Source organism: Sarcophilus harrisii, chromosome 1 (assembly GCF_902635505.1).
Source record: "Sarcophilus harrisii chromosome 1, mSarHar1.11, whole genome shotgun sequence".
Lineage (NCBI taxonomy): Eukaryota > Metazoa > Chordata > Mammalia > Dasyuromorphia > Dasyuridae > Sarcophilus > Sarcophilus harrisii.
In genome coordinates, this window is record NC_045426.1 from 642,308,782 (window position 1) to 642,362,908 (window position 54,127).

General features: G+C 39.7%; 1 protein-coding gene across 1 annotated transcript; it reads left to right on the plus strand.

Moving 5' to 3' along the window:
* Positions 1 to 1,783: 1,783 nt before the first annotated feature.
* Positions 1,784 to 52,764, plus strand: LOC100925930 (cysteine and histidine-rich protein 1). Its single transcript, XM_023496662.2, has 4 exons — positions 1,784 to 2,446; positions 38,980 to 39,218; positions 42,587 to 42,798; positions 45,837 to 52,764. Exons 1-4 carry the CDS (start codon positions 2,069 to 2,071, stop codon positions 46,226 to 46,228), a joined length of 1,221 nt encoding a protein of 406 aa, XP_023352430.2. The 5' UTR covers positions 1,784 to 2,068; the 3' UTR covers positions 46,229 to 52,764.
* The last annotated feature ends 1,363 nt before the right edge of the window (positions 52,765 to 54,127 follow it).

Consider the following 54,127-nt stretch of genomic DNA (forward strand, 5'->3'; position numbering starts at 1 on the left):
TACTTCTGTACATTGAAATACTGTATATTACATTTATATTTTTGGGGCAATGTGGCATGGAGGATAGACAGAGCCTTGGGAGGTCTTAAGTCAACATCCTCCTTCTGACACATGGTTGCCAAGTGACTCCATCTCTTAGTACAAAGAAAGTACTGATTGGTTGCGAGTCATTTGGGAGTTCTCAATAATAATGAAATCAAAAATCCTTTCCTTATTCCTAGATATATCTTTTACCTAAGATTGAGCTTCATAAAGGGACTTTGTATTTTTTATCTTTCTCTTCCATCACAGTGCTCAACATATAAGCAATTAGTATCTATTTCATTTATTGACTTTTGAAGAAAAGAAGCTACCCTGGCTTAGTTTCCATTTATCATATTTGAGATCCTTATGCCCTGGGACCTTCCTCATTACTGGCCAGCCAAGCTGGGCGAGGGAAAAGGTTTTCGTAGTCCAGTTGTTTTCCAACGTGTCCCTATAATCGGTTTTGGTCACAGACACGACTTTTCTTCTTGAGTTGACATTCCCCTCTGAAGTTACCTTGCTCATCTCCAATTCCAAGCATGGTGGTACCCAATACTTTAAAAGGAACTTAATTTTTATCTCAGCTCCCTCCAGAGGGTCTTTAATGCAGGCCCACGGTTTCATGCTAACCGCTCCTTGGAGCTCTGCCACCTCGAGAGATCAGGAAGGTGCATCTCGTAAGAGACCCCTAGTTCTACGTTTATCAAGGGCGGGCTCTGGAATAAAATGAGTTTCCCTAAGCAGGCTTTAAGATAGGGAAACTTTGGGATGCGGGAACATTATTTCCGTAGGGAAGCGCTCAGGCCCCGCCCCTGTCCTGTCATTGGGTGAATAAAGGACATCCCCGCCCTAACCGTTAAGAACCCGCCAATGGGAATCAAGAGGAGAGGCGTGGGCCCTAAAGTAGGCGTGGTTCAGGCCAGATAGTGGTTCAGGGCAGATAGTTTTGCTGGGGTTCAAATTTGCACTAGGACTCTGGGCTTCTGTCTTCTCCTCCGAACCCGGGAAGTCCTTATTGTGGCCTTCTTTCGACAGATGGTCTGGGAAGGGTTTCCCTGGGGTTTTAAGTTTGGGGAGAGAGGAAGGGAGGAAGAGGCAAACACTAATTTTCTGGTAAGGTCCAAAGAGGACCAGCCTTCTCTTTTCCCCCCTCCCCCCAAAAGGCTCCGAGGAAACCCAAATGTGCTGACACCCTGACTTCCCTCGAGTAAGGAGGAACATGCTACGCTACCGGCCTGGGACATCGCCGAGGAAAGGGCCCGGCCTGGCTGGAAGCCTCACCTCCAGCGTCTGGAAAATAGACACAATCCCTTTCTTCTTAATCCGGCCAGAAGGGCGGGAAGTGGAAAAATATGGGAAGCCGACGTTTCCTTTTCCCTGGGGGCTCGGAATAGGAAAGGGAGAATTTTGCAGTCCTCAGCCTTCCAGCCCTTCCAGTCTCTTCTAGTCTCTCCCTCTGCTCTTGCTCTCTCTAACCCTACCCCCTAGATCATAGCCTCTTCCCGTCCTCAGAGGTAGGGTGGGGCAGGGGCCCGGGAAAAAGTCGGGGGGAGGAGGGGGCGGAGTCTGTGAGGCTCCCTCCTCCTCGCCCCCGATTGGCCCATTACTGGAGCTCCAACTCTAGACCTCGATTTCCGCCCCCACCTCAACCTCCCTCCACTCTTTCCCCTCCCCCTCCCAAGCGGAATGCTGATTGGTCGAGGTTATGGGTCACGTGATGGGCGTCGCCACCACCGCCTCCGCGGGGGGTGGGGGGGCGGGAGAGGGAGCGAGCAGTGAAAACAAAGATGGCGGCGCCGCCGGGTTTGGTGTCTGCATCTGAGTCTAAGGCAGCGACAGAGGCGGCGGTGACAGCGGCTGTAGTTTCGAGGAGACGCGCGGGCGACCGAGCCCTGTGAGGCGGCGGCAGCGGCGGCGGCGGGAGCGGCGGCGCAGCGGCGGTAGCAGCGGCAGGAGCGCGCGGTGCCCCTAACCCCCTCCCCCTCGGGCGGCGGCGGCGGCAGCGGCGGGAGCGCGCCCGGCTCTGCCCGGCAGCCGCGGCGGGATGTCCGGGGCTGAGGAGGCCGGGGGCCCGGCGGCGGCGGCGGGAGGACCCGCGGGTTCCGGGGCCGGGCCCCCGGGCGCTTCCGCCATGGCCGTGTCAGTGTCCGTGCTGGGGGAGGCGGCCGGGCCCGGGCTCCCAGACGAGGCGGGCCTGCCCGCGGGCCGCCCGCTGCCCCTACCCGAGGCCGGCGGCGACCCAGATGCGCCGCCCAAGAAGCGGCTGCGGGCGGCCGAGGCGGAGGCGGCGGCGGCAGCAGCGGCCTCAGCAGCGACGGCTTCGGCTTCGGCGGCCGCGGGGAGCGGGAAGCTAGAAGAGCGCCTCTACTCTGTGCTCTGCTGTACCGTCTGCCTGGACCTGCCCAAGGCCTCAGTCTACCAGGTACGGCCGGGGTCCCTGGCAAGGACCTCAGCCCCCTCCTCCCAGCTGCCCCTCCTGCTTTCCTTTGGAATCCGGGCACAAGCACACCCCAGAACCCTGACACCGTCTTCTTCGCCCCTTTATTGTTAACTCGCCAGTCTCCTAATGGGTCTTCCATCCCCCACTACTTTGGGGGATTCCCACATCCTTCTTGCTTCCTGGAAATACTAATACCACCCCTCTATTTGCTATCGGCACCTTCAGGCATTCTTCAGGAACCCCTGGCCCTTTTCACCTCCATTTCTCCCCAATCTGGCTTTTCTTTATCTCTTTACTTAGTCTCCCCAGGTTGGGCCCCGCCTTCCCCATCATCTCTGACTACGCCATCCTCCCCATATTCTTTTCCCTAGCTGCCCCCCCCTCCCCATTTCACCTTAGGCAACTTCATCTTTTTTCCCTTCCATTGCACTACACTCTTTCTCTCCTCCCTTTCTCCCTGAAGGGAGCTCCCTCAGCCCTAGATCTCTCAAGATTTTTTCCTTTTTTTCTCTATTTTTTTATTTTGAATTCTTTCCTCTATTCTGCCTCTTCCCTTTTTCATCCTCCCCTTCTCTTAGCAGTCTGGTTTTTCTTTTGTTGCCCCCTTACATGCTTCTATCATCTGTTTTCCTACCATTTTTGACAACCTTATCTGCTCTTCTCATCATCTTTAGGAGTCTTAAAATATCCTTATTTTTTCCATATCCTGCCCTATCCTCCACCGTTTTGGATCTGATTCCCTTCTGTTCAATGATCTGATTTCCTGCAGTCTCTCAATCTATCCCTTCCTTCCCTGATCTTTCACTACTACCTCATCTATCGTCAATATTATGCCATTCATTCACCTCAACAAGCATTCATTAAAGCACCTACTATAAGATCTTGGTGATATAAAAGAAAACTGGATAAGGGGAGAATATAAATAAAGATTAGTAAATATAAAATAATTTCAGCTATGTTCCCTTTATCAACTTTTGTCACATTAAGCCACCTCAGTATCAGTATTCCCAGAGCCTAGCCTCATAATCCAATTCCTACTCCAATCTCCCTGATTTTAAACACCTCCTCTCTACTCCATTTCCTACTCTTTCTTTGTAGCTGCTTCCTCAGTATAGTAGCATCCCTGCCTCCTCCAAATCTTGCTGATTCCTAATCATTTTAAGGCTCTTTTTCCTAACTCTCCCACTTGACTCTCTTTCCTTATCCCTGTACTATGTAATCCAGCTCTCTTTTCCTTATTCTCCCAATTTGCTCTCTAATATTACTATCCCTCAATTTCTTTTTAGATGGAGAAAATGCTTCTTCTCTCTCTCTTTCTGTCTCTCTCTCTCTTTCTCTGTCTCCCCCTCTTTCCCTCCCTCTATTTTTTGGGAGGAGGGAGCTCTATGAATGTTGCATTATTTACTGGAGAGAGTGGGGCAGAAATGCATCTACTAAGGGTCCCTCCTTCCCTTAGGGGCGCCTTATACTTCTCCTCCAATGTCTTCTGTAGGATTACTCTTCTTGATCTCCCTCTTATTGTGCCAAACATCTCTTGTGTGACCCTTCAGGGAGAAATAATGTAGCTCATTCATCCTGACCTCCACCATTGGGGATATGTTTTTTCCTGCCTGATTCTTCTCTCTTTCCCCAATGTGGCTGCAGAATCCTTTCATCCAAAATTTCTTAGACATTCTTTTGACCCCATTTTACCTTCCAGACTTGTTAGCCCAAATGACAAAGTCAAAGTCCAACACCTGATTGCTTCTTGAACTTATAAGTCCCTTTTCTCTTCTAACCAAACCCAGGGTATCCTACCCAAGGTTATCCTTTCCCCAAATATGTACCTTAATTCCTTTTTTTCCCCTCTTCTCTTCAAATCCCAACTATGTTTCTAGATTTCTACTTCCTTTACTCTGGAATGAGGAATGAAGACTTTTCTTCTCTCCTTTCTCCCTGTTCATTCTTCTAATTGGTTTCATTATCTTCCTCGAATAAAACAAAATCAGCCAGATTTAAGTATGGATCTGATAAATACATCTTCCTCTACCTACTTTTTTTGCTTCTCATAGACCAAGCTCAGTGCCCTCTCACCAGCCTTAGGGTCAATTTACCCATCCCCATTTTGTGGAGATAGTGCTATAAAGCGTTAGGCCTCATATAGATAAAATGACTTTTGGAAGTAGTGGAATTTAATACATCTTTTCTGGATGGAGAGATACCTATGTGTTTCTGAGTACTCTAGCTTCTTATGAAATAGACTGCTGATTTGGCTCTCCTGAGATCTTATTTAGGATATACAGTCTTCACTCCATCCCCTTTTCTAATTTCCACCTTACTCCCAACCTCCATATATAAGCTCTGAGAAGATCTATAGGAATCAATATAATCTGGGAACAGTGAACAGTGTTTTGGCTTTGGAGTTTTAGGCTTCTTTTGAAGTCTTGGTTTGTACCTGGTAGAAGTGAGGTTGGCAGTTGAAGGAAGAGAGGGAGATACTCCTTTTCTCTTCTCCCTTTTTTCCCTTTGCTCTTCTACCTGGCAAGAGACTGAGACAGGTGGGGATGTCTTGGCAGGTCTCCAGAATTTGGTGCGGGCTGATACTGTAAATAGTGTGTGGGCTTGGTCAAAGTCACCACATACCTAGTCAAGTCTTGTTTTTTTTTTTTTTTTTCACACTGACAGTGGGGTGGGGAGCCTATTTTTTGAGAGATTGAGGCTTCATCTCATTAGAAACAGGAGGTTAAAGCAAGCATTTCTCTAGCCTTAATGCTAGGATCATGCTGAATTTATGGAGTCTGAGATAGTCTTTGAGCCTTTCTGAGATTATTAACATATTACCTCTCCCATCCAGATTTTGATATAAATAAACCTGTGTGTGATTCTTCCTGAATGTTATATGCCTTCACTGTGCCAGTAGTGTTTCCCTCCAACCTCAGAGGTTGCCCTTAGAATTTGAAGCAGAGCCTAGTTTTAAAAATATATATATAGTCATGCAAGTTGTGTAGGTGATTTGGGAGCATTATTTTGATATGGTAGGACAGAAATAGAGAGCATTCCAGAGAAATGCTTTGGGGATCGCCTCTGTAGGGCAGAACCAACCATCAAAATGCAAAGGTCATTGCTGCAGTGACGTTACACTTTTCTGAGCTGGCCCTAAAAATATCCACCTGGTGTTTTAAGAGGATCCTTCTGTAATTGTCCTGTTTGGGTTGAAAGCAAGTCTGGGCAGCTTCTTCTCTCCCCAGGAGGGAAGGCCATGCTAGCTTTTCACAACAGCTTTCAGGGGAAAAGCATAATTTGTGTTGACAAGTTGTCCAGACATAGGCATGTTGTGACTGCTTTTAAAGTGGCTACTATTTCTGAAAATAAGGTCTTCCCAGCTTTGTCTTATTGATACTTCCTTCTTTGTGAAGCCTATTCTCTTTTTTTTTTTATTTTTTAAAGCTTTTTATTTTCAAAACATATGTATGGATAATTTGACAACACTGACGCTTGCATAGCCTTGTGTTTCAGATTTTATTCTGCTTGTCTCCATCCCCTTCCCTAGATGGCAAGTAATCCAATATATGTAAACATGTTAAAATATATGTTAAGTCCAATATGTATAGACATATCTTTATAATTCTCTTGCTGCACAGAAAAATCAGATCAAAAAAAGAAGTAAATGAGTGAAAAAACAAAATGCACGTGAACAACAAAAAAAGTGAGAATGTTACGTTGTGATCCACATTCAGTTCCTACAATCTCTCTCTGGGTGTAGATGACTCTCTTCATCATAAGATCATTGAACTGGTATCAGTCATCTCATTGTTGGAAAAAGCCATGTCCATCAGAATTGATCCATCATATCATATTGTTTTTGCTGTGTACAATGATCTCCTGGTTGTGCTCATTTCATTTAGCATCAGTTCATGTAACTCTCTAGGCCTCTCTAAAATCATTATCCTGATCATTTCTTATAGAACAATAATATTCCATAGCATTCATATACTGTAACTTATTCAGCCATTCCCCAACTGATGGACATCCACTCAGGTTCCAGTTTCTTGCCACTACAGAAAGGGCTGCCACTAACATTTTTGCACATGTGGATCCCTTTCCCTTCTTTAAGATCTCTTTGGGGTATAAGCCCAATAGTAACACTGCTGGATCAAAGATTATGCAGAGTTTGATAACTTTTTGAGCATAGTTCCAAATTGCTTTCCAGAATGGCTGGATCTGTTCACAATTCCACCAACAGTGTCCCAGTTTTCCCACATCCCCTCCAACATTCATCATTATCTTTTGTGAAACCTATTCTCAACCCCTATGCTCTTCTGCAAAAGATACTATGTAGAATTTCCAGGGAGACCGTCAAATTTGTACAAGAGCTAAACATGGATTGTCAACTCTCCAAGCTATAAGCCTGTACCCTGACCAATTCTCCGAAGTTTCTAGACTAAGAGTTCTCCAGTTTAGACTTGATAGCATTGGCCTTAAGTAAAATGAGAAAAAGAGTCCTGTAGCTATCATGTGCCCCATGATTGCTTTTGAGGCAAAGGTGGGCAGCCTTGGGGCTCCTGAACAATGATGTCTCCTTATAAATTTCAGACTGGGTCCTTGACAAATAGGCAGTTTGAGCAGGTGGCTGGGCCCTCTTGGTCAGAGTTAAAACCAGTCTGGCTTGTTTTCTGTAGTTGTGGTATTCCTACTTATTAATAAATACTTAACTGGTGAGCCTAGTTAGGAAAATTATAAAGTGCAGATTATACCATCCTAAATGCCAATAAGGTTTTTCTGTAGAGGCAGAGTTGAGGCACTGTAGCTTGTCTTTTTTTGGTGCCTCCATAAACATGTCATTTTATCCATGATATATGGTGGTTCCCTGCCATGTAAATTTCTGCAGTTCTTTATCTTAAAACTGATATATGAGTATGATTTTGCACATCTCCTCTGATTCTTAGTTGTTAGAATCACTTCAACAGCATGAAATATAGGAAGCTGACTATTTCAAGATCTTAAAAGAACTTCAAAACTATCCTTTCTGTATTTGTACCGCTTAGAAGTTTGGGATCACTGGAAGCCAGCCTTTTATTGATAGTGCTAAATTTTGGAAGTCTCATTTACTCACAGCAAAGGCTGCCCTTCAGGGGTAACTGAAGAAGATTTGGGAATGAGCAAGAAATGAGACTTCTGATTAATTTTAAGGGATTGTATTGTGCTGCACCTTAGTCTGCATATGTTCTATTTGTACACAGACATGTTATATAATCCCAAAATCAGGTGATAAGGCAGGCTTGTGAAAAGTAAGGCCTCATGAATTGGGCCTCCTTTGGAAGGTGACAAATCCTGCCAAAGCTCAGGATAGTGAGAAGCATGAGTTGTAAACTGGTGAATGATGGCACTGAGTTAGCGTTAGTGTCCTCTGGGTAGCTAGTGGAGGATTTTTTTCAGGGGGTTACTAGATCCACATTTTCAGCTGACACGCGAGCCAGTGATTTGGGATATTAGACATACCAAACTAAATTGACATGACTTAAGTTTGCTTGTTATCTGAGGTGAGCAGTCTGATTCAGGTTTACCTCAAGTATCAAATGCTTATTGAGTGAATGAAAGAGGCTAGTATATTTAGCAAACTCAGATGGGTTGTTAGGAGTGGAGGAAAGTAGATATTAATTTAGGGGCATATAGTGGCTTGGTTAGAGTTAGAGGCAGAGATCAACAAGATTGACTATTGCTGTTGGCATGTATTTTGGACACTGAGATACCAGTTTTTAGAAACCATTTAATGAGTCTCTTGATAGATTGATTGGGGCTCTGGGACTTTACCTAGAATGGCAGGCTAAATGAAACATTTTCTAAGGTTCATGTGTGCTTTGTTCTCAGTAACACTGCTATCCCCAAGTAAATAGTGAGAGAGTGGTAAAAATAGTGGATTTGGAGTAGAGAACCTAGGTTCCTGCCCTTCTCTTTGACCTGGGTCAATTAATATAATTTTTCTAAATACACAATTTCCTCACGTTTAAAATGAGAAAATTGTACTAAATGACTTCCAAGGACCCTTCTGTCTCTAAGTCTTATGATAAAATTTTCTTTCTTCAGTTCTCAGCTCTTTTCGAAATCTTAAATTTCAAATTTTCAAATAGTCAATCCAGGTGGTAAGAATGTGACCTCTAATCTAACAAATACTTTTTAAGATCCCACTTTGTATAAATCAAGGGCAGCTATATGGCTCAGTAGATAGTGTGCTGGAACGCCTCTGAGTTCAAATCTGGCCTCAGACACTAACTCATTGGATGACCCTGGGCAGTTCTCTCTCTTTTTTTTTTTTTTTTTTTTATTTAATAGTCTTTTATTTACAGGTTATATGCATGGGTAACTTTACAGCATTAACAATTGTCAAACCTCTTGTTCCAATTTTTCACCTCTTACCTCCCACCCCCTCCCCCAGATGGCAGGATGACCAGTAGATGTTAAATATATTAAAATATAAATTAGATACACAATAAGTATACATGACCAAACCGTTATTTTGCTGTACAAAAAGAATCAGACTCTGAAATATTGTACAATTAGCTTGTGAAGGAAATCAAAAATGCAGGTGGACATAAATATAGGGATTGGGAGTTCAATGTAATTTTTTTTTCTTTTTTTTTTTTTTTTATTTAATAGCCTTTTATTTACAGGTTATATGCATGGGTAACTTTACAGCATTAACAATTGTCAAACCTCTTGTTCCAATTTTTCACCTCTTACCTCCCACCCCCTCCCCCAGATGGCAGGATGACCAGTAGATGAAATATATTAAAATATAAATTAGATACACAATAAGTATACATGACCAAACCGTTATTTTGCTGTACAAAAAGAATCAGACTCTGAAATATTGTACAATTAGCTTGTGAAGGAAATCAAAAATGCAGGTGGACATAAATATAGGGATTGGGAGTTCAATGTAATTTTTTAGTCATCTCCCAGAGTTCTTTTTCTGGGCATAGCTAGTTCAGTTCATTACTGCTCCATTAGAAATGATTTGGTTGATCTCGTTGCTGAGGATGGCCTGGTCCATCAGAACTGGTCATCATATAGTATTGTTGTTGAAGTATATAATGATCTCCTGGTCCTGCTCATTTCACTCAGCATCAGTTCGTGTAAGTCTCTCCAGGCCTTTCTGAAATCATCCTGTTGGTCATTTCTTACAGAACAATAATATTCCATAATATTCATATACCACAATTTATTCAGCCATTCTCCAACTGATGGGCATCCATTCAGTTTCCAGTTTCTAGCCACTACAAAGAGGGCTGCCACAAATATTCGTGCACATACAGGTCCCTTTCCCTTCTTTATGATCTCTTTGGGATATAAGCCCAATAGTAACACTGCTGGATCAAAGGGTATGCACAGTTTGATAACTTTTTGAGCATAGTTCCAAACTACTTTCCAGAATGGTTGGATTCGTTCACAACTCCACCAACAATGCATCAATGTCCCTGGGCAGTTCTCTTAACCCTGTTTCCCTCAGTTTCCTCATCTGTAAAATGAGTTGGAGAAGAAAATGGCAAACTCCAGTATCTTTGCCTAGAAAATCCCAAATTGGGTTATATTGAGTTGGACACAACTGAAAAATGAACAGATTGTGCTAAATATTTGTCCAGGAAGATAATCACCTTATGTAGTCAGATGCTGCAATTTTCAGGAAGGACAAGGCCCAACCTGGTAGCAACTGGATGGTAGGGGGACTTATATCCCTACACTAGAACAGCTACTATCTTTCTTTGTTAGGAGACACCTACACATTTTAAATAATTACTTTTGTTTGTATTTTAACTCTTCAAAGGGCTGACCTACGCCTTATTTCCTTTTCACAAATGATCTGTAAAAGTGGTTTGTGGCAGGTGGCATCATCCTTATTTTACAGAAGAGAGAAGTGCATAATGCCTAATAAAATTAATTCATTAGACCTGAAAGAGGCTGATTTATCCAAGTTGGGAGGCTTTTGTATGTGTCTTTCTGTGATCTCAGTTCAACAGGCAGTTGAAAAAAAAATTTAAACTGAACACCTAATAAAATGAGCATTTCCATATATAAAGTAGAGAAAAGAATTGTTCATATTGCAGTGAATATTGTATAAAATTTACTTTTTGATCATGTAATAAATTCAAAATGGAGCTTTCAAAACTGTCCTATTTGTGTTTGCTTTGGCTTTTCTTTTTTATCCTCTGCATTCTTAAAAAGTGCTTCAGTGATCTCTTTTCTGTTGTCTTTTTTGCAACCCTATTGCTATCCATCTCCCCTTACCACTTTCCTCCATTGAGGAAAATAATAATTGTAGCTAGCATATAATAATAGCCAATATGGTAATAAGTATAATGCTTTAAAATTTGTAGAGCACTTCACACATTTTCATCACAATAATCCTGTGAAATAAGTGGCATCATCTGTCTTCATTTTACAAATTGGAAAACTGAGGGAAACAGGTTAGGTGCCTTGTATAATGTTACATAGCGAGTAAGTATCTTTTTAGTCTTAATGATTCCAGATGTGGAGCTCTGTCCACTGTACCTCCTAGCTACTGTTGGGAGCAGCAAAACTGATTCAACAAACACTTATTAAGGCCCTACCTTATACAAAGATAGTGCTGGATGCTGAAGTAGATAACAAAAACCAGGTTAAACTTGGTTACTGATCCTCTTGGAATTTGCCATTTTGTATATGATACATAATAGATATAATTATAAAATCCAATTAAATTCCAGTTGTATAGGAACAGTGTGAGCAAAGGTTTGTAGGGAAAAAAGTATCGAAAATACATAGGGACCCCCTTTGCAACAGAGTACAGTAGTAGAGAGGCTAGAAAAAAAATTACCATATAATGAAGGGGGCCTTAAATGCCAACCTGAGACTTAAATTTTTACTATCTAGGCAGTAGAGAGCCATTTAAAGATTTTGAGCAGAGGAACAACATGGAACAAATATGCATAAGAAAAATGAGGTTGGCAGCATGTGAAAGGTAGACTGGGAGAGAGGAGTGGAAGCAAAATTTCTCTAGAGTCATAGCTTTGCATACCTTTCTACTAAAAGATAGTCTAGCACACCTGAAATGGTGAGATCCTGGTCATTGCAAGGTTGGGCATTTGTGTATGCTCAATCCTTTACATTTAGTCATTGTTGGCCATAGACCTCACCTTATCTATGGAATTAAGAATTGAATTGTTAGATTTATTACAAACTTTCATAAGCTTTTTAGAATGGTTAGGATAGATTTTTGCATCTTTGAGACTTTTCCTGGTATTAATCTGGAATGCTTTAGTCATCTAGAATCCTCCTCCACGCTGTTCAAGATATTGAACCATGGAGTTGAACCAAGAATTGTTGGCAGATTAATTTTTTTAAAAAGTGCAAAATTAGGTAGATGCAAAGCCATCATTCTGCTATTTGAGGGTGGAAATCATCTGATCACTGTTTTTCTCCAAGGAAAAAGGTTCCTTTACAATTCCTGAAGAATTATTAGCTTACTCTCTTTCTGTCTCCTTGGTCTACTTTCCAAATGCATATGTCCACATGATTTCATGTAAAATTAATATAAAATTTATTCAGTAAAATTCACATAAAAATTAAGACTTCAAACTGGGATCTGGCACAACGCATCCTATTTAATCACATTTGGTTCTATTAAATCATTGTCAGAAATAGAGGAAGACCCAGTGAAAGTATTCTGCTTTGACAATTTCCATGTAGTGTTTTTTACAGTACTCCTGTGCACTTAGTAGTTAATGCATATTTCTAGTTGTACACAATATTGTGACAACTAGAAGATAAAAGTTAAGTATAGTCTCTTTTTTTTAGAGATATCAATAAGCACAGTTCAAATTGACTAGCCCTTTTGATTTATTCATAGCAGACAAAGGTTGAAAATTAGTTTGTTTTTACCACAAATAAGGAAATCTAATTCTTTATAGGATCCCATCCTCAGTTACTTAAGAAAAATTTTACTAACTGGAGAAATTTTGCCATACTTTTCTCAGGAAGTGAAAGTCACTTTTTATGGTATACTGACCTTGCATTGTTTTTGTTGTAGTCCATAGTTACTCTCATTTTCTCCTCTGCTCTCTCTTACCTCTCTTTCTCTTCCTTCCCATAATGAAACAGTAATATAGTCATTTTGCAGGAAAGTAGAATATTTGCTTGATTTAACACGTATCTGGTGAGTAGGGGCATACTTGATAGTCTTTCCTCTTGAGGAGTCATCCATACAATATAGAGATGTAAGGACTTGAAAGATTAGTTTTAATTCTTTCATTTTGTGGGTGAAAATTAAGGCCTCTTTACTTCTCTAAGGTAAAGAGATTGCCTGACTTTTAATCCAGTTTTCACGCTTAATATCTTTGATAAGCTTACTTTATTTAGCACCTATTTTTTTTGTTTATTTTTTATTTTATTATTATAGTTTATTTACAAAACATATGCATGGGTAATTTTTCAACATTGACCTTTGCAAAACCTTCTGTTCTAACTTTTCCCCTCCTTCTGTTCACCCCCTTCCCTAGATGGTAGGTAGTCCAATACATATTAAATATGTTAAAAGTATATGTTAAATCCAATATATGTATACATATTTATATAGTTATCTTATTCAGCACCTATTTACTGTGTATTCATGTAGATATTGGCAAGGTTATACTGCTCAATACTATTAGATGCAGTCCCTGCACTTAGAAAACTCATTTTGTCTAGATCTTGGTTCTGGCTAGAGATTTAACATAGAATACTTAGGGTCTGCCTGCCCTTCTTAGGTAGTTACAGGAATCTAAATGGACTGGGCCTGTTAATTGAGAAAATGAGATAATTCTCTACTTCTCAATCTTCCCATAACATCTAGGTATTAAAGTATGAGCACTATGTGAAAAGAGATCCTACTAGGCTTTGTGAGCCTATGTATTTGTCCTAGTTCTGTTTACTGTACACACAGATGGCTTTAAAAAAAACAAAAAAACTTCAGTTGGTCAGTATTTTAAGTTTCTGAATTTTGACAGATTTTCCAATTGAGCATTGAGGTACTTTCTCCGGTGTCTAGAAACACTAAGGTTACTGTGGCCCCAACACCTGTGTTGTAAGAGTTCTCAGTTGGTCTCTTTTTGGGGAGCTACCCAAAAAAGGCTAGGTATACATTAAGTGTCTTACCTTTTTTCCCTCTAGAGTAGTGGAAACTTAAATCAACAATTGACTTCATTGTATTAATGAAATTCATCAAAGCCTCTCTTTGACTTCCTCTAGCCTTGCTTAGACTCCGTAGAAAAGCTCCTTTTTGTGTGGGGGTGAAGGGTGCAGAAGGACATCACATAGCTGGCCAGCTGTTTTTTCTTCTACTAATGTTGTGCTTAAAGTTTTAATCATAATGTTCAAGTAAATCAGTTCTGGTTCCTATGGCAACTTCACTTTGTTTCCTTGCATAGGTTTAATTTTGCTGCACATAACTCTGCAAAATAATATATTACAGATCCTTTGAAACTCTTGCTTTGCATTCAAGCAGCCAGAGTTTTGGGCAGTAGAGCTGGGGGCTGAGCTGAGCTCATGGAGATAATCAGAGTTGCCATTTTTAGAGAGGATTGAGAACTCTGGGATAAAGGAGCCTTTTGGAGAAGGTACATTTTAAATAAGACCATCATGAAGTATGTGTAGTATAGATTCTTTTAACATAAGAAACAGTGAAAGATCTCATTTTATAAATATTTATCTCATCATTTAAAAAAAAGGTAGAAGTTTTGGAAATTTTTGATGAAAAACAGGAATTTTTTTTTCAGCATTTTTATTTTTAAATCTAAATTTTGTGTATACATATATATATATATATATACACACACACATGTATGTGTATACATCTATCTACATATATATGTGTGTGTGTACACATGCACACATAATACAATGCTTCTGTTGAAAGGCGCAAATAGATTCCAGTCCTAAAGCACTCGGGTCTGGGTTTGGCATAGTGAAACTATGGACTTTCTCAGTTGTTCTTTTTCTTTCTGACTACCAATTTAGCAGTTCTTCTCCTTCCATGATCCTCATCTTCCCCAAAGATCACCTACTACAATATATGTATCAGTTGCACTTATTTTTTCAAGAATACTTATTTTCTCCAGGTAATCCCCGGAGACTACTTAGGAAAAGAAAGCCCATTCACTTCTAAAATTCAGAACTTAAACACCAAAATGAGTATCTTCATATATAAGGCAAAACATAAAAAGGTTTGAACACGAAGCTGGGAATCTACCATGCACAATTTTGCCTTTCCTCCAAGCATATATCAAATTTAACATGTTACTTTATTTTTTTCCTTTTATTTTGGTAATCCCATTGCTTATGTACCTCCCCCAATCACCCAACACTGAAAGAAATATAAAATCCTTGTATCAGAAATGTATAATCAAATAATATGGAAATTCCTCAGTTGATTAGGTCCAAAAAAATATTATTCTGCACTTTGAGTTCATCATCTTAATCAGGAGTTGGGTACTATGTTTTATCACCAGCCTCTGGAATTGTTTTTGATCATTACATTGGTCAGTTTCGAGTCTTGTGTTATTATATAAAATACTCTTTTTGGTGGTTCTGCTTTTCTTGCTCTCTCAGTTTATATGGCATTCTAGATTTGTCTGAACTGTTCCTTTCATCATTTCTTGCTACACAATAGTATTCCATTACATTCACACACTCTGATTTCTTCAGCCATTCCATTTAATGGGCAGACCCTGTTTCTAGTATTTTGCCACTATAAAGAGAACAGATGTTTCCTCTTTTCTTTGATCTCTTTAGGGGACTAGATTGGTGGTGGTGGTGGTGACAGGAGTCAAAGAATAGGCATAGTTTAGTGATTGGGGAAACAATGGGGTATAGTCCCAAATTGCTTTCCATAGTAGCCCCCATATACTTTGACTTTTGATGATGGTTTTGATTGAGAGCTAGAAGAGACCTTAAAGAATATTCGGCCCACTCCACTCATTATAGTTAAGGAAACTGTGGCCTAGAGAGACTGTCAGTTGTTACTCAGGTATAAATTAACTAAGACAAGATTTAAATCCAGGTTCTTTCATGCCAGAAGCAGTGATCTTCCTCTTCATTGTGAGTCATCTGGGAAACACTTTTAGCAGAGAAAGAATCATAGACAAGAATGAAAGCTTTGAAAGTCACATGTTTATTAGGTACTGAAAAGAAAAGCAAACAAACTCTGATATTTGCAGTTTCATGTACAATTTTTCCATGTACTGTATATATGGAAATGCTCATTTCATTTGGTGTTAATTTCAGAATTAAAAAAAAAAAATACTGGGCAGCAAGAACTCTGAGGCAACAGCTGTTGCATTGGACTGAGATGAACATTTACTTGGAATTGAGAAGAGAGTGTAGTGTTGGGGGAAGGGAAAGGCTGTGACATTATATATCTTCTACAGGCCCTGCTTGACCCATAGGCTACTGCTGACTCCACATTAGGGTACAGTTAGTTCCAGCACAACACACAGTATCTTGGCATAGTAGGCAGAACATAGCAGGTTAAAACTGACTCCTTACAGCAGCAGAATTTAACTATCAAGTTGTAAGGGAGTCCCACTGCATTCTCTGTCCTACATAGCCACCTGTTCCTTCTTTTTCTTTCAAAACTTTTCGTATGACTGGTGCTCTAGACCTGACAAGTTGCTCTGCTGGTGTTGGGTTGGTGAATTGGCATGCTCAGTGTTACGGGATGTCCTTTCAGCTTTAAGCCCTGGAATTAAAGCAGACACCATTTGAGGGCCCTGAGTTAGATTCATGGCTGTCTTGCAGAAATGTAGAAAGTTTGTGTGCTGGACCAACTTTGAAGACATCCCTCCATAGTTCTGCTCAGGCAAACCATGGATATCCAGGGTGAAACATCTTTTATCAGTGACAGGAAAGGCAGTAATCAGACTGGACTTTGTGCATTGCTAATTTCCCTGTGGCTGATGTTCTTAAGTGTCTATCTTCCTACCAGTTATCCATCCTGGTCCCAAGTCTTCTGTTCGGGAAGGCCAAACAAGGAACAGAGAGGCCTTTTTTCTACTTTATGTTCCCAGGCAAATAAAAAGTCGTTGTCTTTGGCAGCTCATTGCCAGGAAAAAATGGGCTATTTTTAGGAGGAAATGTTTGTTGCAGTTTCCTGGGTAACAACCCAGCCTGATGCACTCAGTGTGAGAAAGCCTGGCACCCTTGTTGCCACTGACCAGTCAATTATCCACTGATATTCAACTGGTCTTGGTGTTCTACTTGTTCTTGAGTTGGCCATATGGTTTTTATAGCCTTTGTATAGCTGCTGAGACAGGCTGAGCTGCACCTGGATCCTTGATCCAGAGAACTTCTGATTTATCTGGGATATGTGACCCCATTTCGCTGTTATGAAGTCTTGAATACAAATAGGAATATACCATGCTCATTTGTACTCTTTCTAAATCAGAGTGGGGAAGTCTATAAACCTAGCCCCATCTTGTCTACTCCTGAGGCCTAATCAATCTCTAGTGACCTGGGTTTTGCCACGTTTGTAGGCTGTTGCCTTTAGTGAATTCTTGAGGTAGATGTAGCACTTTTTCTTCCAGCTTTGATTTCTCAGAGCTCCAAAGGCTTCTCTAGAAGGACCTTTTTATTTCTCCCTACGGGAGGGGAAATGGGAAGGTGGGTTGCTGCCCAGGTAAGAATATTTGATTGTCTGGCTGGGCTATCCTAGAGCGTTCTGAATTTGGGGCTTTCCAAGGGCACCTAAACTATTGTTTATATACTGTAAATGAATACAGAAGCTTTTATACCAAGTAGTTCCTGAGAGGGGTGGTGGTGGGGCTCTGTGAAAAATGAGGAGACTTCAATTAAACAAATATGCTGGCAATTTATGGTAATTTTAGTTAACACATTTCTTTTGGGAGGGAAGAACTATGCATACACTAAAGAAACTATTAAAATTTAAAAATGTTGAATATGGTATAGTGGAAACTAGGTTTGGTTGAGAGAGCTGAAATCTAGTCCCATTCCATCAATTTTTGTAGTTATATGACCTTGGGACAACATTGCTCCCCAGTCTTTTTATACTTTCCCTCCATGCATTGTAAAATACAGCTGTACTGGCTTATTTGCTATTCTTGGGATATAACATACCATCTCCTAATATTGTGTCTCAGCACTGGCTGCTCCCAGGCTTGGAATGCTTTGTCTCTACATCTTAGCTTCCCTGGCTTCTTTCAAAACAACTCAAATCTTACATTCTACTCGAGGTTTTTCCTTATTTTCCCACACTCTTTCCCTCCTCTCCTTCCTTCTGAGGAATTTCCTACCTAGTTTATGTTGATGATTCTCAAATCTGCCGTTTCTTCATCAGTCTTTTTGCTGACCTCCAATCTTACATTTCCAACTGCGCAAACTGGATGTCTAGTAGACTTTTAAAATTACTTATGTCTAAAAGAGTACTACTTTTCTTTCTCCTTAAAATCTGCCTTCTTCCAATCTTCCCTATTTGTCTCTGTAGAGGGCAATACCATCCTTTCATTTCCTCAGTCTTGGAACCTCGACGTCAAATGGGATTCCTCACTCTCTCTTATTGTCTTATAAAACTTTTCTATTTCACCTTTGTGTCATCTCTTGAAATGCCCTCTTTCTCTCCTCTGACACTGCCATCACTCTAGTGTAAGCCCTCTCACGTCACACCTTGAATATTACAGGTAGTCTGCTGGTAGGTCTGTCTACCTAAAATCTCTTCCCTACTGCCGTATATTATTCATTTATCCATTAAATTGATTTCCTTAAAGCTCAAGTCTGATCATGTTATCAATACCCCCCACATCCGGTAAACACTGGTGGTTTCCTATTGCCTTCAGATCAAATACAAAATACTCCCCTCCTACCTTTCCAGTCTTGTTACACCTTACTTTCCTTTAAAGTACTTCTTTGAATCAGTGGCCTTGGCCTCCTGACTGTCCTAGGAACTCCCATCTCTAATTCAGGGCATTTTCTCTGGCTGTACTCCATTCTTTCCCTCCTCCTTCCTCCTTCTTCACTTCAAAGACTGATGATGTTCTGGTTTCTTTTAAGTTTCAACAAAAATACCTTCTTCAACAGGAAGCTTTCCCTAATTCCCCTTATTTCCAGTGGCTTCCTTCTGTTTGTGTGTGTTGTGTGCTTGTATGTGCTTGCTTGCTTATTGTCTTCACCATTAGATTGTAAATTCCTTGAGGGCAAGGACTTTTTTTTTTGGGGGGGGGGGACAGCACTGCCTGGCACATAGTAAGTGCTTAATAAATGTTGGTTGATGGATTGATTGATCTAGCATATATGTAGTTAATTTACATGTTGTCTTTTCTATTATTAGCTGTTTGTTGTAGAGTCTTTTTTTTTCTCTTTCTGTCCTAGTATTTAGAATAGTGCTTGACAGATAAGACACAGATTTATATATGGAGTCCCTATTTTCTGAGCTTCAGTCTCACATCATGAGTTGCCTATTGATCATTTTACACTGGATGTTGTGAAGACATTTCTTAATTCAGTAGATCTAAAACTTTGTTACCTTCGTTATCTTCTCCCTCCCCAAAACTCCCCTTCTTCTAGACTTTCCAAATTCTTTCAAAGGTACCACCATCGTTTTATTCTCCCAAGATCATTACAAGGACATTACACTTTTTTTACTCTGCATGTTCAATCATTTGCCAGATCTTGCTATTTTTAACCTTCATTTCTTTTATCAAATCTCTTTTCTCCACTCACATAGCTGACAATTTTGCTGTCATCTAGATTATTGCAACAGCCTTCTAATTGATCTGCCAGCCTCAAGTCCATTCCACATATAACTGCTAAAATAATTAAGTGTAGATCTGACCATATCAGTCCCCCACTCAGTCATTTAAAATGTCTTATCATTTCCAGGATTAAGCATAATCTGTTTAGCTTTAAAAGTCCTTTCAACCAGGTCCAAGTTATCTTTCTAAATTCATTAGAGATTATTTCCCCTCCCATATCAAGTCCAACTGGCCTTCTCTCCCTTTTTTTTGCATTAAAAAAAATTTTTTTTCCTCTCATGGTATTCCTGTCTACCTTTCTTTGTACTGGTTGACTGGCGCTGTAATATAACTTGAATACTAATGTATCACCTTTGCCACAGAATCCCTCTTTTTTTAAGACATAGCTCAAGCAATTTCCACATGAAGTCTTTCCTGATCCTCCCTATATGCTAGTGCCCTCCTTTCTCAACTACTTTACACTTGCTACTTTGTATCTATTTGATTGTATTTACTTTATATTTATGCCAAATGTACTTATCTGTGTACTTGATAACTTGTAAACTCCTTGAGAATAGGGATTATGATATTCATTTGTATTTCTCAATGCCAAGTATAGTGCCTGGCACATAGTATATACCACATTTTAATAAATACATTTTTGTAGCGTAATTTAATTAAATAAAAGTTCTATGACTGACTTCTTTATTTTCTGTGAAGGTTAGCTTTTTATCTTGAAGATGGGGAGATGGGGAAGAGCTTATCCACCATATATATATACACACACACACACACACACACACACATATATATATAGTTTTAAGCTTCAAATGAGATCATATATATAAAAATCTTTTGAAATTATAAGATATTGTATGGTAGCATTCATCCAATAAATATTTTTAAAGCATTTTCCTTGTGTAATGTCAGGAAGATACGATACAGGCTCAAATAGGCGATGAATGTTATTGTTCCCCATTGTTGAGTGTGGAATTCTCTGGGAGTGTACCTGCAGAATTGTTGCACAGTATTAACTATTGCAAAAATCCATTGGAAAAACTTAGTGTTCTAGGGGGCAGCTAGGTGGCACAGTGGTTAGAGCACCAGCCCTGAGCTTTGTGACCCTGGGCAAATCACTTAATCCCAATTGCCTCAGCAAAAGAAAGAAAGGAAGGAAGGAAGAAAGAAATTGTGTTCTCTACATGTGTTTTCTCGCTTTCCCTAGCCAGCATTGATTCTATAAACTCAGAATACAAATGTCAACAAATTTATAAGAAATCAAGGCATTCTTTATTTGATAAATGGTCAAAGGATATGAATAGATAAATTTTCAGATGAAGAAGTTGAAACTATTTCTAGCCATATAAAAAGATGGTCCAAGTCATTATTAATCAGAAAAATGCAAATTCAGACAACTCTAAAATAACACTATATACCTCTCAGATCGGCTAGGATGACAGGAAAAGATAATGCTGAATGAGAGGATGTGGGAAAACTGGGACACTGATACATTTTTGGTGAACAGATCCAACCATTCTGGAGAGCAATTTGTAATTATGCTCAAAAAGTTATCAAACTGCATACCCTTTGACCCAGCAGTGTTTCTTTTGGGCTTATATCCCAAAGAGATCTTAAAGGAAGGAAAAGGACCCATATATGCAAAAATGTTTTTGGCAGCCCTGTTTGTTGTGGCTAGAAACTGGAAACTGAGTGGATGCCCATCAGTTGGAGAATGGCTGAATAAATTGTGGTACATGAATATTATGGAATATTATTGTTTGGTAAGAAATGAATGACCAGCAGGATGATTTCAGAGATTATTTCCTTCAGAGTCTAGTTTCCTTGCCTGGAGCCCAGCTAGCTTTCTTGAGAGCCTTTCAGACCTGCCTTGGTTTCAGTGGGGGGAGCAGGAGGACAGGCCAGCCACCAGGAGGCTGATAAAGATGAAATGAATATCTCTGAGTCTGAGGGCTTGTGCTTCAACCTCCAGCCACCACAAAGATGGACTATGGAATGAATCTGAATCTCAGTCCCACCCTGGCTGAGTTTGTCCCAGCTTATATGCTCTATTCTAATTACATTATCATAGATGTGAATCTTGTGGAACTATATGAAGTACTAAATACGTGTACTGAACTAGTGAACTATTAATCACCATACTAAACTTAGATAACCATTGTCTTATCAATTCCACTTAACACCTTTTAAGAATCCTCCTTTCAAGTACAAGTGTTCTGGCCCATAACAATGCTAAGTGAAATGGGCAGAACCAGGAGATCATTGTACACAGCAACAAGACTATATGATGGACTAGGCTCTTTTCAACAATGAGATGATTCAAACCAGTTACAGTTGTTCAGTGTTGGAGAGCCATCTACACCCATTTCACTTTTTTTGTTGTTGGTTGTTTGCATTTTGTTTTCTTTCTCAGGTTTGTTTTTTTTTTTCCTTCTTGATTCAATTTTTCTTGAGCATCAAGATAACTGTATAAATACGTATACATATATTGGATTTAATATATTGTAATATATTTAACATGTATTAGACTACCTGCCACCTAGGGGAGGGAGTAGAGAGGAAGGGAAACTTTGGAACAGAAGGTTTTGCAAGGGTCAGTGTTGAAAAATTACCCATGTATATGTTTTATAAATAAAAAGTTTTAATAAAACAAACAAAAACATGTCAAATCAAGCAAACGAGCATTTTTTGGTGATGTCCATAGGCCAGGCACAATGCTTAGTCTGAGAATAAAAAGAAAAAAAAATCCTTGCCCTCAAGATCACTGTCTGATAATTGCATGCTATGATTGCTTTTATTAAGGGATTTGATTATATGCCAATTCTTTTTTAAAATAATATTTTATTTTTCCAAATATATTCAAAGATAGTTTTCAATATTCACCTTTGCAAAACTTTGTGTTCCAAATATTTTTCCCTTCCACACCCCTTTTTCTATTTCCCCAAGATAGCTAGCAATCTGATACAGGTTAAACATATATTGTATGCCATTTCTTATAATAGACTTTGAATTCCACCATAAATGTTTCCAGACTTTAATTAAATTTATTTTGGCATTTGAAAAACCCTCAGTAATATTTTCTAGCTCTCTAGTGATATTAAATTTATTATTTTTTTATTTTTCCTCAATTACATATTAAAGTAATATTTTAATGTTTTTTAAAAAAGAGTTTAGAGTTTCAGATTTTATTTCTTCATTCCCTCCCCCATCCCTGAGATGATAAGCAATCAGATATAGGTTATATTCATGTGCAGTCATGGGAATCATTTTCATATTAATCATTTTGTACAAGACGACTTAAATATTTAAAAAAAGAAAGAACAAAATTGAAAAAATAATATGCTTTAGTAGTCTATATTCAGACTATCAATTTTTTCTCAAGAGACTAATAACATGCTCTCTCATGAGTTTTTTGGGATTTTCTGGATTATTGTATTACTGAAAATAGCCAAGTCATTCACAGTTCATGCAATATTGCTATTATTGTGTACAATGCTCTCCTGATTCTGTTCGCCTCTTTTCATCAGTTCATGTAAGTCTTTCCAAGTTTTTCTGAAATCATCCTGCTTGTTGTTTTTTATAGTATGATACTAAATTTTAAAAAGTTATAGTATGATATTAAATTTAAAAAGAGTAAGTATAAAGTTTGTGCTTAATTCAAAAAATCAATTGGTTTGGGAACTCATGGCTAGGAATTTAGAAATGAATGAAAAAGTGTTTTATTAAATACTTTCTATGTGCTAAGCACTGTGCTAAGTGCATTTTAAAGTAAAGGTAGTTCCTGGCCTCAAGTAGCTTATATTTTCTTTTCAAAAAAATTTATATTTTTAAAAGTTAACAAGCACTAATTCTCTCCTTTCCACCTCTCCCCTGATCTCATTGAAAAAAGAGGATTAACAAAGTTCTTGTAACAAGTATGCCTAGTAAAACAATACAAATTCCCATGTTGGTCATGTTCAAAAATGTATGTCTCATTCTGTAGTTTGTGTCCATCATCTCTCATCAAGAGATAGGTAGTATGCCTCTTCATTGGTCCTGTCGAGAATTATGATTGGTCATTGCATTAATTATAGTTCTTAAGTCAGAATTGTTTGTCTTTACACTGTTCTTATATAAATTGGTCTCTTGGTTCTGCTTCTCTTCTTCATGGTCACATAAGTCTTCATGAGTTTCTCTGAAATCCCTTTAATCATTTCTTATAACACAATAGTATTCTCTTAAATACATGGAATATTGTTCCCCAGTTGATAAGTACCACTGTAGTTTCCAGGTTTTTGCCATTTCAAAAAGTGCTACTATAAATAGTTTTTGTACATATTAAGTCCTTTTCCTCTTTCTTTGATCTCTTGCAAACATAACATTTAGTATTATTACTTCTAATTACTGTTAATTATTACATAATCAAAGATTATGACAATTTAGAGACTTTGGGGGGGCATACTTCTAAACTATTTTCACTGAATTCACAATTACACTAAAAATGTGTGTGTGTATGTTTTCCCTCAGTCTTATCATTTGTCATTTTCCTTTTTTGCCATCTTATGACGAAAGATGGAACCTCACACTTTTAAATGTACTTGTATACAATATAAGGCATAAAATAATTTGCATTTTTATTAGTAATTTGAAATATTTTATATAGGATTGTTGATAGCTTGAATTTCTACCTCTGAAAGCTGTTTACTCATTTCCTTCATCTGTTTATTAACTGGAGATTAGTTTTTTATTCTTACAGATTTGAATCAGTTCCTTATATATCATCAATGTGAGATAGTTGAGAAAATTATCACAAAGAATTTTTTCATTTAATGGTTTCCCTTCCAATTTTAGCACCATAATTTTTATGTAATCAAAATTTTTCATTTTATTTTCTCTGATTTTTTTCTATTCCTTATACAGTCATGAACTCTTTTCCTGTCCATAGATTTGACAAAAAATTTTTCCTTGCTCCAAAGCCATGTCTCCATTTTGGTGCTTACCTTGGTGTATAGTGAGTGTTTGTCTAAATGTAAATTCTGCTAGGAACTTACATTCTAATAACAGCAAACTCAGTATGTCAACAGCATGACCTGGATATTAGCCAAAATAGCTGATAAGAGCTAGCTAAAAAAGTGACTTTATTTTAGAATGTATTAAAAAAGAGGCATTGTGTCTAGAACAAAGAAGGTAGATAGCCCTGTTGCCTTGATTAAAACCACAGCTGGGATATTGCTTAAATTTCTAGACATCACATTTTAAGAAGGATAATAAGAAGCTGAAACATAACCAGAGGAGAGGGACCAAAATGTTAAGATAATTGATAATCATAAAACTCATATAATAATCTATTAAAAGAACTGGGAAATATTTAGATGGGAGAAGACAAGACTTAGAGAGGGAATGTGATAATTTCCTTAAAATTCCCTTCAGTTATTCTTTGCTTAACAGGCAGAGAAAAATTAGGAGCAATGAATGGAAGATCTAGAGAGGCAAATATCAGCCATGTAAGAGAAAAAAGTCTTCTGACATGGATATACACAAGTGAAATAGACAGCCTGGGCAGATAGAGTTTTGAATCGGGTTTTGAGTAGGACTTCCTATTCAAAGTCAGGTTAAACTATGAACTATGTGGCCTTTAAGGTTCTAACCGAGTTTCTGTCAGTCAGAAACCAGTGATTCTTACTTACATCAAGGTGAATGCTGGTCTTTAATCTCATTCCCATTATAAGCCCTACTTGTTTTACTTCTACAGTTTCTCCATTAGAAAATTTTGTTTTACTCTATTTTAGAGACCACTCTGGAGTTTATGGGTATTGGTGATTATAAATGTGACTTCAGATTCACATAAGCATGAAGCTTTCTGATAGACAAGATCTTGATTCCTGAGGAAGGGGGAAAAGTATCATCTATTCAGCTACCTTGGAAGGCTTCTCTTTTTTGCATTGAAATAATGAACAATGGTTGTATTTGCCTTTCTTTGAAAGAGTAAACCCAGTCTACATTGTCAGAAGAGAAAACATTTCTTTGAAAATGAATAAATGAGCTAAGAATAATTATCCTCAAAGATTCTCTCACCCTCCTCCCTTGCCTCCGTTTCAGAGGTAGGACGGAAAAGCATCACAATGATACCTTGCATTTTTGGAGGATATCTTAATATGTAGAATATGATTTTTATATTTTAAAGGCCTCAGCTACTAAAATATATGATATTCATTAAGCAAATATTTATTAGGTTAGATTCTTTGCTAAGGTATCTTCTAAGACAAGCTCCAGCTGCTCCTTTAAGAACTTAATAGTCTTGGGGCAGATATCACAGGAAACAGATCATGGCAGTGAATGCAAAGATTCCCAAGAAAATGTGACAAAATAGGTGGTGATTGTTCAGTCTTGCCTAAATCTTTATGATCCCATTTGGGGGTTTTTTTTGGCAAAAATATTGGAGTGCCATTTCCTTCCTCAGCTTATTTTACAGATGAGGAAACTGAAGCAAACAGGCTTAAGTGACTTGCCCTGGATCATAGAACTAGTAAGTGTCTGAAGTTAGATCTGAACTCAGGAAGGTAAGTTTTCTTCATTCTCATAAAACAGGTAGAATGTTTTAATGGGGGCAGTTTATGCTGGAAGTTAGGGTAATTTTTTCACAAGACAGACCTTTAGATGCTTTACCTAAAGTGCACTTTCTCCTGTTTTATATTTCTAACCAATTTGGCTGTGGTTTCTCAGCCCACAACTTAGAATGTGGGAAGAAGTTAAGTTCACTGACAGCAGCAGGAAAAGAACATCATGATAGAAAAGAGATAGAATCACTAAAAGGAAAACACAAGAATTTTCAAAATCTAGCAGGGTAAAGCCATTCTTTATAAATAGTTCATGATTAAGAATAAGCAAGTATAGAACATCAGTTGAAAATTGGGGAAATTATTTTAGGTAGATTTCCTTGTTAAACTTTTATAGTCTTCATATTTAAAGCTATAGGATAGATTCATTTATCTAGACAGATGACTTAAAGTTACCTTTATGACAGTATTGTTAACTGTCACACCAGTGGGACCGTGTTGCTCTCTATTAAAATCCCAGAAATTCATAGCTGAAAGAGATCTTAGAGGTGGTTTATCCAGTTTAACTTATAACTGAGCAGGAGCCTCTCTACATTCTATAGAACAAATGGAAACCCAAGTCAGAAATTATCTTGAAGAGATTATGTAATTTCTGGATAGCTCTAATTGATGTGTGGCTTTAGAATATGGTATTTTGAATTTGTAGTCGAGACACCTGGGTTCAAATAACACCACCTTCCATAGTTACTAGACTTTAAAATGGGAGTAAGGACTATTTGTTAGAACTGTTAAGGAGAAAATCCTTCATGGGAAAACTCTTTGCAATGGTGTGTGTGTGTGTGTGTGTGTGTGTGTGTGTGTGTGAAAGAGGGGGGGAGAGAGAGGAGGAGGATGGGAAGAAGAACTGGGAATGGAAAAAAAGGCATCAAAAAAAGGTAGATTATCTTCATGTAGTTGAACTGCTATCATGTGACTCAGATTCATTTGCTTAGCTCCAGAAAAAAGAAATAGCAATTCTGGATACAAAATTATGTGGAAGCAGATTTAGGCTTAATATTATTATTATTATTATTAAAAGGCAACCTATTAAAAAAAAGGTCAAGTCCCAGCTCTGACATATATTTGCTCTATGATTCTTGGCATGTCACTTAATTTCTCAGTGTCCAAGGTAATTTCCTTTAAAAAAATAAAATTTTATGGGTTTTTTTTTTATTTATAGCCTAAACTTGTCTCTATATCTCTCCTTACACTTGTCCTATAGAGTCCATATAAAAAGTCCCATAAAAAAGGTTGGGTTTTTCTTTTTGTTTTTTTTTTTTTTTTAAGAAAAAAGAGGAAAACCAATCAACAAAACCAATCAATGAAAAACCTAAGTAATCTTAATTTCTGAGCTTCAGGCTCCTCCTAAGTAATGGAAATAATAATTCTACCTATTTCATAGTATTTTGTAAAGTATTTAAAAGTATTAGCTATTATTATTTAATATTGGCTTTTATTAAATGAGTTAATTCTTTCTTGAAAAGGCATTAGAATCTTAGTGTCTTAGAATCCCTTGGAAGAATGAAATTGTAGAATTAATTTCAGAGTCCATTTAATTGGTTTGCTGAATTTCTATCTGGGATATTAAGAGCTGTACATAATGAATGCTTGGAATAGAGTCTCTCCACATTGGGCAGGTGCTTAGCACACAAAATCTCTTTTACACATAAATACTCTGAACACAGAATGTTACACATAGATGTTTCCGGAACAACATTTCCCTTATGTTGAGAAGATGTCCACAGCATAAGATACAGGACCTTCTACCTCAACGGTAGGGAACATATGATCTGCGGGCCATTTAAGGCTGGTGAAATCATTTATCAAGGCAACAATGATCTGAAAACTAGATACCACAACCTCCTACTGCTTGAGTTCTATAAATTGATATATATATATATATATATATATATATATATATATATATATATATCTTTTTTTTTTTTTTTTTTTTTTTTGTGGCACTCAAATGATATTATAACTATCCAGGAGTCCCTTGGCAGAAAAAAGGCTTTCCCTCCCGTTTCATCATCCCTGTCTGCCTGGTAGCCACTTGTTAAGGACTGAAGGAAGGGGGGCAGCAGACTGGTGCATCATTAATCCAAGTTCTACCTTTGGTTTAGTAAGCAATAATCAGATCAATTCCATTATAGCTACTAGAAAAGGCTAGCCAGTGGGGCACCTGGGTGGTACAGTGGATAGAACATCAGCCCTGAAGTCAGGAGGACCTGAGTTCAAATCTTGCCTCAGACACTTAAAACTTGCTAGTTGTGTGACCCACACAACTAGGGTTGTCTTAACCCTAATTCTCTCAGCAAAAAAAAAAAAAAAAAAAAAAGACTGAAGGAAGAATATGTATACTACATAGCTCACCCCTAATAATGCCACTTGCCTTCCTTGTTCCCAGTGCTTTATTGTTCATTGCTTTTGAAAAGCAATAAAAGAAGACAGTCCCTCCCAGGATATTAGTTTTATTTGGGGGAGGGATGAAGGAACAATCTAAAAACCCTGAGATGGTACATGAAGTCACGAGGACTCTGACTAGCCTTTTTTTGTTGGGAGGGCTCTGGCAATTGGGGTGACTTGCCCAAAGTCTCACAACTAGGAAGTGTTAGGTGTCTGAGACCAGATTTGAACTCGGGTCCACCTGACTTCAGGGCTGGTGCTCTACCCATTGTACCACCCAGCTGCCTCACTGGCTAACCTTTTCTAGTAGCTGTAATGGAATTGATCTGATTATTGCTTACTGAACCAAAGGTAGAAATTGGGTTGATGATGCACCAGTCTGAGAGTTCCAAAGCCAAGTGGCTTGGCTTCTCTGACATATGGGCCATGGGTGTGGTAATATTGGCCAACTTGTACAGTAAAATCCTGTAAAATTTCTCTTGGAGTTATGAATCCTTTAAGTGCTAAGCCCAAGACTGGACAGTTAACTTTGATGCGAGGAGGTAGTATAAGATGAGTTAGGGAAGAGGACTTTGATTTTTCTGTTTTTGCTCTGTGGGCTGCCTAGTAAGATTCCCAGAGTATTAAAGTAGTGAGGTCACTCCATTCATAGACGCCTTTCTCAGAGTCATTCTCCAGACTCCATTCATGGAGATAGAATCATGTGAGCCAAAACTCCTATTTGGTTATGTTGAGCTTTTAAAGCAGATTGGTTATTGAGAGAGGGGGGGAGAGAGAAGAACAGAGGGGGAGAGAGAGAGAGAGAAAGAGGGAAATTGTTTTAAAGTATCCAGAAATATGTTTTTTAATTTTATTTTTGAGTGCATATATGCTAAGTTTTTGAAGATAGTTGTGAGGAACAGTAAAAAAATTTTTTTCAAGAATTATAGAAAAGCCAGGTGATAATGGGGTAGTTTTATTCAGAGGCCTAGTTTGTGAGGCTTTTCTCAGTCAGGGTACCCCAGTCTGAATTATATTTCCAATAGAATTATGAGTATCTTCAGCATCTAGGGAAAATCAGGCCCCCTGTGGTTTGCTTTTCTGGATATCATAGAATTTTATTCCTTTTAGTTTCATTATATTTAGTACTTTATCAAACACATTACATACATCCCTGCCTTATTAATCAGAATTCTGAATACAATTTACCTTTTTTCTTCACTTTAAAAAATTGTTATTTACTGTTTCCCACCCCCTCCCCCATATCTGGTAACCTCATACTTTAAAGGTTTTTGATTATGTCTAATTTTTAGAGTTTTTTGTTTTCAGTCACCAACTTCTGGTTTCTAGCTTCTTCCTACTATTAATAGACCTACTTCCCCTCTTTCCTAATTATTTGCTTTTAATCTGCTTAGCCTGGTTTATTAGGATTATATGTAAAATCTGTGATTCCTGAGGGAGGGAGGGCCTAGGCAGCTGTCTTAGAAGATGGCGGAGTTCAGCTTCATTATTTTGTACTTGAGGAAAGTGAAGTGACCGTGGGTCTTATTTAAAGATGAGCTCATCATAATGATTTTGGGAGTGATGGCAAGATGTAATGCTAGCAAAATCTCTACTTACTAAGCATTTGTACAGGCAGTGAAATATCTAGAATTTAGTTAGACCTACCAGCTCTGCAGTTAGCCTGTGGGTTTCCTATAGGGTTACTTTTTGTTATCCTTGGCCCCAGAGAAGGCACAGCTAGAGACAATTGGTAGAAGTTGCAAAAATTGGTAGATTTTCTGGCTCCTTTAAGGAAAAAAGTTCTCAAGAATTTTAGTCGCCTTTGGAAATAGAGGACTCACATTTAGTTTCTTTAAGTAGAGATTGGGTAGCTTATTGAAGATATTATTATATGAGATTTGTCAGATTGGGGAGTTAGACATCATGATGATATCCAGTTTCCCTTCTGATTGCATCTATGATTTGATCAAGGTCATAGTGATAGTGCTGGGGCCAAAATTATAGACTCAAACTCTGCTTACTCTTAGATCAGTACATGTTCTCCAGCTGGACTTTAAGAACTTAGATTATTTGTTTCCATATTGGGAGAGAGGAGTGGCTGAGATATTTAGAATTCTTTTCATTTTAATTTATTATATCCTGCTGTATCCTGGGTAAGGGAAGGTATTTCATAGTTGAATTCCCAGTAGAGACAATGGCACAGTGGATAGAGTCCTGAACTTAGAATCACACCTGATTTAAAATCCATATTAGATTTGATGTACCACATATGCAAATGAAATCCATACTTATTAATAGTGAGGTCTTGGACAACTCATTTAATCTTAATTGACCTCAGTCAATCAATAAACTTTTTTTTTTAATTGGTTATGTGTCAGGTATTGTACTAAGAGTCAGGGATACAAAATGAAGTAAAAGACAGTGCTTACCCCTTAAGGGGCTCACAGTCTAATGAGGGATACAACATGCAAAACAAATATTTAAAAGTACATACACTATAAATAAGAAATAATTAACAGAGGGAAGGCACTAGAATTAAAAGAGTTGGGTAAAGTTTTCTTATAAAATAGGAGATTTTAGTTGGGACTTAAAGGATATCAGAAAAATAAAGAGAGTGTTCCAGGGATAGGTGACAGCCATAGAAAATGTCCAGAGCCAAGAGATGGAGTTTCTTATTTATGGAAGAGCAAGGATCACTGGATCACATGTTGGGGAGTAGGGTATAAAGAAACTGGAAAGGTAGAGGGTGCTAGGTTATGAAGGGCTTTGAATATTGGAACAGGATTTTGCATTTGATCCAGGAGGTAATAGGGAGCTCCTAGACTTTATTGAAAAGACACAGTCCTTCCCACTCTTTAGAAAAATCACTTTGGTAGATAAATGGAAAATGGATTCTATTGGGGAGAGATTTTAGGTAGACAGGGACCTACCAGTACCTACCTACCAGTAGGCTATTGTCACACTGTAAAGCTAAGTTGATGATAGCCTGCCCCACAGTGTTAGCAGTGTGAGAAGAGAGGAGATATATTTGAATATATCTGCCTCAGTTTCTGCATAAAGGAGATAGGGAACCTAGTTCCAAGAGGTTATGATGAGGACAAAATGAGAGGATAGTTGTAAAGCTCTTTGAAAAATATAAATGCTAATTATCACGAGCTACTGCCAGATTGTCATATTTCTCTGTTGTAAGGCTATTTCTGAATGGAGTAGAAATTCAGCTCAATAAGCATAGCAGGCATTCAATGCTGGGGATAAAAAAGACAAAAATGATAGCAGCCCTGCCTTCAAGGAATTTATATTCTGCCTGGAATAGGATAGTGGCTAGTAGTGGATGATAACAGATAGACAGATTATGCACACAAAATAAATACAAAGTGCTTTTAGCATTAATAACTGAAGAAATTTGGAAAGACCTGTTCGAGGACCCTACTGTGTTCTACATTATGACTTAATGTAAGTTTGTCTGGACTCATTATAGACACTTGGTTCCTTGAGGATATTTGGCTCCCAGAAAATGTCTTAAGACATTTTTATACATCTTATGACCTGAGACACAAGGAAAACAAAAATTTTGGGAATAGTTTTGTTGTTGAATACTTTCTACCTTCTGCTAGGGAAACTTGGCTACAAGACAAAAGAGCCCTAAGCTGTTTTAATCTTATTTTCATTCCTGTTATAAATTCCAGAAGAAGGTGACAGATTTTCACATTTAAGTGGCTTCACTTTAAATTGCATTGGTCTGGTATATTTGCCAAAATGCATGGCATCTTTTCTTGGATCCTTTTCAAATGTGACCTTGAGCGCTTCTTGCTTCTACTTGTGTGAATAGTTTGTGTTTGCTTTGATTTGAGTATTCTCTCTTCTAATGAAGATCTCCAGATTCCTGAATAGGTCTTACATGATGGGGACCTCCATAGAGTTGGAAGAAAGTAGGCTTCCTCATGTATTTTTCCCTAAACCCCTTCCAGATTTTGTTGTATCATATCTGAATGAGAAAGGAAGAAATTATAAAGTTTTAGTTAAATGAGGACTAATAGAAATCACAGAATGAACAGGTTGGGATGCTCAGATCTAGGACATGGTGCTTGAACTGCCTCCATAGGGAGATAATTTAAAATTTAGTTCAGGAAAGGCAAACCCACATGGACATGTTTGGTTACAGCAGAGGTAAATTACCCTAGATTCCAGGTATGTAGATTTGTGCAAGGGGTTAGTAATTTGACATCTTGGAAGGAGCTAATAGTATTGAGCTGATATTCTGTATAAGCTATTTTCAGCATTATCTGCAAACTGATCAAATATGTCATGGTTGCTAGACATTAACATTAGTTTGTATTTGATATTTTTCTTCTTTATCAGTTGTTGTGTATCGTTGGCACATTGGAGAGAGTTTTTGTGGTTAATGCCATCTAAGCCCAGGAGTTGTCTTGCACTTTGCTATATTATGTCATGGGAAGCCAGAGAAGAGTGTTTTTACCCTGTCCTGTACACCTTGGGAGCAAAATTTTAAGCAAATGCATAATTTAGTTTTTGAATAAACAAGAACTCTGTTGATTTAATCATTACTCTCAATAAAGGCAGTCATAATTATTTTTTTTTAAATAAAGATTTTAATTATAATGGAAATGACTACAGAGCATAAGTTACAAATTTTTGTCTCCCCTTTTGAGGTCCATTTGATCTAAAAGTCACCATCTCCAGATCCCTTAGTGACTTTTTATCTTTTGGGTCCTACAAGCCATTTTCCTATCTTTTCCAAATGAGATATCATTTATAAAGTGCTTTGCATAGTGCCAGGAACAGAGTAGGCATTTAATAAATTCTTGTTTTCTTCTCCTTTCCCCCTCTTTCTTAGAGTTTTGTACTTAGCATTTTCCCCTAGACCTCAAACCTTGCTTTTATGTTTGATGACTTTAATTTCCATGTTGTCTTCCCCTCAAATATTATTACTTCCCAGTTTATACTTCCTCAAATTTTGGTGATCTACATCTTCACTTTACCCTAAACATCCCTACAGATGGTTATATCCTTGATCTTATCACTCATAAGCATCCAACTTCCCCATCCAAATCTCTTAAATCCCTTTTATCTGACTTAGACAAACCCTTGTTCTTAAAGCTCTCTGTGCCCATTCTCTGGCAACTTCCTGTCACTCCACCCCTCCTTGCCTTCCCAGGCTACCACCTTTGCTCGGTCTCATTTCCCTTTAAAAACTTGACCCTCTATTTAACCAGTTAAACTTTATACTGCCTGATCCTTGAATCTTTTACTCCATTGACCTTTCATGGTTATCCCATTCCTTTCCAATGTTTAACCTTAGATTACTGCTACCAACTTTTTGCCTTTTCTGCTTATTCCTACTTATGTATTTCTGAGAGAAATCATACAACTGTATTGACTGGATCTGCTACAAATTTGTTATTTAGTTTTAACTGGATCTGTATAGTTACACAATAATAAATGTATCTCTGGGCTTTTCCAAACTTTCTCTTAACCCTCCATTCTTCCCTTGCCTATCATCCCAAGCAAAGGATCTCGCCTTATACTTTATAAGAAAAAAATCAAGGCATTCTGCCAAGAGCTTCTTTTCTGATGCAGTTCCATACTTGAAATAATTTCAGCACTATCTCCACTGTTTTCCTTTGTGCCAAACTCAGAAAATAAGGTGTTCCAATTCCTTGGCAGTGCCCTATTGCTGCCATTTTGTTGCTTTCCCCATAGGAGTTTGCTTCTTTCTCCCTAATTTTCACTCTTTTATACTGTATTACTTGCTACCTATAGATATTTTCAGATCCTCTTCATCCTCAAAACAATTCTCATTTAATCTCTTTAAATTTAAAGAGATTTAATCTCTTTAAATATTTATTCTCTGTGTAAGGCCCACCAAATCATTTGCTAAGGCAACTGAAAGCTACAACCTCCCACTAAAAGTTGATAATTTTTTATGGCCCAAAAATGATGTTATAAATATCCAAATGGCCTTTGGCTGGGGGGGAGGTGTTCCCCACCCTTGTTCTAGAAAAAAACTGTCAATATTCAATTGCCTCCAATTTCTTAGCCATTTGTAATTTGACTTATGACCCCCCTCACCACTTAATCATTGTCTTCAATGTTACTGTTTAACTCTTTATTGTTAAATCCAGTTTCTCAGATTTCATACATCTTGACTTCTCTACAGCTTTTGGCAATGTTGATCATGTCTTCTTTCTGGAAACTCTCTCTCTTTCTGGGTTTTTTGACACTGCTCTGTTGTTCTCACCTAGACAGCTAAGGACTAGAGTCAGAAAAGACCTGAATTTCAGTCTGGTAATGGACTCTAGCAATGTCCATTCTTATAGATTCAGCTATACTGAAGACTCGCAAATCTTAACCCATAACTTTATCGTGAACTTCAGTACTATATTTCCATTGATTTCTTGGATAGTTATCTTGCTTAACAAATGTTTATTGACTGACCTCTACTTATATTATCCCATAGACATCTCAAATTTAAAATATCTAAAACAACTTCTTACTTGCCCTCAAACTTCACTGGTTCTGTTGAGAGTACCACATTTTTCCATTTCCCTAGGTTCAGAATTTGGAGTCATCATCAGCTCTTCTTTGCAACACCCTTCTGTACTACATTCAGTTACTTGTCCAAAAAAAAAAAGCTTGTTCAGCATAAGGACTATTTTGGCATTGCCTTATACATGGGGATTGGGGTAGGGCTTGGGAAAGCTGACTTGTGATGTAATCTTGGGAGGGAGTTGCTAGTGAGAGACTCCCATCTGCCAATACATATCCGAAGCTGTCTTAAGCTCTGAGAGTATAAGTGACTGCCTAGCCCAGGGGATCATGAAGTCCAAGCACATCCCACAAACCTTTTTGAGGACATAGATGGTTTCACTTTTGTTTTGTTGTTGCTGTGTTGTTGTTGTTTAATCCACGCTGCCCAGGGCAGTACCTGATATGTAGTAGCTAAATTGAAATTGAGATTGCCAGGTATGGAATAAGAATGTAGATGAGTTCTAAGTTCTTTTCCAGCTAAGATTTCAGGATCTTGTTGGCCTGTGGCCAGAGCCCCAGAAAGCAACTGATCCAAGAATGGCTCAGCTTTGGACAGAACTGGGAGGTAATGGGAGCTTTTAAAATTTTTTTTATTTTATTTTAAGCAAAGGGGCCAGAAGAAATTACATCTTCATCAAACTCCTTTACAGATCAAAGAGATAAGCTAGTCTGAGGAAATGCACTTACTATTAGGAACATTGGGAGTGTTATTCAGACTCCAGAAGGCACAAACTGTTCAAATCCACAAATCCACAAAAATCCACAAATTCACTGTCCCTTTAAATGCTTTGGATATGAACCTCAAATATACAAGGAAACCAGGACTAGTAACTTAATATCCATCCTTTATGAAAAGCAAGATTCTCTAGGACATCTATAGTACAAACATTCATTGTCTGCTATATGCAAAGCTCTGTGCTGGGTTCTATAGATCCAAATACAACTCTTTCCCCCAAGGAGCTTACTTTATGTAAGGCTGTTGCAACAATATAAGTAAATGTAGGTTTTGTAAATACACTGTGTCTAGGTACAGGGGAGAGGGAAATTAACAAATGGAAGAATCAGGAAAGATAAAAAAAAAAAAAAAAAGTACTTTAAAGGTTCCAGTAGGCAGAGTTAAGAAGGGAGAATATCTCATGTGAGAAATGATATGTTAGTTATAGGGAATAAGGCTGCTTTGTTTGGAGCTTATCATGAATAAAAAATGCTAATATAATAATCAGCCTAGAAAGATAGATTGGAACCAAACAATGAAGAGCTTTAAATTTCAAATAGAAAAGTTTATATTTTATTTCAAAAGCACTTGAGAGCCACTGCAGCTTCTTGAGCAGAAGAGTGATTTGGTAACAAATTATGTTTAGGTATGTCACTTTGGCAGGTATGAAGAATGATTGCATATATGCATGAGTTTTGCCATTCCCTGTGTGCTTTGTAATTTCATTTGTTTTCATACCCTTCTACATAAAAACTGGCAGTCAGTAATTTTTTTTGTGTGGTTAATATTAGTGTCAAATATGTGTAGAAAAAAAAATGCTACTATCTCACTGGAAGGTCTAATGATTCTCCCTGGAATTAAAAAGCATTTTGGAGATATTTTGCGAAAGTATTATCAAATCAGTTCAAGTTAATAAGATTTTCAAGTTAAGCAAAATCTTAGAATGGGAGTCCTTAACTATATTATAATGTTTTTACCACCTCCTTGTCCAATAGGGTTTCCTATTCTATCCTTCTTACAGCTAGTTGTGCAAAGGGAATAACACTATTGCCCTCAAATTTAGAGGGTGAAGATTTAAACCAGAGAATATATCATCTGTTTTGATCTGTAGCAACTTTTAGGTACCTCTCAGCACTTTTTGACCTTAACTCGGTGGTATTTGAACCTTGTGGGGAGGGGCGCCACCACCTCTGCATTTCTTCATTTTTCACTGACACATGAATTTCCTAATATTGTGAACAAGCAAAGGCTCTTTTAAGAAATAAGGATGGGGAGGGGTTGAATTGGCATATTTATAGATAGGTAAATCAAAATGGACACAGAAAATGCTCCAGAGTCCAGGTGAAGTTTTATGCAGTAGAGATGAAAACCTTCATAGTTATGTGGTCCGTCAAAGTGCCAAGAACAAAAAGAAACATGAAAATATCCAATAACCTGCTTACCTGGGCCAGTCTCAACTACCTTTCCTTTCTCCCAACAGATGCCTCTTATTTTCAGAGGTGTATAGTTCTGTTTATTAGGACTCTGTGACTCTTGTTGGGGAGTTCTACTGATAACCTTTGTCTCCTTGATACTTTTCTGTGGAGATCTGCTCTGGGAGGGGATTTTTTTTTTTTTTTTTTTTGGTTGTTTCACAAAGCAGGATTGGTTTTTTATCTGTTTTGAGGAAGAGAGATGTGAGTGAACCTATCACACTTAAAAGAAGCGTTATACTAAATAAACTAAAAACAAAATAAAATCTCTATAGTCATTTGGGCTTTAAAAGTCAGATTTATTTGAATTGTAGCTGCCCCTGATCTGGATCTTACTATTTCCCACCTGTTGGCTGTCACTGAACTATTTCAGGTTTCCTTAGCTGCCTAACAAGTTTTCTGACTTGTATAAAATTGCTCAGGAAAGAAGTTATCAGGCCAGTCAGTTTTTCCTGCTAAGGAAACTGGAGCCTTTGGATTAGTATGGATTCCAATAAGCCAGGCTATTCCTGTCTATTCCTGCTGAGTGAAAGGGATGTTGGAGATCCTTTCATATGACATCTCTCATTGGGGAGACAAAAGGAAGGAACAGAAGTGGAAACTGTTGGAGAAAGAAATTAAATTATTTTTGAATTGCACCTAGGAATGCAGACTTGATTGACAACTTGCGTTGCCGTTATTTTAGTCCTCATTGTTGAACTCATTATGTATATTCGGGTGAGGTCCAGTGAAATACCTTTCATGTGTTATGATTTGTCTTTTTATAAAATTATCACAAAAGACCCAGTTCAGTCCTGTACAATACCTATAGAAATATTTAGTTTAGGAATAGAATACCATATACTCACAACTTGACAACGTATTTTTATTCTAGTTGCTATTTCGGAACTGCTTTCTTAGAAGTCATCAGTGACATGACCAAATATAAGACACTTTTTAGATTCCTTTATACTGATAAAGGGCTCTCATGAGGGAAAACGGTCATATTTTTATTGTGTGACTCCAGAGGACAAAAGTAGAATCAATGGATAGAAATTAAAACGGAACAGATTTTGTGTTTTGACTTAAAAGGAAAAACTTTAGACCTTTCCTGAAGTAGAAGAAGCAGTCAGGGTATGGTAGGTTTTTCCTTATCCTAATGCTCTTCAATAAAAGACTGGATCACCACTATTGGTTATATTGTAAAGGGGATAATTTTTCAATGAAGAGTTAGAGTATTTTTCCTCCTAAATCCCTTTGCTTCTCATATTCTATCATTTTGATCCTAGATGATTTTGTTGGTCTTGTTGAGGGGATCTTCCTTGACTATGGTATGGTTAGAACCTCCTTTTTGGGGTACCAAATGGCAAAAGGAAGGGATCATTGTGGGGAGATGGTCTATTTTGTGTAAAGCCTTAGGTAATATATATTCCTTGGAAGAAACTGGACTCTGGGGAATAGCACTTTGGGTGAAGAGGTTTATTTCAATCTCCATTCTATTTCCTCGGCAGTCAACATAATTTTTGGTGGAATTTATAAAGAATCAACAAGTATTAATTGCTCTATGTCAGGAACTGTGCTAGGTGCCTGACATAGAGCACTCAAAAATACTTATTGATAGAGATCGTTTCAGTCTTTCTATTTGTATCAATTGTATCAGTCAAGGAGCTTACAGTCTAACAGGGAATCAAATTTAGAAGTTCCTAATGGCTAAAGAAATCCCTTTGTTTTGGAGAAAATGTAAATTGAGTAAAGAAGTTAAGTCATAAAGCAACCTGCCCATTCATATGATGGCGCTTACTTTATTGCTGGCAGGTAGCCTGAGAGGAAGTAAACATCCTCTGGAGTCACTTTACTGAGTGAAGACAGTCATTTTGTAGCTGTCTTTTGAGACTGCCCCCTCCACGATAGTGTCCTGTGAGGCCGCGCCAGCCTGAATCAGGCCGCGATGCTGGTTCTGTGCGGTGCCGGTTCCTGCGCGCACACCGGGGCTTCGCGGGAGGAGTTGGAGGAAGCGCGTGCGCGCATGCATTTGTGACTGGGTACCCACCAGGTCTATGAAGCTCCATTTCCCTTTCCTTCTTCACAGTGTACTAATGGTCACTTGATGTGCGCTGGCTGTTTTATCCACCTACTAGCAGATGCCCGGCTGAAGGAGGAACAGGCCACATGCCCCAATTGTCGTTGTGAGATCAGTAAGAGCCTCTGCTGCCGAAACCTGGCTGTGGAAAAAGCAGTGAGTGAGCTGCCGTCAGAGTGCGGCTTCTGCATGCGCCAGTTCCCCCGCTCCCTCCTGGAGAGGCATCAGAAAGAGGAGTGCCAGGACAGGTAAAGCGCCCCCAGTGGCTGCTCTCCGCCCCTCCCTTCCTACCTTCCTCCCCCCTCGCAGGAGGTCACAGCCCTTTGGGAGATGGGCTCTCTCAGTTCCCTGGCTTTGCCACTTAATAGCTTGGGCAAGTCATTCTACTTCTCAGAAGTCTCTTCACCTATAACATGGAGATGAATTTACACGGTCTGCTTCCCAGAGCTGCTGTGAGGAAAGACTTTGTAACCGTAAGGTGATAGAAGTATATTGGTTGTTTCTCTGTAATGGTGAAGTCTGGTGATGTTGACTGAGCACCCCATGAAAACCAGAATGCAGGCTACTTTTCCCTGTCTCTCCTAGAAAGACCCCTACAAGGCAGGCTTCTCACCTTTGGGCTTGGGCCCTACTTCCTATATTCCTAGGGATACACTGCTCAGTGTTGCTAGATTTTCTTGGTTATTATTTGATATGGGTGATATTATTCAGATAAATGTGGCTCTGAAGGTGTGGTACGTGGTCTTTAGAGCAGGAGTAAGAGGACTAGAGTCTTGGCCCCTGGCAGGAAAGAAAGAGGCTGTTAACTTGCCTTCCCAGCTGGGAGTGAGTTTGAGATTTTGAAAATTGCCGTTTCTGCCTGGAGTTGGAGAGACTCTTTCACACAGGATCCCTCATTAACATTGTCTTCCCTGGAGTACTAGACCAGTTCTGATTTTTACCAAGCAAAGCATTCCAAAAAGGCTCTTATCTGCCCAGAGTTCTTCTCGATGATTGATATAATACTTTGGGGAACATGATCCCTGTTCTTTCTACATTCATTCTTGTACTCATGAGAGTACTTTTTTCTGAGTGGGTGCTAGTTGGAGAATGGCACCAAATTCTTGTCTTGTTAGGGAAAAAAATGGAACTCATGTATCCTGGATTAAATACCATTGGCTTAGTGCCTCAAGGTTGGCTTAAGTTCTTGTAGTGTTCCTTGGGATATGGTATGAGAGACTGGATAGGAAAAAAAATTTAAGAAGATCACATACTTCTTGTCCATTATTAGCCAAGCCATTCTCAGAGTCTGGAGGAAGAAGAGGAGGCTATGGCACTTCACCTAAGTTTCATGACACAGATCTTATTTGATTCCTACTGACATTCATCTTTCTTGACTTCTGATTGCCTTGAGATATTTGACTTCAGTTCTCTTCCTTGGTTACTAGAGTACTTTGGGGAGTCTTTTCGGTGTGTTTTTTTTTTTTTTTCTTCCAGGTGAGGGGGAAGTTTGAGATCTCCTAAGCGAGTTACATGGATGAACAGAACCAGTATCTTCTTGTCAGAGTTTTGGGGTCTCAGCATATATCAGCTCTGCTGAAAATCAGCCTGGCTTCTCTGAAGCCATTGTGCCATGGTTAGCATTAGTTAAAAAGAAAAAGATAGGGAGAGCTTGGTTATTTCCAAGTTAGTGAAAAATGTGAATGATTTAAGTTCCTTGCTCTTCCCATAGCCTTCTGGCTTAATGGTCCCAGAATGACATTTCTGAAAGGAGCAAGGTGATACTTCTGAGGAAATAGAGCCAGCGTCCTTAGATCCTGGGGTCCTTGGATCCCTGCTCTGGGGATGAAATAGACGTGAGACCTGTAGCCAGGCCTCTGATTCTTTAATCAAGGTTTAAGATCCAGAAACAGAACAGACATTGTGGCATCTTGGGCCTCACAGAAGAATTTAGAAACTTCAGAAGAAGCTTGATGACTCAATGAAATTCTGAAGATGGCTGGCAAGAAATCCTAAATCTAACCTTCAAAGTGAAGGTTGTAAAAATGATCCAATTCAGAAACTGGTGGAACAGTCTGATAATGATACTTGTCCCAGCCCTTTCTTGTGTCATAGATGAAATAGGTTTTGGTTCGTCTCCCTATTTCCTTCATCTTATTATGTTTGACCTCTACTAAACAAAGTTTTCAGTTAGTGAATTATCTTCTGGGTGTCCTTTTTTACTCTTGATACCTCTTGCTCAGGTCTCCAGTCTTGTCTTTTCATTGGAGGAAGAAGATTCTCAACAGGGAAATAACCCAAAGGCTCCATTTGTGAACCAAACCAAGGCATTTCATGGGCTGGGAAAAGAGAGTTTCAGGGTAGCTGGGGGTCCTAGAGTTGGCAAGAAATCTCGGCTTTTGATTAGATAGACCTCTGATTCTCAGGAGGCTATTGCTGATCCCCTGCTTCGAAGAAGTCAGCCTATATATAATCAGGTTGTGACTGACTGTACACTGGACAGCAGGGATAGACAGCTAACTATCTTGTCACAAATTCTGTTACTGCTTTTTCCAGATCAGACTTCAAGAAAGCGCTTTTTTGGCTTAAGTGCAAATCACCAAAAAAAGGCCTATTTTCAAGGTCAATCCATATATGTCCTGTTTGATGGCCTTTCTTGATCTCTTCAATAGTAGAGCTGACAAATATGGGTTAGCCCTCCTGGCTGAATGAAAATACTTCTCTATTGCTACCCTACCCATTCTTATTCCTTCCCTAAATCAGTTTGATTCTTGTTCAGCCTTAGGGATATGGGTCTTTCTTGGGGAAGCCCTGACCATTAGATCCCAGGTCAAGGTCCTCCTAAGTTTAAAGTACCTTGGAGAGAGGCCCAGTTTCATTGGGCTCATGCTCCTAATGATCTGGTTTGGCTTCTCTCCATAGTTCCTTCTCTGCCTGTTCCCTGATCCAGTTTAACAGTTCCAAGACCTTAGTTTTAAAGCCTGTTAGTATAGGATAGTCTGTCATATTTTTCTTTAGAAAATAGGACTGTGGTTTTAGCTCTGCCACAGGTAGAGATTATTTAGACCTTGGGCTTGCACAATATCAGAAGCTTCCTAGATTGAGTATTGACTACCTGATTACAAGGTTCACCATCAGGAAACTTCCTCATTGTCTTGAAGGACTGTGAAACTGGAAGCACTGTTTGAGAGACATAGAGTTATGTGCACAAGGATTTACATCACTTGTTGAATTGAATTGCACTTGAGATTTGAAACAGTGGTAGGTAGTTTTTCTTAACTAGAAAAGCTCTTATTACATCTTGGAGTGCAGAAATGAAGTAATACTAGCAGAGTATGCTTGTGTGATAGTGTGTGCATGAAGGTAGAAAGATATAGGAAAAACAGATGTGTGCTATGAATCTAGGGCTCTGTGTTGACTAAACTGTAGTGCCAAGATTTGAGGCTGGTGCTGAAGCACAAATTCAGGATTCTTCATGGTACATGCCCATGGGTCCCAGAGACATTGCTGGGGTTACGGCAGGGTCCTCTGCTCTGCCCTAGGGCCTACAAGATTTTTGGCTATACTCTCTATGTGCATGCTTTATGTCCAGAGTCTCCAGTGATGCACATGTGCATGTGTGTCATCTTTCTGGCAGGGTCACGCAGTGCAAATACAAACGCATCGGTTGCCCGTGGCAGGGCCCCTTCCATGAGCTGACTGTGCATGAAGCAGAATGCACACATCCCACCAAGACTGGCAATGAACTAATGGAGATTTTGGATGAGATGGACCAAACCCACAAGAAGGAGATGCAGCTATATAACAGCATCTTCAGCCTGCTCAGCTTTGAGAAGATCGGCTACACAGGTAATCATCTGAGAGGCTGTGAGGGGCCCAGGGACCTCCTCTTCCTCTGAACATTTTCTTAAGTATATTTTGGTCTATATTTAATCCATGGCCCCTCTTTTCATAAAAAGCTGCACAGTGACTGTCTCCAGTCATTGTACTGTGTGTATACTTTTAGTCCATTCTGATATGGGAAGATAGTTTAGCTGTGTGTATTCCTTCTCTTCTCAATAAAGAGTGGGAATTTAGAATAAATGTAGAGGGATAGTATAGAAGCACTGGATAGAATGACATGTTAGGGGAGGAGGGGTAAATAGAGACATATGTCCAGGGTGACAGGGGATGCTGAAGCTGCTTAAGCTCCTTGGAGAACAGGATTTATGTGTGCTGGGTTGGGCTGGGCTGAGCTGAGCTGTGGTATGGGCATTCCCTTTTTGGAGGTAAGTTAGTAGTAAGTGCAACTGCTTGCAGTGTACAAAAGATCAGGGAGAACATAAAATCAGAAATTCAGGAAACTATTGCTATGACCCTTTTTGTCTTCTTGAAAGTCAAAATGACATCTGACAGTGTGCTTACTGACAGACATTCCTTGTCTGCCTTCCTGGCTAGGATCCTGTGCTTCAAGAGAATCCCCTGACCCAAGTGGGTGTTACAAGTCCTCTCCTTGTCGGCGACCTGGCCCTGGGAGGGGAAAGTATGTGATAGGTCTCTTCCAAATTCATCTCATGTGAGTTTTCTCCCTGGTGTTGAAAGGTTAGGGAGGAATCATAGCAAGGTTCATCTTCAGGTTGGTCCAATCTTGAGTTCTCTCCTTCCTTAGGCACTTAGAAACTCTGGCATAGGTTCTGATTAACTCCAAGGACAAAGAATTAGGGGGCAAAAGCCATGGGGTGGGTTGGGGGGGTTGGGAGGACGGGGGAAGAGTGATTACAAGGAATTGGCAAACAGCATTACTCCACATGCCTTATCCTGAACAGACAAGGATATGTTGTGGACCCAGGTAAGTTGGCTGTTGACTGTCTGATAATTTTTCACAACTCTTGTAGATCTTTCTCTGGTCAGTGTTTTAGGTTAGGCATTGTGGATCTGGACCAAAAAATGTATGGGTGTGGGTCTGAGTTGAGATGGGATAGAGCACCTAATTTTTTGTTACTCAGAAATGATGTACCCTTGGGGCTGAGATAAGAAGTTTCTTGGGGGCCCTGGAGTCTCTTGCCCTCCGGAGAAGAAGAGCAGGGCATCCTTGTTCTTGGGCAATTAATCAGCAATGCATTGTTAAAAGCTGTCAAAGAATGTCTTCCTTTTAGAAGATTCAGACACCAGACTTAGCTGTGAAAACACTGTTCATCTGTCCTAGGCGCTGCTGAGACAGAACGGTAACAGACAGAGCTGTTAAAAATTAGCTGGCTGGATCTCGTTGGATCTTTGGCCTAAGAGTGGGACTTTAACAGGCAGCGATGCCATACTACATGGGGTCGAACATGCTGGGGCAGCTGGTGCCATTGTGGGAATCTCAAGCCCTGGCCCCCCAGAGGAGTCCCTGTCTTGGCACCAAGTGCAAGGCTGCACTTGAGAGAAGAGACTTGTTTCCCAAGGTGCTGGGGGCTGGCTTGAGCTGTGTTCTCTGGTGGAATCCCCAGTTTAGGACCATGTTCTTTCATCACTAGCCATCTTTGGGGAGTTGGGTGGGAATGAGCCAGAGCTGTTAACCTATGCAGTCTGTGGGGCTAGAGGCCAGATTAGGACCATTTTCCTGCCTGCTATGGAAGTATACACTTTGTGATGAGACAGACGCTAGAGAAGCATTTGGGTTATGATTGATTCCAGGAAAATGATGATGTTGGTCCTAGGCTAATACCATAAATTGTGTGTAGCTTGAAATAACTGGTCAACCTTACTACACAGATATGTTGTGCTCGTTCAATTCTCTCTCATAGAAAATGTTGGAAAATATGTATTTCTGTATGAATTGCACAATAAGGCTGTATATGTAGCTGTGCTTTGAGATTTTTTTGGTTTGTAAAGACTTAACACATTAAAACTACCTCTTGATCCAGGGTGATAGCTTGAGAACATTGGCTATGCCCTCTGGTGGACCTGGCCGGCTAAGGGTTTCCTGGACTGAGCCAAGTGGGACTATGTCTGGAAAGGTTTGGTTAGTTGTGTTTGATTTATTAGCCTCTTTGCAAATCTGAGCCCAGAGCAGCTCAACCCAATGTATTGTTTTCTTTATACATAATCTATACATGTATCTCATCTGGCATTCTCTGTACCCTGCTGAAAACGGACAGTCTGTATTTCCCTTGCCCTGCCCTCTGGTTTGCTCTGCGGCGATGCCAAGTCTGTGCCTTACCTTGTTGACGGCTGTGTATCCAAATCCAAATAAAATGCACATTGTTCTCAGAACCGTATCCTGTCTGTGTGTTCTGCTTGTTCTCCGCCCCTATTCCAACGGGGGCACACACACCTAGTGAGCTTAGTTTCCCAAAGCCATAACTAGTGCCAGTTGCCAACTCTAGCAGCTCCCCCCTCACCTAGGTCTGGCAGGACCCTGTAGATCAGAAGAATTTTAGCTCAAGACTTTAGAACTGCAGGACACTTTTAGATGGTGGCCCAATTATAGCATAAAAATTAATAGGATAGATTGGACCTGCTAAGCAATGAGTACTTGGGATATGTGATATGTCATTATGCAGCTCCTGATAAATACCAGAGTGGTTTTGCTGTTTACCTTTTGCAACCTGTTGTTTCTCTTCAGCTGATTTTAATTAACCATGTTTGTATTTTATCTTATTTCCCCCCCAAAGCTTATGCATCTGAAAATCTTCCTGTAATTAACTTGTCATTTAAAAATTAAAGTGCATTGAGTTTCTTCTCGGTAAGTCACATTCTTCCTGAAACTAACCCAGCTTCGAGCAGTTGGACCCCTTCGGTCTTCATCCGTTTTGAGGAAGGCTCCACACGGTAGCCCCAGGTAAAGTGAGCTGGTTGTCTGCCCTGCCAATGGCCTTCAATAACTTCCTGGTCTTTCTTCCCCGTCCCTCTCTGTCCCATTGCAGAAGTTCAATTCCGCCCGTACCGTACTGATGACTTCATCACACGCCTCTACTACGAGACGCCGAGGTTTACCGTGCTGAGCCAGACGTGGGTCCTGAAGGCGCGGGTAAACGACTCTGAGAGGAACCCCAATCTATCCTGTAAGCGTACCCTCTCCTTTCAGCTCATCCTGAAGAGCAAGATCAGTTCCCCCATGGAGTGCTCCTTCCTCCTACTCAAGGGGCCCTATGACGATGTGAAAATCAACCCTGTGATCTATCACTTTGTCTTTACCAATGAGAACAACGAGACCGACTATGTGCCACTCCCCATCATAGACTCTGTGGAGTGTAACAAACTGCTGGCTGCCAAGAACATCAACCTAAGGCTCTTTATATTCCAGATACAGAAATAGGCAGGGCTGGGGTCATGCTGGCAAGCTCAAGGAGAAAGAAAGCACCACTGAACCGTACTTACCTCGTCTGGGCAGCCTGCACCAGTTGCGATTTCACACTATAATCGGATCATTTTAGAAAAAGGAGGGAGGAAACAAAAACGAAAACAAAACAACCAACCCAAACCAATTGGAACCAAGTCTGCATGCGTATGCAACAGTGTAAGCAGCCACAGCCTGCCTTCTCTCTTCCCCTCTCCTAGATACCCTGGGCCAGGGCCTTCCCCCACCAACAGCCTGCCCAGCTGCCCCCGCAGGCCAGGTCAGTGGGAAGCTAGACAGCAGTGGAGACCTCTGCGGTGCCACCCTCGTCTGCCAGGGAGCGTTTGGGAAAACTGCGAGGCATCCCCTGTTACTCTGTTACATTGTAGCAGAGCAGTGTTGGCTTGTTCATGGTTAAGTGCACAATTTCCAGATGCATGGGGGCTCAGGAGATCCTGGCTGACTTTAGACAGCATATTTGATTGAAATTAAAAAGGCAACCTTGTTTCCTATTTTTTTCTTTTGTTTGGGTGGAGAAGTCTAGCTCTGGTTTAATATTTGAGAATATTATTTTCTTTGATTTTATACATTCAGATGGGGAATTGGAAAGGGAAGAAAGCTGTCCAGTTTCCTTTCCCTTTTTTATCTACTTATCCACAGGAAAGACCAATGGGAATATAATGGTATCTCTGAGAAACCTAACAAGGTGAAGCCCAAGTTTCTGGGGATAGGGGCTGGATGATGGGGAATGAGGGAGATCCTCATGAAAGGAATCTACCATCTCTTGCCATCTACCTCTCAAGTATCTGGGAAGTAGACAGAGATGGAAGGGCTGCTTTAAGCTGTCTGATGTGTGAAGCTGGGCCCTCCTCATCTTTTTCCCTTCCCCTCCTCCCCCACAAGGTGTCCTGAGGCCTTTGGGAGAGACCAGCTTAAGGGTTAAGGGAGGTAACTTCAGACTGAAGATTGAATGGAGTATGATGTGACTTCTAGGCCTAGGTCCCTGGGGTGAGTTTTTGGTTAATTTCTAGCACAGAATCCTCATGCTTTGTTCCCAGGGTATTATCTTCAGGTTAATATTTATGGCACATGGGAATAAGCTGTTTGCTTCTCTCTTTCTCTTCCCTCCCAGCCCTACTCCAGCTCCTTCAGGGTCCCCAGAAACCTGCACTCAGAATAATGGAGTTCTTAATTCATTTTTGTATTATGGTCAATCATGAAAAAAAGGAATACCATGGGCCACAACGTATTTTCATGTTTCTTACCCTGCCTCCCGCTCCTGTCCCTTCCCACTTGCCAAATATAGCCCAGGCTGCAATTCTCATCGAGACAGGATGATGCCTTTGGGGCTCAACAGACATTTTCGGAATGCAGGGTGAAATTCTGTCTCTTCCCAGAATAAAAGAAATTAACCTCTTTACAGGCTCTTCTAGCAATTATACAATTTTCCAGTGTGAGAAAGAATATATTTTATATAGTTTGTCTCTGGCATGTTTGTGGACAGGCCCAATATAGCCGTTCATCAAACTTGAAGAGTTCTACAGGGATATTTGCTCAACACTGTTTAGCAAAGTGAAGTATGTGACTTAGTTGTGGAGGGAAACTGTCCTATGGAATTGTGGCTAGTAGATGGTCTCTAAGATCAGCTTAGTCCCATCACATTGGCCACTTTGGGACACAGTTTTGTATTGTGTCTGTGGAATAACTGGATCAATCCAATTATACATCATGTAAACACCACTGCAAGACTGTGATACTTGTGGCTTCTAGTAAAGCTCCAAGGAAAGCCCTCTCTGCTTTGGGTTTTTCCTAGATGTAGATCATCTCTTCCCAGTCTGGCATGGTTACATTTTTTCCTGTTGTGACCAGTGGCAAATTGGTGAAGCTCACGTGTCAGTGACTCAGTGACCCTCAGGAGGTAAAGGCAACATAGTCTTTTAGAGTTAGCCCCTAGGGTGATTTGTAAGTGGTTTCCAAAAATTGTCTTGTTGACCCTTGGGTGGGTTTTAGCTTTTGCTAGAGATGGGTGTGAATGTCTGTGTGTGTGGGTGTATGGGAGTATGTGTGTATGTATGTCTGTGCATGTACACTCGAGTGTGCATGGGGAGAAGGAGGGTGGGGGGGTGAATGTGAGAGAAAGAGAAAGAGAAAATGTATGGGAGGTGGGGTAAGAGGAGGAAGGTAGAGTATTTTTCTGACAAAGCTTTTTTTGTGGTCTGTGATAAAGTGGCAAGGTCGAAAAGGCAAGTATGGGAGAGCCTCTCTTTGCTTTGTACTCTCCTGATCCCACTCCCTGCTCTCAGAGTCCCCTGAAAGCTTCCTGGAGACTGCATACCAACAACCATTTCTCCTTCTCCCTGCTCCCTACTCCTTGCTCTGGAAGAATGTTACTCATTATAGCTTTTTTGTTGATCAAAAACCAAAGAACCACATTTTCTTCAGTCTTTGTCTTTCCTCTCTTCTTCCCAAATTCTGCTTTATACTAAGCCCACTCTTCTATCATCATGTACTTTGTAAAATTAAACCAGATTTCATCTTACCCCTTTGGTAAGGAGAAGTGACTAAGGTGACCAAGGTGGTGTCAAATTAGCTTCACACATGGAGTCTTTGAAGAGATGTGGCAACTCTTTTTGTAGATGGAGGTCTTTAAGGTCAATTTCCTGCACTATGCTTGCTCTTGGTCAGAGTCCTTCAAAGGACTAGGCAGGGAGCTAGATACGAGTGGGACCTCTCAGGATCTCACCACCTTATGGTGCCATTTGAGAACTACTGACCTTGAGAATAGTTTATTCTGTTCAGAGGCTATGGAGGAAAAGCAGCAGATCTTTCTTAGATTTGAAAATGATGAAGTTTCTATGAGCCATGAGGCTGCATGGAAAGGGCCCAGATTTTCTCAAAGAATGATGGTCAGATTATATTAGGCACCTAGATCCTCCTTCCTCCCTTTCCCCTCCCCTAGGTATAATTTCCTGCCCCTTCTTTGGCTATGGGAATCTTGATGTGAAACACTCCATAAACTATTGGGCCCAATTATTTTTAGCTAAGATTGGTCCTTCATTCTTTCAATGTGCCTAGGTCATCTGTGATTAAATTGATGAGTATTTGCTGCCAGTGGAGTCAAGGCTTTTCTAGAGCCCTGACTGGTAAAGTTCCATTCGAGATTGAGGAAATTCCTCCACCCTAAACCACCCAAGGATTGTGTGAGCTGCTCCTTCCCCCTGCTTTTCCCACCCTTTTCCCCCTTTGCTGTCACTAAAGAACTCTAATCTCTTGTATCTGTATCTTCAGGCCCCTGTGGGACTTTTGGGAATGAATATTAAGGTTTCATTGAGTTCCAAACATCTCCAGGAGGTGAAACGTAAGTGAAAGGAACTTCTACTAAGTGTGAATATGATTGACATCCAGGTTACAGGCTTTCTTCTGTGTAAACACAAGACAAAATTCAGAGGACGTCAAGTAGACATAGCTTATCCTGTGGGGCTGAGGAAAGGCAGAGAAGAGATAATTTTTCTGAGTGTGCTCCCTACCTTAACCTCTCACCCTTAGGAAATATCAGAGGGAATGAGGTCTTGAGGTGTTGCAGGGGAAGAGATTTGAAAGTGAATTTTTAAAAACACTTCCTTGAAGGCCAAGGTATATGCACTGGGTACATGAAAGCCCAGGCTTTTAGCTTTTAAAGTAAAAATTCTGTTTAGGCAAGTTTCTGGTTTTGCCAATAATATCCCTCACCATCTCTCTCACCCCATATGCCTCCCTTCCTTCTGCAAAGAAGGAATTCCTTAAACCCTTCAGCATTGTCCTCCTATACCATCAGATACTCAGGTAAAATCCAGTGTTAACCCAGCTGCTAATTCGAATGGGCTAATTTCAGGTGGCATAAAGGTGGGTATGTGGGTGTGCTTGGATATGCAAGGGTGTGTGTGTATTATCAATAATGGGAAGGACATTCTTGTAAGCTGATATTCTGAGGAGTACTATCTACTGTCTGTTGAGTGTTGATCACCTGTTAAAAGAGTGTGGGGAGCAAGACAGAATTCTTGGTTTGGGTTTCCAGATGAGGAGCAGCCATCCTTTGATGGGGAGCAGCCATGTAGTCCATTCACTGTTATTGTTGTCTCTACCCTTCCTTCCACCCCGACTTCTTCAGGTATGATTAACTTGGCTACTGTGTAGTACAGGTGTGGATACCATTGCATGGATTAATGAATTCTTGTTGACTTTTGGGGGTTGACTCTTGTCAGACTTTGTACCAGATTACCTTTTTGGTTAAATCTTATCAGGGGCAAAGAGAGAGTAGTGGATGGATAGGAGCTCATAACGGATGGGACTAGCAAGAGTAGGAAAAGGTATGGTCTCGCTGTAGTATCTAGGAATGAATACACTGGCCTCTCATGAAGGCACTGTTTCTCTGGTTTCTTGAGTGACTATTATATGTAATTCAAAACACCTGATAGGAGAAAGATCCGTCCTCTTGGTATTCTCTGGAGAGTTTTTATGTCCTCTTGTTTTTTGAGGATCAAGAAGTTTTGCCCAGGAAAAAATGGGGACATACAAATGATCTTGTAATAACTAGATGGATCTTCAGTGCTGCTGTTACTGTTAATGTATGGTACATGGGAGTGGAAAGTAAAAGGATGGTAGTAAAAAAAACAATCTGACATTCTAACATGTTCACATGTTCACTTGTCACCGTGTAGAGCTGATAAAACATGGATCAAGGGAGAGGGATCAGAGTAGTCAAATGGGTGGCTCCCATGCAGGGAGGATAAAATTTTGATAATCTAGAGGAAAGCTAGTTAGTTCCTTTTACCTTACCTGGTAGTTCATTGAACCCTAGAAATGTTGTACTAGAACTCTATTTTGATGAGTCTTATCACATGAATTTAAATGATAAATGATGCCCCCATCCCTGACTTTCCACATTGTAGGTGTTTCTTACTATGTGCCTTGACAGTCCACCAGAATTCCAGATGGCCAGTTAGACTGGACAGAGTGGCATCCCAATAGTATGATAAGATGTCACTCTCTCCTCCTACCCTCAATAGGATGGGCTTTGTGGTGTCTGATAACATCCTGTCATGGGAACAGCTACAGGTCTTTCTGTGTGTGTGTATGTGTGTGTGTGTGTGTGTGTGTGTGTGTGTGTGTGTAGTGTGTTTATGTCTTTATGCAGTTTAGCTTCCAGAAGGCTCTGCTATGTGATAAAGAGGGGGACCAGTATTCCCTGTTCTTCACTGCCTTCCCCAATTCCCACCCAGCTCATGAGTAACAACACAACCTTCCTTTCCACAGAGAACTCTGAATATGTTGTCTAAAGCCTCCTGTTGAGGGTAAGAGCAGGATCCTATATTTGGTTGAATTGAGGAGGGGAGGGGATGACAACTAAGGTTGGATGTGAGCTCAGGGTGAGAAAGTCAGGAAGTTGTCATCTCAGTAAGAAACATAGCAATTTCCAGGAGACTTGTCTGGTTGATTTTGTTTTTTAAATGCTTTGCCAAACTGGCACTGGTGACAGGAAGTATTTTTCTAGTCTCCAGCCAAGGCCCCTTCTTTTGGAAGGTGTGTGTGTGTGTGTGTGTGTGTGTGTGTGTGTGTGTGTGTTTGTGCACACCTGTCTGTCAGTGATGGTCCAAAAGAGAATTGTAAATAAATCATGATGTTTTTACATAGCCTTTCTCCATAGTCACCAAACAGCCCCTGCTTCCTCCCCTTTCCTCTTCTACTCCCCAATATTTTCCTCTGGTTTCCCTAGGCCCCCATGGCCCTTATAATGTTCATACACAGCAGCTGAGCCTTACTGCCTGGTTCTGAACTGGGCATCTTGAAAGATTGTAGCAAGTGTCTCGTGCCCCAATGGGAGACGGGCAGATCACAAACCTCCTTGCAGTATTCACTGTGGGTAATTTATTTAACTAGTGAATGTAGATTAAAGTAATTAAAACGAAGAGAAACTAATGCTTTGTCTGCGGGATCATGTGTCCTCCTTGTATCCTAACCTGATTTTTAATTTGTCGTCTTGTTCTTTTGAGGCTCTCCTCTGAGGGCCTAGTAGAGAGCCAGTGGCATGGGGGAAGGGATCAGGGACAGTGCTGTCAGAGTGGATACAGGGGGAGAAGAACTGATCGAGGAAACTCTGGAGGTCTTAAGTCCAGATGGAAGGGCAGAGTGGATCTTTAGGAGGCCTATTTTAGTACTGGACTCCAGTGACTTCAGAAGTAGGGGAGGAAGCTTGGGGCTGGGGTTTTATTAGGGGCTCAGCCATCCATCTCTTCCCCCTCCCTTCCCTCCTTCTCCCTCCTTTCTTCTCCCCATTTCCCTTCTTCCCCTTCCACAAGCACTACATCCTTTGATTCACTTAAAATGAGAAATTTACAGAAATAATAATTTTTAAACAAAGCAAGAGAAGTGTTTTTAACGCTGTTGGGAATGATTCATTATGTTACTTTTGTGGTCTGCGTTCTGTTTGGATATTTTCTGTATGTAACTGTAGTTTAAAAAAAAAAATTGCCAAACTATGCTTTGTCTGTGTTTCCTTAAAGGGGGTGGGGAGGAAATTGGGGCTCTTCTTCTTGCTAACATCTTCACTTCACTCAGGAAATGGTCCAGTCTTGCCTGGGTGGAATATTCATTTGAGACCCTCATTTTGTCTGTGACCCACAAAAGCTGAGAATATACTAATTTTGGTCTGGCTTTCCATAATTTTCATCATAACACAAGCATTTTTCACATTAAAATACTTGGTATGTCTATTTTGCAGATGATAAGAAAACAAGCCTATTAAAGTTAAGTAAATTGACTGTGGGTGGTTAGCTGAAGTTAAGACTAGAACCCAAATCAAAATTATAGAATCTCAGTTGGAAAGGACCTTAGAAGAGACCATTTAGGGGCAGCTAGGTGGCGCAGTGGACAGAGCACCAGCCCTGAAGTCAGGAGTTCAAATGTGGTCTCAGACACTTAACACTTCCTACTGTGTGACCCTGGGCAAGTCACTTAACCCCAATTACCTCAGCAAAATAAATAATATGAATCTCCTTTACATCATGGATACTTGCATATATATGTTTCACCTTACCAATAATCTATATAAAATCTGGATTCCAGGATTTGAACACTAAAATGCTTAAAGGTAATTGAATCGAACAGATCAGAGCATACATATTAACTTCTCCCTTCTCTAAACACTGTGCTTCTAGCAATTCAGCTTCACAATATATTAGCCGCCTTATATAGTTTGTGCATATTGAAGTTCCAAATCATTAGAACCCACCCAGTCTTGTATTTGAACATTTTATTTAACTAAAAGGAAATCCTCAAACTTTGTTGTTCTTAGCCAGTTAAAGTCCTTTTTCAGATTCCATTTTTATTGCCCAATATATCATCTATTCAATTATGTTCAGTAACATCATGTGCCTACTATATGTTAGGCACTGGGGATATAAATATCCAAAGGAGTCTCTGTCATCAGCCTACACTGTAAAGTGCTGAGGACTTTGGGGGAGTGAGCGTGGGCAGGATTTGTAGTTTTCTTAAATGTAGGGAGCTCTCTGCTGAAGAAAGTCCTATTGATACAGATATTTATTTCTTCTGTAAGTTAAACATCAACTTGCTAGGGACCTGGGAAAAGGGGGTAAGTTACTTACCTTGGTTATACGATGCTGGGCTCTGTATCTAGGTCATTGTGACTCCAAGACTAATATCCACTATACCAGGCTGGCTCTCCAAACAGTTAAGCAAAATATAATTAGAAGAAAAAGAGAACATTAAAAAATAGGGGGATCAAAGAGGACTTGTAGAAATGGATATCTGCTCTGAGGCTTTTGAGAGATATATTCTAAGCATATGAAGTAGCAAAAGCACAGAGTTGGGAGATGGGAACCA

Excerpts from the sequence above, each read along its gene's own strand:
- LOC100925930 (XM_023496662.2), top strand. The coding sequence starts at position 2,069 with ATGTCCGGGGCTGAGGAGGCCGGGGGCCCGGCGGCGGCGGCGGGAGGA. Across the intron at positions 39,219-42,586 it reads AAAGAGGAGTGCCAGGACAG|GGTCACGCAGTGCAAATACA; the intron begins GTAAAGCGCCCC and ends TCTTTCTGGCAG. Across the intron at positions 42,799-45,836 it reads TGAGAAGATCGGCTACACAG|AAGTTCAATTCCGCCCGTAC; the intron begins GTAATCATCTGA and ends GTCCCATTGCAG.